Source organism: Glycine max, chromosome 17 (assembly GCF_000004515.6).
Source record: "Glycine max cultivar Williams 82 chromosome 17, Glycine_max_v4.0, whole genome shotgun sequence".
Classification (NCBI taxonomy): Eukaryota; Viridiplantae; Streptophyta; class Magnoliopsida; order Fabales; family Fabaceae; genus Glycine; species Glycine max.
Genome location: NC_038253.2, coordinates 40151222 through 40223310, shown reverse-complemented (window position 1 = coordinate 40223310; position 72089 = coordinate 40151222). Strand labels below are relative to the sequence as shown.

At 31.0% G+C, this 72089-nt stretch overlaps 7 protein-coding genes across 12 annotated transcripts; 2 read left to right on the top strand and 5 right to left on the bottom strand.

Annotated features, from left to right (window-relative positions):
* The first annotated feature begins 5369 nt into the window (after positions 1 to 5369).
* Positions 5370 to 11166, top strand: LOC100777184 (nucleobase-ascorbate transporter 3). The gene is made up of 14 exons (XM_003550304.5): positions 5370 to 5802; positions 6187 to 6284; positions 6394 to 6570; positions 7485 to 7585; positions 7743 to 7818; positions 7923 to 7982; positions 8065 to 8249; positions 8345 to 8441; positions 8659 to 8745; positions 8858 to 8916; positions 9500 to 9591; positions 9679 to 9756; positions 9845 to 10005; positions 10771 to 11166. The coding sequence occupies exons 1-14, from the start codon at positions 5646 to 5648 to the stop codon at positions 10987 to 10989; spliced, it is 1647 nt and encodes a 548-aa protein (XP_003550352.1). The 5' UTR covers positions 5370 to 5645; the 3' UTR covers positions 10990 to 11166.
* Positions 11167 to 16981: 5815 nt separating this feature from the next.
* Positions 16982 to 20976, bottom strand: LOC100776649 (probable disease resistance protein At4g33300). The gene is made up of 6 exons (XM_003550303.5): positions 20438 to 20976; positions 19830 to 20199; positions 18814 to 19208; positions 18326 to 18681; positions 17990 to 18201; positions 16982 to 17888 (listed from the first exon to the last, which is right to left on the bottom strand). Exons 1-6 carry the CDS (start codon positions 20771 to 20773, stop codon positions 17080 to 17082), a joined length of 2478 nt encoding a protein of 825 aa, XP_003550351.1. The 5' UTR covers positions 20774 to 20976; the 3' UTR covers positions 16982 to 17079.
* Positions 20977 to 23734: 2758 nt separating this feature from the next.
* Positions 23735 to 27852, bottom strand: LOC100776117 (probable disease resistance protein At4g33300). Its single transcript, XM_003550302.5, has 5 exons — positions 26532 to 27852; positions 25600 to 25994; positions 25115 to 25470; positions 24786 to 24991; positions 23735 to 24678 (listed from the first exon to the last, which is right to left on the bottom strand). Exons 1-5 carry the CDS (start codon positions 27205 to 27207, stop codon positions 23849 to 23851), a joined length of 2463 nt encoding a protein of 820 aa, XP_003550350.1. The 5' UTR covers positions 27208 to 27852; the 3' UTR covers positions 23735 to 23848.
* A 9878-nt stretch (positions 27853 to 37730) lies between these two features.
* Positions 37731 to 43459, top strand: LOC100803026 (mitogen-activated protein kinase kinase kinase 5). Of its 2 annotated transcripts, XM_006601241.4 has the most exons (11): positions 37735 to 38608; positions 39496 to 39795; positions 39901 to 39988; positions 40795 to 40857; positions 40979 to 41142; positions 41238 to 41313; positions 41505 to 41564; positions 41647 to 41772; positions 42126 to 42341; positions 42751 to 42851; positions 42969 to 43459. In XM_006601241.4, the coding sequence occupies exons 1-11, from the start codon at positions 38256 to 38258 to the stop codon at positions 43126 to 43128; spliced, it is 1707 nt and encodes a 568-aa protein (XP_006601304.1). In that variant the 5' UTR covers positions 37735 to 38255; the 3' UTR covers positions 43129 to 43459. The 2 variants fall into 2 exon arrangements, with proteins under 2 accessions (XP_040867458.1, XP_006601304.1); XM_041011524.1 differs by lacking the exon at positions 42751 to 42851 and having other exon boundaries at positions 37731 to 38608; positions 42969 to 43093.
* A 2654-nt stretch (positions 43460 to 46113) lies between these two features.
* Positions 46114 to 47364, bottom strand: LOC100802503 (transcription factor MYB25). Its single transcript, XM_003549364.5, has one exon. The coding sequence runs from the start codon at positions 46984 to 46986 to the stop codon at positions 46243 to 46245; it is 744 nt and encodes a 247-aa protein (XP_003549412.2). The 5' UTR covers positions 46987 to 47364; the 3' UTR covers positions 46114 to 46242.
* Positions 47365 to 54880: 7516 nt separating this feature from the next.
* On the bottom strand, positions 54881 to 56377 carry LOC100775571 (uncharacterized). Its single transcript, XM_006601240.4, has one exon. It carries the CDS (start codon positions 55987 to 55989, stop codon positions 55105 to 55107), a length of 885 nt encoding a protein of 294 aa, XP_006601303.1. The 5' UTR covers positions 55990 to 56377; the 3' UTR covers positions 54881 to 55104.
* Positions 56378 to 64944: 8567 nt separating this feature from the next.
* LOC100801978 (uncharacterized) lies at positions 64945 to 69312 on the bottom strand. 5 transcript variants are annotated; one of them, XM_006601238.4, is made up of 11 exons: positions 69259 to 69296; positions 68152 to 68236; positions 67933 to 68049; positions 67537 to 67804; positions 67246 to 67388; positions 66771 to 67129; positions 66557 to 66656; positions 66322 to 66381; positions 66126 to 66209; positions 65929 to 66045; positions 64945 to 65401 (listed from the first exon to the last, which is right to left on the bottom strand). In XM_006601238.4, exons 2-11 carry the CDS (start codon positions 68230 to 68232, stop codon positions 65102 to 65104), a joined length of 1629 nt encoding a protein of 542 aa, XP_006601301.1. In that variant the 5' UTR covers positions 68233 to 68236; positions 69259 to 69296; the 3' UTR covers positions 64945 to 65101. The 5 variants fall into 5 exon arrangements, with proteins under 5 accessions (XP_006601301.1, XP_006601300.1, XP_006601299.1 ...); XM_006601237.3 differs by having other exon boundaries at positions 68806 to 69282; XM_006601236.3 differs by lacking the exon at positions 69259 to 69296 and adding an exon at positions 68446 to 69252.
* Between the last annotated feature and the right edge of the window lie 2777 nt (positions 69313 to 72089).

Sequence of the window (72089 nt, the reverse complement as noted above, 5' to 3'; positions counted from 1 at the left end):
TCAAATATAACAAATATTTATTATTTATTATAATTAATCTAATTCATTTTAATAAAAAATGATAATTTATTTCCTTGAAAAACAATTTGATCATATTTGATTCATATGTGGAGGAACCGAAAAAAAAAATCTGGTGCAACTTTAATTTAAACAAGACAATTGAATCATATAATTTGGATTAATTCCGGCCTTTAGAGGGACACCTAATGCATGATTATGATTATGGGCATGCAAAGTACTCCTTTATTGATAAACTCAAAACTCTTTCATTTCTTTTTCTTTTTTTTTTTCCGGTAGAGATCTTGGATTGCGCAGGTGTGACAAGAAGATAGGAGAAATTAATTTTCTCCAAGAAATAAGATAAGAGAAATGATTAAAGTTGTAGGAATGTTGTATGATGAAACGTTAGTTTGTGAGGTAGGATGCAACTGGTACATCAGATAATGCTTTAATTGATTGGTGTTTTGTTTTGTCTACCAAAACAACAAATATGGCAAGCTTTTGCGATAAAATCTTTTGAAAAAGTTGGCCTGATTGTTTGATTTCTATCGTATTAATGACTGGTGCACTTTGTTTGGTTGGAGATTAATTGCATTCTTGATTAAGATCTGAATAAGTTGATTAATAGCACAAATCTCATATTAGGAAATGGACCTACCTAACTAAAATCATCGACATGAACGAAAAAAAGTGTTAACTGTACCGATTAATTTTTAAAACGTAAACTGAATTTCATCCACGATTTACCTCTTTACTTTTGGTCCAAGGACTCAACATCTTTCATTATAAATTAATATTAAGTGTTTTTTTTAGAGGAGTTAATATTAAGTGTTACCAAGTGAAAAGTTATGATATTCATTATCTCAAGTTTTTTTTACATTATAAAAAAAGTTCTTTTTTTTTAACAGCATTGTCTCAAGTGATCCAAGTCTAATTACTTGTCATAAGGCAAATTATAAAAATGCTTTTGAGAAAAGTATAGCTAAAAAAGTTCAAATTGATCTATCATATTATAGGCATATTTAAGATGCTGACAAGCAAAATGCTCAAATATACTCAAAATTATAATAGGATATATTTGTGAAAGAATTCAATATATATAAAAAAATATGACTAAGGTTGAGATAGCGTTTGATATAGTAAATGTTTTAACATTTCTCAAGAAGTAACATTAGAATAAAAAAGTTTCATGATTATTAAAATATAAATCTAGAGGTTTTTATAAATGTTAATTTAAAAACAGGTGAAAAAAACTTTAATTTTTTACTTTCATTAGTAAAAGTAAATTTGTCTCGCAATAATAATTTTTTATTAGAAACAAAAATATTATTTCCAAAAAAAAGTGGGCATTGAATAAATATATTTCATATATATTTTTTTAAGAATCTTTGTTATCAAGAATTTCATTCTCAGACAATTGATTAAATTAAGAATTATTTTTTTCTGTTCCACATGCCACTGAAAGGTAAAATAGCATTTAAAAATGAAATTTAAGATTAAAAATATTTTAAAAAATACCATAAATTGATATCTCATTTTTTGTATAAATTATAGATATTTCTCGCATGAGACAATATTTCTCGAATTAAATATTATCATAAATGATGACTATCTAAATATTTAACACAATTATATATTCAAAATTTAGAATAAAAATATTAGTTAAGACAGAACAACTTCTAGTTTCAGTAATCACTATCATTCAAACTCTAAATATTTTGTGTTATTGAATTATTAAAAAATGTGCTATTATAATTTCGTAAACTTCGTAACAACAGCTGATAAATTCAAACTTAAAATACTGTGAGTAATTTAGACCAAAAGTTTTGTTGTAAAAGTATAATTCGAAAAAGGAAATGTTGTGTATATATATCAAGATTCGAATAAAGTTTTACTATCATTATTCCTTAGGACAAGTTGCTTTTCAATGGGGTGCATCAATCATTGATTGTTGAATTCAGGAAATGGATAAATTACTTCTTTTTTTTCGACCAAGATAAATTACTTTGTTTTTTTACAGAAGATAAATTACTTTGTTAGATAGCCTTCCATTAACTCAAAGGCTACATTTAGCTTTTCGTAATATCTAATAACAGATAATTAAGATTTGTATTAGATTCTAAAAACTTATAATAATTTTGTTAGTTATTTGTTTGGTTTTTAAATATTTTTTTACTCAATTAAGAATGGTCGTAACACACCAATAATGATTAGTTCCAAATGGCTGGAGTTTAGTTCTTAAATATGTCGTGAGAGGTTCAAAACTTTAAGTCTTGACTGAGATAATTTATCATAAGTCTTAAGTGTTGTGCTCATCTCATTTGTTAATGACTCTAATAAATTTTAATAGAAAGTCTTATTCATATATTTTTATTTAGATTAAATTATAATTTTGATTTTTTTATCATTTAAAATTTGTGATTTTAGTTTATTTTATTCTAAATCAAGATATTTAGTTATTTTATTTTTCAAAATAAATAATTTTGTGGCCGACATAATACTTATGTAAAAAAATATTAAATAAAATAAAAAATAAAAAATAAACATAAATATATAGGCAAGAAAAAATATTTGTTGTAATACACACTCATATATGAGGATTAAATTACATCATCATAACTTTAAAAGTGTTGTGCTCATTTCACTTATTAAGGATTTAAAAACTTTAATAAAAAATCTCATTTATATATTTTTATTTAGTTTAAATTATAATTTTGATCCTTCTATAATTTTAAATCCCCAATTTTAGTTTTTCTATTTCTAAATCAAAATATTTAGTTTTTCTATTTTTCAAAATAAATAATTTTGTGACTTGACATGACGTTTATGTGAAAAAGAATTAAATAAAGTGAAAAATTAAAAATATCTTAATAAATATTGAACTCATAACTCTTTATTTATAAATATGACAATAAATCACTAGTATACTTGTTTTGTTTAGTTAATTATATTAATTATTTTTTATGTATCATTAGTCTAGAGTTATTAAGTTTTCTCAAATTATAAAAATTTATAAATTAAAAAATATTTAATATATAAAAATTTTAATTTTATTTTATATCATTTATATGTTTTTATTTTGAATAGTTTACATATTCTATTTTTATTTTACCAATTTTAAATTAAATTTCATAAATTAATATGTAAATTATTTCATGATTTTTTAAATTGATTTTAATACATATATTATTTTTATTCTAATTATTTACATAAAATTATTCATAGATAAGATAATAAAAATTTGTTTTTTTTAATTAACTATATTAACATTATTTTTTATGCACATTAACAAAATTTATAAACTAAAAATATTTAATATATAATTTTTTTAATTTTACGTAAATAATTAGAGTAAAAATAATATATATTAAAATAAATTTACAAAAAATTATATAAATAATTTACATATTAATTTATAAAATTTAATTAAAAATTGGTAAAAAATAAAAATACGTAAACTATTCAAAATTAAAATATATAAAATGATATAAAATAAAATTAAAGATATTTTTATATTAAATATTTATCAATTTTGATAATTTGAAAAAAAACTAATAACTCTTAACTATGATATATAGAAAACAATGTTAATGTAGTTAACTAAACAAATCAAGTGTGTTAGTAATTTATTCTCTTATTTATGAATAAAGAATTATGAGTTTAATTCTTATTAAAATATTTTTTTATTTTTTTACTTGATTTAATCTTTTTTCAAGCATTAAAAAATAAAGAAATTAAATGCCTTGATTTAAAAATGAGAAAACAAAATTACAATTTAATCTTTTATTTAATATAAAAGTTAATGTTGTTAACTCTTTATTTAATTAATCACTATCGTCATTGTTGTCTCTATTATTATCATTAGTATTCTTATCAATCACCATTGTGTGGTCATTACCACCATCATTGATAGTAACAATTTTGTTGGAATCCTCATGATAAATTAAATAAAGGATTGAGATTGACAAAACTTTGGATTAAATCAAAATTAGATTTTTTATACAATTTATTATGGTTATTAGATGATAATAAAATCAATGAATTATGATACACTTCTAAAATTATACCGGTAACTTGGTCCATCTTCATGTGTGTATTTAATCAATTCAATTGTTAAATTATTTTATATTATTTCTATAATTTAAGATTCAACAACAATAAAAAAGAATTAAATAACTAATTTTTTTAGTATATATATTTTTTATTTTCTATAATAATAAACTAACACTTTTTTATATGTTTAAAAATATTATACCAACATTTCTTAAATCACTAACATTGCATTAAGAGAGGTGAATATAATAATTAACAAATACCTGCTTTACATAAACTTAAGAGATATTAGTGTAATTTGGTTGGATATATAAAATGTGAGGAAATTGAGTTTGAGGGAATCGAGACCGAACTTTAACCCTTGAATCCATCGCTGCCAAAAATGGTAAAAACGAAGACAATAATATATTTTTCAACAATTTACTCTAAAAATCTTGAAGAGAGAAGAAAACTCAACAAACAAATACGACTCTATTTTTAGTAACATACTTTGACTTTGATTATTACATAACACATTCTTAAATACATACTAAAAATATACTTTAAGTAAGATTAGGTTCTAAAGTAATTATCTATCAAGTTTGAATATTTCATCCCTTTGTCGTGTCCGGGTGTTCAACATGTGTCCAACATGTGTCTGTGTCTAATTCGATATCGACAAGTAAATTAGCATTCCATTAACTTATCGACAAGTAAATTAGCATTCCATTAACTTTTTTAAGAGATGAAGTGTCTAATAAATAACTATAATTCAGATAATAGTTCCAAATGACCAAAACCTTGAGATGATATTTCGAAATTTGACCAAGAGTAGTAGTTATCATTGCTCACTACCTGTCTCTTTACGTTGTTCTTGACTGTTTTGTGGCGTTGTGAAGAAGAAGCGTGGACCAGAACCGTTCAGGCATGAAATACATGCTGACCACTGAGTTCAATAAGTAACTGTATGCTAAGTACATTGCAAATTTGGAACAGAGAATGGCAAAATGGTAATTTGGAACAAGTAGAATGCAAAGTGTGTGAGGAGGTTTGAACAACTCCAAGACTAAGTAAAACACTACTGCATATCTCATCAAACAAGGATCAATTAATATAGATTATGAATTGTTCAATTTAATTATAAATCTTAAATTTAAATTCTAATTATATAACTGTATTTTATCATTTATAATAATCTTATTTAATTCAAACATTTACTAAAAAAAATGTTTTTTTTAAAAAGGAAAACAAAAACACTGCAGATCAGATCCACACGTTCAAACCCATACTTTCACATTAACTCCATCAATTCAAAATGAAAAACCTCGGAACACGACAACCATAAAACGCAACTTAATAACTCCTTCCTCACAATTTCCTTGTACTTTTCTGGAAATGAAACAACTCTTGTTAATTACTTAATTGTTAATTAATTATTATAAGCCCCTTATAAATAATATTTACTTTACTTTCCTTTCAAAGCTAGCCATCCCATTCTTTCAAAAGCCTTGTTTGCTTCCTTCTGATTTCTCTACTTTTTCAGTACACACAACACAACACAAACAAAAACTCTCTTTCTTTTCAGTTTTCACACTGTTCGAGAAAAAAATAAGATGGGTGAAGAGCACCACCACCATGCACCGCCACCGGTTCAGGCACCTCCGGCAGGTCCACCACCGCCAAATCTAGCACTTTCTAGAGGCCCCGTTTGGAATCCAACTGAACAACTCTCGCAGCTTCACTATTGCATCCACTCAAATCCTTTATGGCGTTAGTCCCTCTCACCTTTCCCACTTTTTTTTTTATAATTATTTTTTGTGTGTTATTATAAGATGAAAAAAAAAGTTATCTTTGATGTGAAAAGCAGTTAGGAATCTCGTGTTGTAATTATTTTTTTTTTTAAACTCAGTTTCGTGTGTCTCTATATATGTAACTTGGTTTGTTTGCAGATTGCTTTTTTGTTACCTTTATTCCACTCTGATTTTATTCTCTTAAGAAAAAAAAAAGGTCCTTTGTTTTTTGCTCTTGTCAGTTGTGTGAATCTTTTATGTGAAAAAGAATTAATTTAATTCTCGGATTCAATCTTTATGAATATGATGCCGCATGCATCTTAAAGCTTCAACTTTTGATTGCATAATTTTTTTTTTTTGGCAGCGGTAGCACTTCTACTGGGTTTTCAGCATTACATTGTGATGCTTGGAACAACGGTTCTGATTGCAACCACACTGGTTCCTGCAATGGGTGGGGACCATGTAAGTGAAATTTCTAATTTATGATATAGAATATAGATTATACTACTATTCTCCTTGCTATAGTATAAATTATGGAATAACAGTGTCAAACTTTGCAATTTTTGGATAGGGTGACAAGGCTCGTGTGATTCAATCATTGTTGTTTATGTCTGGGGTGAACACACTGCTTCAGACTTGGTTTGGGTCGAGGCTTCCAACAGTGATGGGTGGATCATTTGCTTTTTTACTTCCGGTGTTGTCCATAATCAATGATTACACAGACAGGACATTCCCTTCTGAGCATGAGGTTTGTTTATGTTGCTAATAGTAGTAGCTTCTAACTTGCAACTTTTTTTTATGATATACGTACTTTTTTTTAACTCTTTGTTGTTACAAGAATGTCCATTCAAATAGTTTTTTTTTTTTTATCAGCAAATGTTAGTTTGTTAGAATGTTAGTGAAGGGATCAAAAACCGCAACCTTTCCCCTCTTCCCTTTTCCCTTAACCATCCAACCCACCTTATATCTCCTAACGTTCATTCAAATAGTAAAACTGAAAAAGCCCCCTGTTTGGTTTTCAGTAGTGTCCAATTGTAGACTGAGTTTTGCCTCAGTTTGAAGTGGAAGTAAAAGGAGAGTTGCTTTTGCAAACTCAATTTGCAAAATGAAGTTCATTCGAACTTACATTTGTAAACTTTAATCCAAACATGCATGTAATTGCTGATGGAACTTACTTTTGCTGAATTGAATTGTACTACTACTAGGATATTCAAGATGATCTTCTTTATACCTTTATTTCTTGGGAACTAAATGCTAAGGAGTGCCTTAAGGATGCTTGGTTAAGGAATCAAGAGTTGAAAGTTTTTATTGGAATGTATGGCTTTTATTGTTACTGATGCACTCCTACCATGTTACCAATAAAACCTTTCTATTTATTGATTTTTTAAGCAGTGGACTTAAGGAACTTGCTAGCAGAATCTTTCTTTCTTTTTCTTTTGTTTGTTTGAATGCAACTTCTTCTCTTTGTTTAGGCGTTATTTATCTTATGGTTGGTATAATTCAAATGTTTGTTCTGGGATCTTATTGCTTTTCCCTTAAACTGAACACGTCCTCAGTTGAGTTTGGATGATGTATGCTTGTCTTGTTAATTGTTAACTGAATCACTTTCTCTAACATGAAACTGGTGAATCAAACTTTTAATTATCACACTGGCATTTGTAGAGGTTTACCTACACAATCAGAACAATTCAAGGATCTCTAATTGTTTCTTCTTTCGTCAATATCTTCCTTGGGTTTAGTAAGACGTGGGGAAATTTGACAAGGTACACATATGTCATTCGTCAGTGTTGACTTGCTTTCCCTTTTTATTCTAAGTTCATGGTCTATGTTTAAAGCAGCGTTAAAAGCAACAGCTTTAGTTTTTTTTTTATTATTATAAATTATTAATAAATCTGTTTGAGATTCTTCTTTTTTTATCAGGTTGTTTAGTCCCATAATCATTGTACCTTTGGTATGTGTGGCGGGTCTTGGCCTGTTTGCCAGGGGATTTCCATTGGTAAATATTCCTAATGCCACTTCCTTGAATAAAGGGGTTATTTATTATAATAAAAAAATATAAATAGTAAGAGTTCATGAATTCGACTTTCTTCTTCTATGCAGGTAGCAAACTGTGTGCAGATTGGATTACCTATGCTCATTCTACTGGTTATAACACAACAGGTTTATATCTTATCTGAAACAATTTCTCAAGAGTTTTTATTTTTCTCTAATACTAATATGACCGTATTTTCTGGCGTGGCAGTATTTGAAGCGCCTTCATCATGCTGCTCATCAAGTACTTGAGAGGTTTGCTTTACTTCTCTGCATTGCTGTTATCTGGGCATTTGCTGCTATCCTTACTGTGGCTGGTGCATACAATACTGCTAAACCACAGACCCAAGTGAGCTGTCGCACAGATCGCTCGTACCTTATGTCTTCTGCTCCTTGGTATGTTCAGAAAACAATCAATTCAACAATTTGTTTGAGTTTGATTTCTCTTTCTGCAACTTTATAATTACAAATTAAAATCGTTTTTATTCCAGGATTAAAGTTCCATATCCATTCCAGTGGGGTACCCCCATATTCAGAGCTAGTCATGTCTTTGGGATGATGGGGGCAGCACTTGTCTCTTCTGCTGAGGTCTATCACTATCAACAATTTCTTAATACTTTGAATTCTACATATAGTTCTAATAATTTATATGTTTATTCTCAATTTTGAGGTATTTGACAACTTTGCCCTCTGGAAAATGATCTTAGCTTTTGTTTTTTGGTCTGTGTACCATTATTTTCGTTTGTTGCATCAAACTGATTATCTAATGTTGGAGCATTTTCTTGATGAAATTTTAATAATGCAGTCAACTGGTGGTTTCTTTGCTGCAGCCAGACTTTCTGGTGCAACACCACCGCCTGCACATGTGCTCAGCCGAAGCATCGGGATGCAGGCGAGTCCTGCTTCTTAACAATTGATTTACTTGTTCTTTTACATTGTTGCAAGATCTTCATATGCATGCAACATTTATTACTGACTTCTGTTTTTCACCCTTCAAAATGCAGGGCATTGGCATGCTGCTTGAAGGCATATTTGGTTCTGTTGTTGGTACCACTGTTTCTGTGTAAGAAAGCAATGTCCTATGAATTTGTCATGTCCCAAAATGGCAATGTTTATCTTAAAGTTTTCCTTCTTTGCTCTAAAGTGTCATCTTCTTGTCTATTAGTTTTTCCTTATTGGTTTTGTGGGTAATAGCTACTATGTCCATGGATGGAAAGTTACACGGGTTGAAGTTCAGCTTTATAAAATTTTAATTATTAAGAACTTGACACATATCAGGTGAACCATTTTTAAATCTTTCATCAATGATTGTTCTAGACAACTAAGCTTCTTAAGACCCTAAACCTTCAACTGAGCATTTCCTCCCTCAGCCTCTGGGATGAAATGAAATGGAATAAAATTACCATGTATCGATATAATCCACTCTTACTCCTCCAGTACTCCATGCATACCCTAGCTTTGTATGGTTAATATTTATTATACACATCTTTTGATTCATTTGTTACATTTGATAACATCTATTTTATATTTAAATCTTGGTTTTATATAGTTAGAACTTTGCTAACTTCCAATAGCAAGGAATATTAGCATAGATTGAGATTAAGAATTCTGAGTAATAACCTAACTAATCTTTTTGATAATTGCAGTGAAAATGTTGGGCTACTTGGTCTGACGCATATAGGGAGCCGAAGAGTAGTGCAAATATCATGTGGTTATATGATCTTCTTCTCTATTTTTGGTACTCTATTCCAACTGAAACACATGTGGGCAGATTTTCCTTCCAGTTTTTAAATTCCTGCTGTAATTATTTTACTGTCTCTTTCAGGGAAATTTGGAGCTTTTTTTGCATCAATTCCCCTACCGATATTTGCTGCCATCTACTGTGTTTTATTTGGTATTGTGGGTAGGTGCTGCTGCTATTATTGCATAGATTACAATAATTTTGACCAATAGATGCAAGCCTTTTTATTTTGTTGTTGATTTTTTTGCAGCTGCTACTGGGATTTCTTTTATACAATTTGCAAATACCAATTCCATAAGAAATATCTATGTTCTGGGCCTAACCTTGTTCCTTGCGATATCAATACCACAATATTTTGTCATGAACACCGCACCAGATGGTCATGGTCCAGTTAGAACAGATGGTGGATGGGTAAGTGACTCTTCAAATATCTTATTTCTACATTCCCTGTGATTAATTTGAAATCTAATCTTTCGTGAACCCATAGTTAAGGTTATAAATGTGTGTAACATGTTGAAGATTAGGCAAATGGAACAATTAAATGCTACCTTTTATTTAGGATAAAATTTCTTCCAGCATCACTATTTTATTTGATCAGTGGATAGAATTCAATGAATTGTAGAAGTTCAGGCAGTATTCTAGGTGCAATTTGCCAGTCCCCAATGCGAAGCATGAATATGGCTCCACCTGGATGGTTTTGCACAATATCATTCACTTGGTCGTTTTTCCATAAAAAGAGTGAAAAATAATGTGAAAAAAAATACTAAAATGAATAGCTTTTTACAAAGTTAGGGGCCTAACAAACTAAGGGGTTTTTAAAATCTCAAGGACTAAAATGTCCAACTGATATATTCTCGAGGACTGATGTAGGGGGTTTACTCTTTTAGAGAAATTTGGAAACATGCTTTTCTATGAACTTAGTTTAAATTAAAATGTAATTAGAGATTTTGAAGCTGACTTGTTTTTTATTGAGTGATTTTCCTTCTATAATACTACCTTTGGTCCTATTTATAAGAAACAAGTTATAGTGTATTTTATACTACAACTTGTTTCTCATATTTAGGACGGACTGGAGGTAGTAAGATTTTTGTTCAATTATTTATTTGCTTGATATCTTACCCATGTAAAATGCATTTATCTGATTGGTCTTTACACCTTGTTTTTGTGTCACAACAGTTTAATGACATTTTGAACACCATATTCTCTTCTGCCCCAACTGTGGCTATAATTGTTGGGACTCTTATTGACAACACACTTGAAGGCAAACAAACAGCTGTGGACAGAGGACTTCCATGGTGGGGTCCTTTCCAGAATAGGAAGGGAGATGTTAGAAACGACGAGTTCTACCGTCTTCCTCTCAGGATAAACGAGTACATGCCCACCAGATTTCTCTAAAGTACTCTAATATATGCTGCTTGTACTTAACCCCTTCTGTGAGCTTAATTCTTAAATTTTCATGTAAAATGAAATGACCTTGTAAAAATATGGATAAACAAAATTTTCATCATTGGCCAGCCAGCAGCCAAATTTTACCTTGTATAAATGGATTGACATAGTAATTCTTTGGATAAATTTCTCTCTAAAGATGCTCAAATTACTCTTAGGAGATTATTTTAAAATACTCTTTTGTTTAGAGATAAATGAGTTGCAGACTTGCAGTTTAGTCCTTTTGAATATGAATGAACTTCTTAATAGTAGTGATGCTAGTGAAGAATCTGCCTTCCTATGATATTTTGTCTTCCTAAAATTGCTAGTTTTCTCGACTACAAATTTCAAACACTTCTACTTTTGATTTTAATATTTTAAAAGTTATAATGAAATTTTAAATACTCTCTATAGTACTATTGTTGCTTTTGAAATTTCATTTGAGCTTTTTTCTTTTTCAAGGTTAAGTTGATAGCTCCCTAGCTTATGTTAACAGGAATGCTAATAGAGCTGCTTATAATTTTAGCTAGCCTAGCTTATTTGGCTGTTGATGCTTTTTGGTCACAGGATTTTCCTCCTCAACTAGCGAATTTAGTTGCTAATGATGTAATAATACCTTCAGGCTCTTCTGGTTTTGTTTCTCGATCAGAAATACCTCGTAAAAAAATGTTTAGTTGATAGTTAATATTTTCAACTTACTGTTAATTATGCTGAGAATTGTTGTGAGAAAAAAACTCTAATTTCATTTACTTTAAAACATATGTATGTAATTGTAATGCATTCATCTTTCAAGGGAAAAGAATGTACTATATTTCAAAATAGCAGGAGAGAAAAATGTAATATGAGCATGTTTTTTTCTTACTGCAGGAATGTGCAATGTATTCCAATTCTATATATTCTATTTTCTTTCGTGCAAAAGTGTACTCAAACACTATGCTTAAGTATGGACGCGAGATAGTAGATTTTGTTCAAAAACAAGTTGGATGATGCCGATGCTCTTAATCAAAACTAGTACTTTGGATTTGGTATGTTGAAGTTACTAGAGAGAAATTAGTGGATCATATAATATCATGCGGCATGTAGAAAACAGCATGTACATTATTTGCACAAGACATGGAATAGACTATGGAGTATACGATTGTATCAGTATCAGTATCAGGATTATTATTTTTATTCTTTTAAATCAAAATCTGTATCGCTAGCAATTTTTTTTGTCTGATTGTTCAGACTGATGCCACCGTGTGGTAGCTTCTTCCAAATTATGCACCCATTCAGTGAATCTGGACATAAATTTTATGAAAGAGTATAAAGATTAAAGATATTTTAGAAACATTTTGTTAGATAAAGTATTTGTATTGAGATCCAATAAAAAAACTTTTTTTTACCATATTTTTGTTATGGAAATATTAGGACTAATAATCTCAGTTTAATATGGTATAAGTAAATTGTTTTCTTCTGTAACTTCTTTTCAATCTATCTCCTACTTTTTTGGGACCTTTATTCTGTGATTAAATTTTTGTTAAATAAATTATTGTTGTATCATATTATTATTGTAACGTGGTTTTTTTCTTTTAATATTTTTGTTTATGATTATTTTAAAGGTTTTTCAAATCCAGTTAATGATTTATTTCTGGTTATTTAAGTAATTTACAATTGGTTTTGTAAAATACTTCATGAAGCTTTTGTATTTTAAAAATAAAGTACTTAATTTTTTTTACTTTTTTAGGATTAAAATATTTTTAATGAATTTTGTTTTTAAGCTAATATATTTTAGTCTCCAGTATGTTGCTTATTGTTGTATTTTTGTTTATTATTTTTTATTCAACTATTACAGTATATTTTTATTGTTTATATATATATATATATATATATATATATATATATATATATACATATATATATTGTTCTTATTATAATTTTCTCACAATTGGTATTTGTTTTTGTTATATATAATTGTTTTCATATTTAATTTTTTGTTGTTATTTTATATATCAAAATTATAAATATGAGCAAACAGACTATTTTATGTTTGATTTTTTTTTTCTGCATATATTTAATAAAAAAACCCTTTTTTCTCATTTATTGTAACATTTAATAAAAAAAAATTGTATTGTAAAATAATAATGTTTTTCAATATCAAATTTACAACTTATTGGTGGTATAGCGAATACATGATATCCTATTGTAAAATGTAAGAAAATTATGATTGTGATTGTTAAGATGCTTTTGTTTATTTGTTACTTTATATATCCCATAAAAGAAATATGAAAATATATATTTGACAACTCAATTCATATTTGTGGAGATATAAAATTGATTTGATGAGGGACCGATTGGGAAGTGTATTAAGGAAGCCATGGTTTCTAAGGGGAAGCCCTTGATCTTGGAGAAGGTTAGGGTTTGGGTTCATAGCATGGCCACAGGTGGGGGTGGTTCGTGGAGACAAAACCAAGAAGCAAACAAAACAACATCATGGTATGGACGTCGAAAGCCCGACGCCACCACTCCCTATGTCATTGTTGGCTAAGGTATTTCCACCATGGCAATGGAGTTTGTGCATTCTGGAACTGGAAAGGAAGAACCAAAGGAGAGATTCGAGAAGATAAAAGAAAAAATTCTAAGCCATCCATTTTAATCTTAATATATCTGATGATTAATATAGAGATAGGGTGCAAAAGATGTTTAAAGGAATAATACAATCCTGGGGGTGTAGAAACAGGGTTAAAGGATATAATTGGTAATGACAAATTTAATGAGAAGAAAAGAGGTTAACTTAGTAAGTATGGATGTGTATGTATCAATAATCTTTTTATAAAGTAAAAAATATCTAACACCTTAACAAAAAAAGAAGAAGATACATTGATAAAAAAGACTAGCTCTTTTATTTTATTTAAAGTAATCAATAATATTTAAAATTTATTTTAGGTCTTATCTACTCTTGAACCGTCCTGATCTATTCTTATAAAAAACATTTCTTTCATCTTATAACTTGAATTTTATTCTAGTTAATATTATATCTTGATTATCATAATCATCTTAATTTCTGATATAAAAGTAGTAATTATTGAAATAAAATGATGATTTGATTAAAAAAATAAATTTAAATTTTATTCTTATCAACAAGTTATGAGAAAAGTAAGGTCTACATACTAGCAATAAATCAAGTAACACGAAAAAAAAGGTAAATATATTTTTATTAATGAATTTTGTGGACAAGTTTATCTCGGGGATGTTTCATCCAGTAAAGTCACCCCAAATTATTTAAAGGTGTTTGGTTTAACTGTTTTTTTATTTTTATTTTCATTTTCATTGAAAATAGAAAATAGTGATGAAAATGTGTTTGGTTGAATTTTTAAAAATATTTTAAGTGAAAATTAAAACAGGAAAATCCGAAAATCAAAATAATAAAATCTCATTTTCAGATAAAAATAGGAAGAACCTCATTTTGGGTAAAATGAAAATAGATGCGATGAGAATGAATCTAATCTTAAGTAAATCTAAAAAGACAAAAAATCAATATATCATAAATTTTCAGTGTTTTAATTTCCTAAAAACAGAAAACAAGAAGTCAAACCAAATATATTTTTAGAATTTTAATCTTTTGAAAATGAAAATAATTTTAAAAAATAAAAACAAAAAATAAAAACAGAAGATGAAAATACAAACCAAACACATAGTTAGACTTTTGAAATTGAACTTCAGCCATTTGATTTAGCTTATTATTTTCTTTTTTCATGTCAATTATGTCGCTGTTAATCCGTAGATATTTGCGTTTGGGATGCATCACGTATTAGACTTTTTTTTTAATAGACATCGCGTATTAGACATAAGCATGGCGTAATGGTTCCCGAAGAAAAGAAAGGGAACTAATTAGTATTTCATGTATTCCAGGGATATTTTTATATACATGAATGGATACAAAATATAAAAAAATATATCAAGTTAAGAATTGTTATTTGAATTTTTATTAAGATAAACATTTGTCTAATCACATCTTTTAATTTCATATGAAGGGTATCTGTTGAAGACCAAACAATATTTTGAAAATATTCGAGCAAGCTTATTTTATTTATTAATAATAAAAATATAAATTAAAGCACACAATAAATGTATTTGATTTTTTATTGTAAAAAAATTAAATAAGTGACAAAACATTATCTTCTAAAAAAACATTATTTTAACAATAAATTATATACCTCATTATACTAGTTGTTGATCGAAGAAATTTAAGTATTGATTAAATAATTAAAGAAGTTAAGAAATTTTATTATGTAACTAATTGATTGATTTGATTCGACAAAAATAATTATATAAGCATAATTTATTAAAATTGACACCTAGTTGCATTAGAGAAGAGTATATATATATATATATATATATATATATATATATATATATATATATATATATATATAGAGAGAGAGAGAGAGAGAGAGAGAGAGAGAGAGAGAGAGAGAGAGAGAGAGAGAGAGAGAGAGAGAGAGAGTCTTATTTTTAAGTATAAGGACATAATTTATAATATAAGGGTGACCATTTTATATTTATGCATGTGTTAATTATTTATAATTATATAGACAAAGTTAGTAAATCAAATTCATATAAAAAAGTAAATTAAAATGCATATAAAAAAATGTTAATCAACTTGTTTCTTATGCTCTATTTTCTTTGGTAAAAATTGTTTGAGACTCATTACGTATATAATGAGTGAAACATTACTTAATCGGGAAGTACATAAATTTTACTTAATAATTAAAAAAAATATTAAAATGAGTTAATTTAAATGTGTTTTCAAATATTAAATACATCTAGCATGTAAATGATTTACATAGTGTAGGAGTTCAAATCTCATTTAAAAATATATTGTTGTAAAAATAAATATATGTTCCAATCAAAATTAGTCCTACGCAAGGAAAGCAAGGTAAAAGTGTCTTTCAAAAACAAAAAATGCCGTGTGATTAACAATTATAAGTTGAATTAATATGGATTAAATAAATAATTAAATATAAGACATAAGAATATTAACATGTTGGTATTCGTGTTATTTATACACAAAACGTACTTCTTATAATATATTTTTTTATACATATCAAATTCACTTCACGTCACAGATTATACACAAATTATTTTTGGTAGTTTTGCTGATGATGAAGTTGACTTGGAATGCTTGACTTGCACTATTTACGGATTAACAATGAGTGAGGATAAATAATCAAAGAAAGACATTGACCAAAGAGACAATATTGAAAGATGAAGATAAGAAATCGACTAAGGAAGCTTCAAGGTAGAAGACACATGGCAGTGATCTGTGGTGAACTCAAACCCAAGGGTTGCTTTCAGTTTTTGTTTTTTATGATTCCCTTTACGCGTTTTCTCATAGTAATCTAGAACATGCCCTTTAGGAGGTGGAAGGAATGTGATAAAAGCTGGTGGCACATGTACAATGTATATGTACACATATATGATGATGGTGGCCTCTAAATGCCAACCTTTTTGTCTCAACTTTCCAACACAATGGAAAAAGCATTTCCATATGGATATCTATCTACCCATTTTCATTTTTTTTCTAGCCGCCCCTAATATATGTAGTACTTTTTATTTTTGTTATTATGCTTAACACATTTTTTTTTAAGAAATCAATATTGGTAATCTGAGTCTTTAAAGAATGCTTTCAGAAATTTAAGATTACTTATCAACTAGATAAACTAATAATACTATTATTCAATCACAAATTATCAATCACAAATTATCATGCATTATAAATTTATTAATTTTATAATAATTATCATAGAAGTTATATAAAAAAATTTGATTGAATGTGTGTAAAATTAGTTTACTGCTTCAACGTTAAACTCCTAATAATAACTAAATTGGGGTAATCACTGGCTACTGCTAGCATTAATTCTAGGAACTACAGTGAAAATATTGTGCCATTTTCACCATCACGGGAATTAGCTTTTGGAAATAAGAAAAATTCCTTTTCAGAATTGAGGCTATGAACAAGAATATACAAGTACAAAGAATTGGGAAGTAAAACATCCCAAGAACGTAGACACACATGGGTCACTCTTGAAGCCAGTCTAGATCATAGTGTTGTTCTGCTACTTGAATAAGAACATTTGAGTTGGACATCTCAACATCACTCCACATATCTTGTACCTCCTCATCACAAATTACAAGCTGCAGAGATTGCAATGACACTGCAGACTTCGGTAAATACCTAATCATGGGGCATTCCCTCATGTCAATCTTCTCTAAGCATACTAATCTACCAATCTCTTCAGGGAAGCATGTGAGGTTAACACATTGAGAAATATCAATATACTTCAATCTCTTCATGTCACACATGCTAGGAGGAAGTGTTTCTAGATATGGACAAGCATATAAACGGAGGATCTCTAGTGATCTTAGTTTGCCAAATTCAACAGGTAGTTGACTCAAACTGTGGCAGTTGGTGAGACTCAAGTTTTGTAGTGACTTTATTCCACAAATGCTTGAGGGAAATTGAGTTAGATCAACACAGTGATCAAGAGTGAGCTCAGAGAGGTTAGGGAACTGTTTCCCATCCAAACTATTATTAATCTTGCAGAGGACTACAAATAATTTGCCCAAGTTTTGCAAGACAGTGCCTGATAACTGAGGGATGGAAACCTTTTCAAGCCAGAGACTCTTCAAGTTGGTCAAATTCCTAAAAACTGAAACATTTTGAAGGCGGGCATGTGAGGTACTGTGGTTTATTATTATCAATGCCCTCAAATTTGGCATTTTATTGATAAAGGGAGGCAAAAAGTATTCAGTGGATGTGAAATTAATGATCAACACTTCAGCCTTGGGAAAATCCAGATCAAACCAGTCCATTTTGGTCATTTCACCTGCAATGTGAAATTCATCAGAGATAAATCACATAACAGTAGAGAGAAAAATGATAATAAATAAAATACTTTAGAGAGGCATTGGTGTGTATATATATTACCTGTGTTGATTGAAACAATCTGTGCTTCAAAGGGTTGGTCCTCGTATCTAGACCATTCTTTGGGGAGTAGTCCATTTTCTTTTCGTGTAGCCATAACTAGCCTTCGGTGTTGATGAATGCTGCCACGGTTGCTCAAATGAAGAGCAAGGTCCCTCAATATATCATGTTGAGTGACAGAAATCTCAAAGCAACTGCTATACATGCCCCCGACACTGAAAAATTAAAATGTCAAAAAAGGGTATTAGAATAATGCTTTTGCTAAGAGATAAATGAAAAAAAAAAAAAATCAACACATTAAACAAGTTAAAACGATTTCAAAGTTTGCTAGTTGCATACCGTGCCTCTTGTACTAAGGTGAGAAGATTCTTGTTTGAAAGCTCAACCACAATGGCATATGCTTCAGCTTCATCGATGTCATAGATTTCAACCCACATATTGATTAAAACTTCTAGAGGAATCTTTCTATCCTCAGGAAAAGAACACAGGTCCAAGAAGCACTCCTTGATCTTTTCTGGCAGGTAGTTAGTACTAATTGCCATTCTATCAATCAGATTGGTTTCATAGGTTTCACCAATGCTTTGGCCTTGGGAGAGCCTGCTTTTAACACTCAACCAAAACATTTCGTTCTGGTCTCGCAAAGAAGCTCCAATCACCTTCAGAGCCAGTGGAAGCCTTCCACACTCAGCCACAACCTGTTTCACCATTGTGGATACAAACACAAAACAGGAGAGAAGGTAAGGAAAGTTCATATAGCAAAGGTTTTTGGGTTGATCACTCAATCAATGGGTAGGGACAAACTTCACAACTTCAATTCAAAGCATTACCTGCTTCACCAAACTCACATTAGCACCCATAGGAATTGATTTCTGTCCAAAAGCATGGTGACAGAACAAAGAAAGGGCGTCATGTTCACCCAGCAATTCCACATGATAAGTGGCATTAAAAATTGTTGGGAAGTTAAATCTGGATACCACAAGGAATTTGCAGCCAGGAATTTTCAACACAAGCTTGTCCAGCACTGAGAGTGACCACACATCATCCAAAACAACAAGTACTTGAGTTTCCACTTTACACTCAAACTGTGGCATCCATTGTGGAACCGCATAATTGCCATTCAAACCTTGGTTGCCCATGATGTGTACCCAGATACTCTCTCTCAGCTGCTCCACATTCGGGGACTGCGACACAGTCAAAAACAAGATCCTCTCCTTGAAATAACCTGCAAATACCAACTGTTACAGTCTTGAAACACCTTCTAACAAATACAAATTAAACAAAACAAACAAACAAGAAATGCATTCACTCATTATAAGCTACAACACCGTGGAGATATAAGGTGGGTTGGAAGGTTATGGGAGAAAAAGAAGGAAAAGGTGGCTGATTCGATCCCCGCTGCTAACAAAATTAATATTCTAATAAACTAACATTTGCGGATGAAAAAGAAGTTACAACACTGCAATCTTGTCATATCTAAATCAATTCCTGATTCACCTTTAATACACCAAACTTCATTACATACACAAAAAAAAGGACTTGTTAGTTACCATCGAATATGAAACTAAAATGATCCATCACCCCATGAAGTAAATACAATCTCCCCCAATGTTTTAAAAAAAACCGTTGTTCCGCATTTTTCACCATATCAAGTTGGTTAGAGAACACTGATTAAGCTAAAACAATCACGTGCCACTTGATCTACTCACTCAATGGTTGATTGTGACCATAATTTCGTGTTAAACTCGAAAACACTCATTAAATTAGAAAAACCAATTGATTAAACTTGGATCACAATTTTGTGTAAAACTTTGTTGGGATCAAGAAAATGGATTAGTGAACTTACATCTCACTTGGTCATCTCTGCAGACCTCTCTAGCAAGAGTGGTTTTCCCGGACCCACCAATCCCGCAAATACCGACAACCGAAACATCACCACTCCTCGTAAAAATCATCTCCAAAACCTTGTTCTTCCCGAACTCCAACCCAACCCCAAAACCGTTATTATTATTCCCATTACACCCTTCAACCCACGTCTCATCCTCCTGCATACTCCTCACAGCCTCCTCCACCCACCCTCCCCCGTTCACTCCAATCTTCATCTCCCCAATCAACCGCTCCATCCTCCGGTTCGACGCCTCCACCCGGTCGAACCGCTCCGCCATCTCGAACCGCACGTGGTTCACGTCCGCCAATATATGTGCCTGCATGGGAACCTGCAAAAAAAAAAAACCCAGTTATACCAAATTATAACTAGCTATGGTTATAGCTATTATAACCACTTATAATCTATTTCAAGGATTTAAAAATTTGTGCTACAACGTCAAGATTTTTAAGTGTTGGCGACCGCAACATGCTGCATCAGCCGCATTTACCAGTTATATCATCAAACGCAACGAAATCGAGATATTTAAAACCTTGATCTAGTTGACGCAAAACCATGAACACCCCTACCTGCAAGAACCTTGTCACGTGCTTCTCGAGCTTCTCCATTTTTTTGGCGAGCTGGAAGTTGCGGTACACGTTCCAGCGGGAGGAGGAGAGGGCCTGGTGCGAGAGCTCGACGCCGGAGCGGAGGATCTCCGAGAGGCGGTCGAGCTGAGACTGGCGCGGCGCCGGCAGCTCCACGCCGGAATATTTGATCTCTTCGATCGTCGGAAGGAGCTCGCGGACGTAGGTGATGAGGCTCTCGGCGCTCGACTTGCAGCGGAGGGCTTTTCGGGAAATTGAAACCAGCATTTTCCATAGCTCCGACGAGATCTCGCCGTGGAAGAACTCCGTTAGCGCCATGGTTTTGCGCCAACTACTGCTATTTTCTCTTCTTTCTTTTTTGTTTCTTCGTATATTATAAGAGTCAGCACCGTCGACTCTCGCTGGTGGCTTTGTGAATTGACGCTTATGCCCTTCCTGTGCTAATGCTAATCATGGCTGGTTGCTCACGTGACGTGACGTGACGAACTTTGGTTGGGGGAAAGATTCATTTGAGATCGTTGGATTTGGAAACAAAGATTCACTAATGGGATGGAGTGTAGTTGAAAATAAAACAGAAATTATGTTTAACAACTTGAAATATTTTTAATCCTCTGGATATTATTATCAATGACCAAAACGAAAACCAACAAGAGAATGATAATTATTTTTCATTTTTATTGGTCCAAAATGAATGTGGATGACAAATTTGGATTGGACTAGTGATATATCTAAAATGGACCGCTATTTGTTAATAGTAGGTTTATCTTTGATTTCTAGGTGAAAAGATATTTTTCAGATGAAAATGATTTTTTTAAAGAATAATTTATTTTATTTTTATTTGTTGGATTTGATTTTCATTGAAACGAGCATTAAATATTTTTAACTTTATTCCAAACATGTACCTAAATTAATGACTTGTCTAAAATATATGTTATATGATTGAGATCTAAATTCTTTTTAAATATGTTTATCATGATTGTCTGGTGTTGTGAACGTGAATATGTAACAAATTTTTGTTGTACAATTTAATCGAGATAGTTGAATATGAGAATAAGGATTCAATTAACACGATAAATTGACACCTCTAAAACATTTTTTTTTTATAACTACAACAATAAAGTTTGAACCTAAAATTTCGTGTAAACTATCAGTTTTAGATTCTTATTTATCATTTATCATGATTCTATTTCTTCCTTTTTTTTCTTCTTTCAAAATGTTAAATAATATAACAGAGAGAGAGAGAGAGAATGACATTGATAAATACGATTTTTGCTACAGAAAAAGTATAGCCGGAGAGGCAACAGATTATCCATGTTCCGGTGTGATCAGCACCTTTATTTCATCATACACAATTTTTTAAAGAAAAGGGATGTTACTTCAGTCTAAAGTAAAGAAAAGAAAGTCTTCGAATTCAAAAGATATATATTTTATCTCATTTTTCAACGAGAAGACCAGGGACTCAAATATGTAATTTGTGTCTTTTTCATGTATTGTATTGGTATTTGCAATCATGGATGAAAGAGAAGATACAACATCGTTTACTAAATTATTGTACCAAATGTATAGTTACCAAAATAAGATAAGGAACCAAGTGTATAGTTACCAAAATAAGATAAGGAAGTAGCCAAAAAAATTGTTGTGCCAAATTGTTTTGCCAATTTGATAGGTGTCCGACCACAGTTAAGACTTACCATTTAATTCTCGAGTCAATATTTAAATTTGTTTTCCACAAAATTAAGACAAAACACATTAGTTTCTAATAATATAAACAATTATATTTATTCTTAAAACTTCAAAATGTTAGCTATATTAATCTATAAACACAAGATGCATTAACTCCGAAAAAAGACTAATATAACCTTATTTATTTATAATTTATATATAAAGATTACCATGAATTTTTTATTATTAACTTTTTAATAAATAATTTGTGTTATATATATATATACACACACACTTTTTTTTTTCCGTGCAGATGATCTTTTCATCATGAGAATTATGCTTAGCTGCAGTTTCGGTGTTCTTATTATAAATGTTGTGTATAAATGGAAATAAGAAAGAAATGAAAATGAAATAAATAAAATGTGATGCATGCGATAAATAATATGATGGAAGGTGAAGAGAAAAATTTATGGAGAAAAATAACATAGAAATGAGTTAAAACGAAAGTAGATGTATGTTAATAATAAGAGGAGTGACATGAACAATTATTTATAAGAGAGTCTACTAATAACTCATTTAGTTGTAATTTTACCTTTTCATATTTTTTATTATAAGTAAATCCCTTATTTTTTAAATTTTAATTAAGAAATCAAGTCTTTCTGTTAGTTTATCATCTCATTACTAGTTAGTGACACTAAAAATTATTTAATTAACAATGACATGATACTTTGTGAAGGAAGGCTTCTTGATGAATTAATTAGTAACTTTAATTTATTTAAATACATTATTTCATTATATTTAAATATGTAAATTGTGTATTCAGTCTTTTATATTGTGGAATTTAAATTGAATAAAGTCACTCACTCGGAAGTCAATTAAGATGTTAACTATCATGCTGGATATATTATATAAATCGTTTATTGCGTCATCATTTTTCATTTTTTTTGTAATAATCAGATGACGGAGGAACCTTTTTCTAAGTAGAAAACCCAAAGAAATCTGCTGCAGGAAAAAATGTGTGATAAAATCATATATTATTATTTATATAAAGGCAAATTATAATCGCACTTTGTGAAGTTCCACGAAACTTCCCTCCAGAATCTAGATGTCCTTCCTTTGTTTTTATCCGATATAAATTTCAATTAATTTATACAATAATATAACTTTGTACTTTTTTCGATAGGTGGGATCTTCCCTAATTTTTTTATAAAGTTATATTAATAGAGAAAGAGCAAATATTGCAACAACAAAAAATATTAAGAATAATTTTGTCAATTCTCAAAACGTGTAAGTATAGTTTATTTAAAATATAATTGGGTGTAGGAATGTTATACTTGATCAGTTTTAGTTTTCAAAAAAGTATTTTTATGTTTAAAAACAAAAAGAACATAAAAATATATTTTGATAGATTGGAGTTTATCACTGGACTTGAACTAATTCTAGGAACTTGAGGCACTTGACTTGTGCTACTTTAGACTAGCGAAACCCATGCCGTGATTGTTCACCATCACAGGAATTTGATTTTTCTTTTTTCTATGTGAAAATAAAAAATAATGTTAAAAGATTTATAATAATTCACATATTTTATCAATCAATACTCTTGACACAAGAATTTGATTTTGGAGAAAAGTAATTTCCACTTCAAATAGAAGTTATCTACAAGTATTCACATTGAATTGGAAAGTAAAAACATCACAAAAACATATATATACACATATATGATATATTATGTCACTCTTTGAGCCAGTCCAAATCAAAGTACTGCTCTGAAACTTGAATATGAAAATTATTAGGCTTGGCCTTCTCAACCTCTTTCCAAATCCCAGATACCTCCTCGTCACAAATCACAAGCCTCAGAGATTGCAACGACAATGCAGACTTTGGCACATTTCTAATCATGGAGCATTCCCTCATGTCAATCTTCTCCAAGCTTACTAGACTACCAATCTCTTCAGGGAAGCAAGTCAAGTTAACACATTGAGAAATGTCCATATACTTCAACCTTATCATGTGACTAATGCTATTAGGAAGTGTTTTCAGATCAGGACAAGCATATAATCGTAGGATCTCTAGAGATCTTAGTTTGCCTAATTCAACAGGCAATTGAGTCAAATTGTGGCAGTTGGTGAGACTCAAGTTTTGGAGTGACTTCATTCCACAAATGCTTGAGGGCAGTTGGATCAAATCATCACAGTGATCAAGAGTGAGCTCTAAAAGATTAGGGAAGACTTGAGCCAAGTCTACTTCTTTTTCCACCAAACTGTTATTAACCTTGCACAGAACAATAAATAATTTTCCTAAGTTTTCCAAGACAATGCTTGATAACTCGGGGGTGGAAACTTTTTCAAGCCACAGGCTCCTCAAGTTGGACAAGTTCTTGAAAACTGAAACATTGAGAAGGCAAGCATATGTTGCACTGTAGTTAATAATTATCAATGCCCTCAAATTTGGCATTCTATTGATGAAAGGAGGCAAGAAGTATTCAGTGGATGTGAAATTTAAGATCAGCACTTCAGCCTTTGGAAATTCCAGATTACACCAGTCCACTTCCTTCATTTCACCTGCAATGTGAAACTCATCACAAAAAAGAATAACAGAAGCAAGAAAAGAAAAGAAAAAAGAAGAAAGATTAATATCAATGACTATTTAGAGAGGGATTAGCATATACCTGTGTGAATTGAAACAATCTGAGCCTCAAATGGCTTGTGCTTGTATCTCAACCACTCTTTAGGCATTCCATTTTCTCGTTTGGGCATAACTAATCGCTGGCGTTCATGAATGCTCTCACGGTTGCTCAAATTAATGGCTAGGTCTCTCAGTACATCATGTTGAGTAACTGAGATTTCAAAGCAACTGCTATACAGGCCTCCAGCACTGGTAGATTAAAACATCAAAAAGGATTTCAGAGTGAGTACCTAATGCTATTGCTTACTGCAATTGGTAAAACAAGAAAATTAACCAATATAATCAGTAAAGATGCATTTTCAAGTTGCATACCGAGCCTCTTTCATTAAGGTGAGAAGATTTTTGTTGGAGAGCTCAACCACAATGACATAAGCTTCTGTTTCAGGAATATCGTGGATTTCCACCCACATATTGATGAGAACATCCAGAGGGATTTTCTTATCCTCAGGAAAACAACACAGGTCCAAGAAGCACTCCTTGATCTTCTCTGGAAGGTAATTGATACTAATTGCCATTCTTTCAATCAGATTGATTTCATGGGATTCCCCAATGCTTTGGCCTTGAGATAGCCTGTTTTTAACACTCATCCAAAACATCTCAGTTTGATCTCGCAAAGAAGCTCCGATCACCTTAAGAGCCAAGGGAAGCCTTCCACACTCAGTCACAACCTATTTGCCATTAGACACAAGAAACAACAACACAAAGTAAGTAAAATCCATACATAGCACTATACTCTTTTAGTCTTCAAGTAAATCACTTTGTAAGGACAAAGTTTACAATTCCAAACTATACATTACCTGTTTGACTAAATTCTCATTAGCAGCTAAAGGAATTGATCTCTGTCCAAAAGCATGGTGACAGAACAAAGACAAGGCATCCTCTTCACTCAGCAATTCCACTTCATAACTCAACACCGTTTGGAATTTAGACCTTGACACCACAAGAAACTTGCAACCTGGTATTCTACACACAAGCTGATCCACCACGGAGAGTGTCCACACATCATCCAAAACAATCAGAGTTCGAGCTTCGCTTCTGCACTCAAACTGTGGCATCCATTGCCATTGGGGAACCACATAATTCGCATCCAACCTCTCATTGCCCATAATATACCCCCAAATCTTCGTCCTTAGCTTCTCCACATTTGGTGACTGCGACACAGTCAGGAACAAAATCCTGTCCTTAAAATAACCTACCAAAATAAGCAAATAAGTTAAACAAGAGGATACCATCTATTCATGTAATATCCAGTTTGTTACTGTAAAACAATCAATCATCTAGACAAGACAAGTACGCAGTTTCTCAAGTATTTTCTTAGTCAGAATTGAAATTTCATCTCGATAGTATATTTTTTGGCGATCACAAATATTTTTTACAAAAGTCAACCTTGTTTGATTGGGATATGATCACCATAATCTCCCTTCAAAGTACGTAACGCATATGGTCAAGACTCGAAACAACTCGTACTATAATCTCCCTTTATGCAAACTTTTATTATACAAATTACAAGATGAAACTCCAATTCTGATAAGAGACTTTTTGCATAAATTAAGGAACTTGATCACATGAACTTACATCCAACTTACAACTCGTACCATATAATGATTGCTCAGTAACATGTTACCTTTTTTTATATAAACTTTTCTTGAACAAATTACGAGATGAGACTCTAATTCTGATTAGAAACTTTTTGCATAATAAATTAAGGAGCATGATGAGATGAACTTACATCTAACTTGATTATCTTTGCAGAGCTCTCGAGCAAGAGTGGTTTTCCCGGAGCCACCAATCCCGGAAATCCCGACAACCCAAAGATCCTCCCTTCCGATAACCATCTCCCTAACCTTATTCTTCCCGAAACCCAACCCGACAGCAGAGCTACTATCAACAACATCCTCGTCCACGCTCCTCACAGCCTCCTCCACCCACCCTCCGCCGCCAACACCAATCTTCATATTCCCGAAGTACTTCTCCAACCGGCGAACCGAATTATCAACCCGGTCGAACCGCTCCTCCATCTGGAACCGCGTGTGATGTATGTCCGCCATGATATGCGCCTGCATGGGACCCACCAAGAACTTGGACACGTTCTTCTCGAGCTTGTCCATTTTTTTTGCGAGGTGGAGGTTGCGGTAGACGTTCCAGCGGCTGGAGGCGAGGACCTTGTGGGAGAGCTCGACGCCGGAGCGGAGAATCTCCGAGAGACGGTCGAGTTGCGACTGGCGCTGCGCAGGAAGCTCGACGCCGGAGTACTTGATTTCCTCGATGGTGGGGAGGAGGTCCTGGATGTAGCTGATGAGCTGGTCGGCGCTGCCGCGGCAGAGTAGGGACTTCCGGGAGATGTTTATCAGCATTTTCAGAAGCTCCGTCGCGATCTCCCCAGCGAAAAAATCGTTCAGGGCCATTCTGTTATAATAGGTAACCCCACTCTCTCTGCTCTCACTCTGTTTCTACCTGTTTCGCTCTTCTTTCTTAAACCAACTTTTATTATCTCTGAGCTACTATACAAAAATTGTAGTTTTATTTTGGTGGGTGTATGTCAACACAAATTGTGAGGACTAATCAGAAGCGGCGTGAGGACTAATCAGAAGCGGCGTGATCCCAAGATCAGAATTGATTTGATACTATCTAATGTATAATATGAGAAGTGTAATTTAATCCAAAAACTAGTTAAGGGATGAGTGTTATCCCATATTCTAACATAACATTATTTCAACCAATACCTGTTAATATTAGTGTCAGTGTCTTTTTGTCTGTACTGCGTTCGAGGATTGACTATAATCCTAATGCTCTTTCCTGTCATCTTCCGAATTGGTGAAATCCTGAAGAGGAAGTTGTTCGTTTTGGGGATGCTTGTCAGTTTCTGTTACCTTGACAATCAATAATTGGCACGTGCCATGTTAATTTCGGAATAGTATTCCCTGTAATTTCAAAATGAAAATGAACTGCATGTGCACGATGTTCAGTTGTGAATCCCACCCTTCAAATTTACTCAAAGGATCAGATTGATGCAATTCCTTTCACAACTGTAGAAGATTTTGATCCGCTAATTTGTGAGAGATTAATAAGGGATTCTTTTGAATTTTGTAGGGAAAAATAATAAAGGTATACCCCTAAAAATGGGTGTATTTTAGTGGGAAGAAGAATTTGTTTTGACTCGTATAGTAAGCAATAATTTATATACAGAGAAAGAAAAGACATCAAATTATTTAAAAGATTAACTTTAAAAGATTTTTTTTCATTATCATTATTTATTTTCTTAAAATATAATACATGAATAATTAATCTTAATTATTAAATTTTTAGAAATAAATTAATAATGGTCGGGAGAAGAAGTAAGAACATCTCCAATGCAAGAAACTCATTTGGGTTTCTTAATCATCTTTTTGTGATTCTGGTATCAAATTGTGGTCTTTCCAATGTCATATCATTCATAAGAAATTCATAGAATTTGACTCCAATGCAAGAAATAGTAAAAAACTGCAAGAAATTCAAACATTAGAGTCTCTTATATAAGAAACTATTTTTAGCAACGAAGGAATCCACTTTGTCACATCATTATACTTAAAATCGTTCCTTAACCTGAGAAATCATGAAAGCACCCCATTAGAGATTCTCTAAGTACTTTGAAATTATTTTTAAAATAACTTAATCCTTCTTTATATATATATATATATATATATATATATATATATATATATATATATATATATATATATAAGTTTAATGTTTATATACTTACACTATTATTTAATCATAAATTACCTACACTATTATTTAATTATAAATTATTATTTAATAACAAATTATCTTGAATTACTTAAAAATAATAATAGTTTAAAAATTCGGCAATTACTAATAGCCTAATAGGACAATAGGCTTATCGGCATTTTTATAATTTTTACTGAAACATTTACTTTTAATTATATTTTTAGGTTAAACCAAACCAAACTTTTGTGTAGGTTAAAACATAAGAAAAAGAGATTTACGATAGATAAATCCCATTTAGGCTTTACTTTTTTAATGAAGTTAAAGCAAAAGTTAACTCTATCAAAACTTGGTCCAGTCTAATCTATTTTCAGCTTTATTTATAACCATAGTTAGTTGATTTTAAACTTATGATTATTTCAACTTTCTACATAATACTTTTTTTTCTTATTAAAGACCATAAATATTCTTTGAAAGACAATTTTGCTTGAAATAAATAGGACACTATTGAGAGGCTCAAAGTCAGGATTATAAATTAAATTGAAATAATCATGTGTCATCTGATAACATGTCTAGCCATTTGTTACTTTTTGCCCAATACATTAATTTGCATATTATTTCAGCCAACAAAATATAAAAAATTAAAATAATGCAGCCAAAAGAAATTCAGCATGATTTTTTTAAAAAAAACAACAACAACTTTAGTATGTTAAAATTTACACTAATTTTACTAAAACCTAACAATTAATACAAACAATTGGGCATTAAAAAAATATTTATAGAAATCTTAAAAATAAATAAATTAACTAAATATAACATCGAACTCCAATTTAACAACTTACATCTCTTATACACATAGAGTTACTATTAAAATAAAATGCTTAAATCATCACATGCAATATCCATAATAAAAAGTATGAAATAGCACGAATCCAGCAAACAGAATTTAATCAACACGAATTGAAAGTGACGGTACAAAAGGTGAAAAAAATAAAAGACAAAAGATATTAACTAATTAAGAAATCTACCCTAAGTCTAACCATACATAATTTTTTTAAAAGTTAAGATATTTCCACAAAAGTAAATTTACATGAATCAATAAAAAATATATTACACAAAAAATCATGTAAATAAACAGAAAAAATGGGTTACCCCAACCCAAATTTGTCTTATATAATTAATATATTTGTTTAATCTCTATGCAACTTATTATTACTACTCCAAATTTACCCATTTTTTCTTGTCCAGGAGTGGGGGACATTTTGGTGAAAGACGAGAGTGGGTACGGGGTTGGAAATTTAGGGATGCATGACTACAATCAACAAAGGACATCATCCTTTAATCTTAAGCTTATAGAGCTGGAATGACTATGGTAGTACTAGTAGTGACTAGTGAGGCGTGCATAATCAAAATTAATGATATGTACTTATGTAGTATATAGAGTATATAAAACAATAATAAAACCACTACCACTTTTGGAAGGCATAAAAATAATTAATTGTTGGGGGGTAACATCATGAAGTCTATTAAGGAACCGTTGACTTCTGCAATGACAACTATGCCCTTGGCTCACCCAACCCAGAAGAGCCTTATACTGTAGATATTGAAATATACCTAAATACTTAGTCTGGCAGACATCTAGAGTCAAAAAAGAAAATTATGTGATACACAATTGCACATAGACTTGTTGACCTTAATGGTCTTCGTCTCCACTCCAAATAACTTGATCCTTAGCAGATTTTGTGACTTTATTAGTAGAGGACTATGGCCATGAAAATAAAGATATTAAACAACAGAAATAAGGCTTTAGAATTTATAATTTTAACAAGAGTAGATAATAAAGTCATATTAAATTAAGATTTGCAAATTGTAATTTTAAATTATAAACAACAATAAATATATTTTAATTAAATTCTAATGAAATATCAATACTCACACTCGTTTCCCAAAAATTTCAAGATAATCACTCCTACCAGACCTAAACCTTATTGGTCCATTTTGTACATACCCGTGGAATTTAGATCCAATCACCATCTCTGTCACTACCTAACTAGAGGATGATTGTTTTGTTTGAATTGCACTTTGTGTACCACCCATATGCGGTTTTTTTTTTTTTTTTTTTGTCTAATTATTCCTTCTAATTTTTTTTTATCAATACAACTATCTCTCCCCAAATTATTAATATAATTATCCCCCATTATTATTCACATTGTGAAGTCGGGTCTCCCCATTATTATTCAAATTATTAATATAATTATCCCCCATTATTATTTACAGTCCAAAAATTAACATTTACACTTTGAATACTAAATTTTGTTTTTTAGTTTTTTCAGGAACAGATTTTGTCAACGTTTTCAGACTAATTATCTTTTTTAAGTTTCATATTTTATAATACCACCTAAATATTTATATCTTTATTTTATTTCATTTTACTCTATTTTATTTAGTACATAATTAAAAATCCAAACACAACTAATCCTTACATCAAAGAAGCGTATATTTTCAAAAATTATAAAGTAATAGAAATAGATTACAATGTAGCGGTCAAAATTAACTTGGACTGTTTTTTTAGTAACACTAATACCACAACAGCACACTCATGAAAGAGCAAAACTCCCTAAACATTGATCAAAATAGTTCGTTCAACATCACATGAAATGGAAGTTATGATTTTCAAATAAACACTCCGAAATTCAAACTAAATGAAATCATGTCATGGCACCCGTTTGGATTTCCATAATAGCCTTCCAAAGTAATAATCATCTGAAGAGTCAACGCCAATCTATGGATAACCAGAATGCTTCTAACTCTTGAGACATGTCCCAGTATTGTAAACAGTTTTTTTTTTTAAATAATCAAATTTGTTTCTAAAGTGTAACATGTTCATAAATTGATTACTGAAAATGTAAAATTCAAATTTTGCAAAATTTATGACAAATTAATCATGAAGATAATTTGATGACAAATTAATTTATAAATTTTGTAATTTAAATGTAAAATTAGTCCTAAAAAATACAACTTATTGCTAAATTAATTCTTGAACATTATAAGTTAATAATAAAATGATCTTACAAATTTATCAGCAACATTAATTTATCGTTCTTTTTTTCATTTTAGGGATTAAATATATATTTTTAGCCTTTAGAAATCAATTTATCACCATATTACACTTTTGGAAATAAGTTTAATTATTTATTTATTTATTTTTAAATCTTGTCATCTAATTGGGCCAGAGGGTCCAAGTAATAGAGATAATGTGTGCTTGATTTTCAGTTAAATAGAGACTAAGGTACATTTGTTATGAAGCAATTAATTACTATTACTTTTTTCTTTACAAGTTTGGAAATTCTTGCTAACAAAGAATCAAACACGCTAATAAAGGTGCAATTTGAAGAGCTCTTCTAGTTCTAGGACAGTTGGACTGAATCCTTGCCTTGTGGCTATGGCTTTATATTCTCCACAGGACCACTATACTATTAACTTGCCTATGTTTTTTCCAGCTAGTGAAAGCATTAAACTTGCCCTTACGCATATAGTGCACAACAACTTTATTTTTCCTAGGTTACAAGGAATATGAATGGTGTATGACATTAACGACTTTGTCTTTGGAGGGAGGGAGGGAGGTTCGCATTATGTCCCCGGCAGATGGAACATCCACTATCTATAATGTTGAATTCAATTAAAAAGTCTTTAACATGGCCAAGTCTAAGAACTCACAATGTGAAAAGTTACATTAGATTCAGCATCCAGAAATTCAAAAAAACAAAAAAAAACACTTTCCAGTATTCACACCACTGTTACATCTTACATGAATCACTTCACTGAACCTTTTTCTAAACTTTCCATAACAATAGCAACGAGGATAGAAAGTAGAACCACCACCAAAGAAAGATGTGCTGACTATGTGACCATGAAATGGAATTTTCATTAGTTATCAATTGAATTTCCAGGTGATCAAGGACGTGTTTAAAGATTTTTTGAACTAAGATCAAATTTACTTCAACTTTTAATTTAATACAATTTTTTGATTTTTTTTTAAATAAACTGTGATTTCATATTTTAAATATTATTTAAATTTCAAATTGACTCTCTATTAAAGATTTAAATTAATCTATGTATATAAAATATCAACATGAAATAAAATTTTAACTAAATGTGTGATCTTATAATTAATATTTTTTTTATCAAAATATCTTTTTTTATATATCAATCATAGACTTATTCATTAAATTTAAATTTTGTACTAATTTCAATAGATTTTTTTTAGGTAAAAGAGAGATTGAATCTAAAATAAATATAAAATAATTTTCTTTTAACTTTTTAGAATAAAATTAAAATTTTACTTAAATGATTTACGATAACCATTACATTCCTAGTTTAAGATTGTGTAGTTTTATTGATAAAAAATAATTATAAATAATAAATCATATTTTAACAAATTTTATCATTTAATAATTTAAATTGACAAAAGAATATTAAAAATGTAAAAAAAAAATAAAACTTTAAGGGCTTAAGGCAAAGACTTCATTGACCTTATGGTCTTCACGACCGTGCAGGTGATGACCACCAGCACACACCTCCATGCATCCCCATCTTGGAAATGTAAATCTTTACCATTGATAAAATAGAATGAACAAAAAGAACGACCACCATTACCTCATAGGGAAAAACAGTCCAAAAGGAACCTAATAATAGCCTTTTAGCTCAAATGTCTAGATTAACACAAGGTATATTTCACTATGGTTCCGATCTCCCAAAATTGATATTTCTAATAAAATTAATAAATTAATATTTATTAATAAAAAATATTTCACACCCAGGTGATGCAACAAAGGCCAAAAAAGGGAAACCAACATCCTTTTAACTTTTAAGTGCTCGTTTCTTTGCATTTAAAAATCAAAAGTTTGAACAAACCATTGATTTTTTTTCCCGATTATTACTCTCTTTCCCAACTTCTAACTCTTAAGTGTGTGTTTATTTTTCCGTTAAAGAAAGTCCAAACATACTTTCAAGGAAAGATTTGTTACTTCTCACAAAAAGATGCATCGAAATGTGTGTCAACAGATTTCAGACGTAAAACAAACTATCCTTATTGTAATAATTCTGAAATACTATAAAATATCTATATTTTAATCCTTAAGTGAATGTATTTTAATCAGGTTCAAGAATAAAGTTGAAGTTCTTTTTAATATTTCGAGGATTACTTTACATGAATACTTCTAAGACTTAAATTGTTTGTTTTAAGGACACAATACTTTAACTATGAAAATAGTAATTTTATCTAAGTTTCTTTATAAATGTTACTCGGGTATGATACTGCTGATGCTATAAGAATTGCCGTTCTTCAAAATTCGACTTCTTAATTTTACAAATTAGTGAAATTACAATGTAGTTGCTGTATAGGTATTTGATTCTGCCATGGAAAAAACTAATAAGACACTTGGTAATGTCATTATAACGTAATCCAGCATGGTTAAGCAGTACAAGGGGAAAAACAGTTTCTATGCAATTTTGATATATCTTACATGGATGTTAAAAGGCGTATGTAAAGCTTCCACCATTTGAGGATTGATGCACACAATCTTAAGTTCTCAACCCCATTTAACAATTGAGTTTCCAGGATTTGAAACCTCGTAAACCTAAATGACAATGTGTATGTGATGCAAGGATCCAAAACTAATGGCAATGTGCATGTGATGCAAGGATCCAAAACTAAGGACATGTTTGAATAAATTTATCAGCAAACACTTTTAAGAGAAGAAAATAAAAAATAATAATGAAATAAATTTTTTCAGTAGTTCAAATTACAATTGGTTCTGGAACATATCCTAAAACTACTACTAGGCTGTTCTACTCCAAGTCCCTTAACTTACATGTGTCCACAAAAATGTTGTATATGGGTTTTTAATACCTATAACAAATCATAAAAAAAAATGATAGAAATAATGTGCAAGAGATATAAAGACGAAGGAATGAACACACAAATTTATCTAGAAAACCCTTAAGAGGAAAAAAAAACCCTAAGGTCTAAGAAAAAAGTGAAAAACTATTCCCGGTATCAACATTGGTAGACGAGAGATAAAAAAGGAGCAGTTGCTATAACACAACTTTATTATACTGTATATAAAATCCTAACACAAAAACATAAATGTCCATATCACAGGCTGGGCTCTTGTCTGGGGCCCATCAGCATTCAGCCCGATACCTCCACTACTCCAAAAAAAATTAAAAAATATTTCTTCACTATAAATTGGTCACACCGCAAGTTTTTCGGGTTAGACCAAGAATTCAAGTCATCAACCTTAACCCTTTCATTCTTCCAGCTGAGATGTTTTGCCAAGAGAATAGCACCACTATCATTATCATAATGATTTCCATTCCCGTACATAAACTATACCCAAGTTCACTATGCAGTACATTTCGTTCCAAATGATAACAGTAAGTACAAAACTATCGTGTATAAGGTTCCATTACCCATATTGGTCTTCTTTTATTTATATGGGCTACTCATCGTAAACCCAATTGATGACACGAGAACAATGATGACCTGCAGATCCTCCTGCAATCTTTGAGTCAAACAATTGGAGTTGTTTTTTAACCCATGGAGGATCATACTCCCTTAGCCACTGGGCTTCACCCGTATCCTTGTGCTTAAAATCAGGCTGTTTTGGATTTCGCTTGCGCTTTCTTTGATCCCACCACTCATTTGGATTGGAAGAAAACAAAATTTTCTATGTATGAGGTGAAATCCCACATCGAATAGAAATAGAAAAGTTAAAGACCATGTAAGTGAGGAGAAGACCCATTAATATAAATGTTACAGTTTTAAGTTAAAATGTGATATCAAATTTCTTTTTATTTTTTTCATGCTAGCATCACCTAGTAAAATTATTACTTAATTTGTAAAGGGATATGAGAATGAGAACAGAAGAATTAGTTTATCCCAAAATTTAGCCTGCCAACAAAAGTGATTACTTGATCTGCATTAGTTGATCCCTCGGCTAGTAATAATACTTCCCCCTGCAAAAGTGACCACTTAATCTTAATATGCATGAAAATGCATAAATTTTTCCAGCAATTCCTTTTCCTCTGTACTCACTAGATTTACTAAATCAATATTTGCATCCCTTATCTGTCGTTTTTCTCTTTTCTAACTAAAATAAAATTTGCTCTATCGATAGAAAACAAAATATTCATCGCCACTTGCGGCTGCTAGAAGAATTGAGTCTTAACATCACCAACTTCTGAACTACTAGGGAAATGTTTTTCCGCACTACCAAACAAGAAGAATAATCAAAGTAAAAAAGTTCTCAGCATTTGTATGAACATTAGCAACCAACAAAATATACCTTCAACAGATTCCAACTTCTTGTTGCCTTGATAACCAGACCTTTGAGCAACAAACTCGAACTCCTTCACCTCTAACTTTAGAGAAGAAGATGAAAAATTTACACACATACACACACAGAAATGTCACATGATGCAGATAAAATGAAAGTGCAATGATAAATGAGGAATTGTGAGGATATGAACGCCATTAATACATTTTTGAGGATAGGATTTTACAAACATGAACATAAAATCTAAAACCCAAAATCTCAAGATGATGAAGCAATAGGCAAAAAGAGTAATACTTTGACATTATCCGTGTAACTATATGATATTGATATTCTATAGGGATAGAAAATCTATTGTGCACGAGGATATTAGCCATCTAATAGCACCTTTGGATTTGCTTAAATTACAGGAGAAGTTTAGATTGTTTTTACTGATCCTTTTCTCTTTCAAAATGTCTCTTCGAAAGATATTGATTACAAGCGAGTTTGAACATGAAATAAACTAATCCAACCACATCAAATGAAATATTTATCACGAAGACTTACTAAAGGATCATAGTAGCTAAACCGCAAGTACAATCATGATAAACTCATAATAATCATAATCTGGTCTACAGTGAATCAAGCTTGTTTTCAGACGGGCTCGCAAAGAAAAGAAAACTTAATATCAGAAAGTTCAAAGCATGATTCATGAGAATATGTAGTAGTAATGCTTTGAACTGCATATAATTATGATGAAATAGTTCCCCAAATAGGACATCAAAGGATAAAATTGCAACAACCATTAGTTTCACCCACCAGAAAATGACCAAACAACATTTCAAATTTTCAATTTTGTCAATTTGTGACCCTAGTACACAAGAAATAACACATGCAAGCCAGAGCACCATTCAAACAAAAGAACCTAGAACTTCAGTACACTGGACATACCAAAATAATAAAACTAGGAAACTGATAATTTAAAAAAGAGTTTTGTTTTCATATAGTGTTGTCGTGTAAAGATTTTTACACCATTCATCAATTGGAAAAGTGTGTAATGAACCTTATAATTCAATTGAAGGATTCCATTGGCATCGGGTTTCGTGAAAGACCCCAAAGAACCTGAAACATGAATAAAATCAGTTGCTTTCAGGTGTTCCGTAGCAAGCTCTGCCACATTGTGCCACATAATCAGAAACAACCTGGTTTACAAAACGCATAGCATAATGTACGTCGTTTCGGTCACAACGTCCCAACTAAAGCAATAATAACACTTGGCAAATTTCCATTGGAAAAATAATAATTACAAAAGGGTAACCAGCCAAACTCTCCGGAAAGGGTGATGCTGTCACAAATTTAGTCCTAAAATATATAAAATACAAATTTTGGCTTCACACTTTCATTTTCAGGACGAATTTGGCTAAGAAATTAACTTAATTTTACTTATATACTTGATTCGATTGAGAAGTAAAATTACAAGTAATGCTTTATAGTAGCATTTAACATTTGTTTTATTTATTTATTTTAGAAACAATTTTAGCAAGAATAGCATCGTTAAGATTTAATGGCAATGACATTTTTAGATTTGAATTCGAATATTGTTAAACTAGTAAAGAATTATCTTATGATACCATTCAATACTTAGGTCCGTGCGTGCGTTCTGTGCAGTTTACTTTTAACCTGTAGAGGATGCAACTTCCACGGTGACTCTATCTCTAAATTACTGATTACGTATTGATTATTATGTCATCCAAGTGACACATAATAATAATATTTCACAAAATGTAAATTAATAGTTACTATTGTTTGAGTTTCGCTCCGTCCACGGATTGAAAAAAAAAAAAAAGAACGACCATTGACCCAAATAGTTCATGGGAGAAAATTGAGTTATTTGGACCCTGGAGGATTGACGAAAAGAATACGCATGCTTTATTTATCACAAGTAGAGATGAATACTATATGGTACCATCAGGAAATTCTTTGACACTTGATCGAGATATTAAGGAGGAAAAGACTATTCCAGCTTGATACTGTCAAGAATTTCTTATAAGCATGGGAACAGGTTCATCTTTGAAGTATTTTTTCCTTCTTCCAATATTATTCCATTGGAGCTTCTCTGATTCCTTTTATTGAACATAATGATGCCAATTGAGCTTTAATGAGTTCTAATATGCAACGTAAGTCCGAAAAATGCATTGAAAGTCAAAGCCATGGACAGTGAAACATGCATTATATTACTGACATAGTTGGAAAATGAAAATATTAGCACAACCAAAGCCCTATATAGAAACAACGTAGGTGTTTCCGATGTTGTTTCTATGGCTTTACAATGTTCTAATTTCTACTAATTGGAACGAAATGAATCCTTAACCTTTACGTTTCACGTGATATGACCATTTTCAACAATAATATCACCACCACTCTCTCAAATGCCTCTTTCTCGCAAACCGCTTTCTCCGTCGACGTCCACCGGAGCCAAGCAAATCCCCGGCGGCGATTTTGCTCCGGCGCGGCGATTGACCAGGCAGAGGAAGCTCCGGCACCTCACTAACCAAGACACTGGCTTCTTCCATTCCGATGAGTTTTCGTTTCTTCCGGGTTCGCCGGAGTTTCGCTCCCACGGCGGTTCCGACCACCGGTCGTTCTCTGCTCTGCCGCAACCGCTGCCGCTGCCGCTTCCCGAAGCTCCGTTGACTCGTCGAGCAAAGTCAATCAGCTCCGGTTGCGTACATCGTCGTCGCCTTTCATCTTCGGTAGAACAAGATGGCTTTACTATTTCGAGGTAAAAATTGCTTCATGATTGAAAAGGCTTTATTCTCCAATTCAAACATAAATAGAAAAGAAATTAATCTAGAACATATTTTGTTGGAAGAAGAATAACGGTCGAAAGAAAAAAATAATATATTTTCTATCTACCTCTTTACATTTTTTATTACATAATTTATTATATCTATCGGTTTTTATCTTTGTAAGATAATAACTGTTTACTTTTAGGTCCTTACCATCCCAAACACACACACGTCCATTCCACAATCGGCTAGAGTTTATCGTGATTCTACAGAAGAAAGAACTGTTTCCTTTACAAATGCATGTTCGGATATCCTTTGCAAAATGTATGTCGGTGGCAAAATGAAATTTGCAAAAATATCTTCATTCTTTCTATTGCGTTCAGTTTGCGGTGGAGCATTGGATTTGACCTCAGAATTTGTGCATAACAAGTTGGACTTGAAACTGAACATACTCTTTAAGTCCTTACTAATGCGCCCTACACCATTTTTACACCAATTTTATTACTTGAAAAGACTCATAAATTTACATGTTATAAAAATTATATTATTCATTAAAAAAAATGTAAGATGGGTTGTAGAGTGATTAAGCATGGAAAAACTATTGTGAAATTATGTTCTGATGTCCTGTTATTGGTGAATGAGGCAGTGCGAGAATGTGTACACCGTTAAATTACTGGACTGTTTTCTAAAGAATTGATGCTCTTTTTTGTTAATTTTTATTTATGACTTTTTGTATGAAATTTTATCTATAGAACTTGTTTTGATTTGCATGTGGTTCAGTTATTAGCTTTTAATAGAATCAGCATTCAGCAACTATGCTTTATGTTATGCCACTTGTTAGATTCGTTGCAATGACTTATCTCCCGCCCAAAATTATCAGGAACACAGTGTATCAAGATGCAGTGACAGTGAACAGTTTTAGCTTCAATCCGAAGATTGAAGAGGGATCTCAAAACCATAAATTTTTGTCCAGGGTGTGCCCTGAAAATAACCTTCTGGATTCACATCCCTTACCCCTTCCACCTAGAGCTTCATCACCAAAGCAATTATCTGTTGTGCTGCATCAATCAAGAATCAAGCATCACGCTACTGAAAATCTGCCTTCAGTGAAAGGTCGATGGCAGAAAGGAAAACTTATTGGACGTGGTACTTTTGGAAGTGTTTTTCATGCAACCAACATGTATGCATTTGATTCTTATTGTTTTGCCATTAGCTACTAGTTTACAATCGTCGGCTATAATGCCCTTTTGTATAGTTACTCATGTGCATTATTTTTATCTAACAGAGAAACTGGAGCCTCGTGTGCCATGAAGGAGATCAGTTTAATTGCTGATGATCCTACATATGCTGAGTGCATTAAACAACTGGAACAGGTTCTTCCCTTAGTTTTTCTATATGTGGTATCTTGTTGCAAAATATGGCTGTGAGAAAACAGTATTGAGCTTATGGTAAGAATATGCCAGAGTTAACATCATATAACACTTTTTGATTGACCCTACTAACTACGGCTCTACAATTTTTATTGGAGTTAAACACCTAACACTGCAAGTTAACTTCTAATGTGAATGGGACACGAAAGCTAATTTCATAAATGTTCAGGAAAAGTTGGAATGTTATAGTTGGAACATAGCCGGAATGTTGTTTTGACCCTTAATCTTTTATAATATCGGCAATGGACTTTTAAGTCTTAACTTATTTCCATCTTTTCCCCTTGTCAAGTTTTTTTTCTGTAACTTACATCATGTTTTCCAATTCATTGTTCTGATAACTAGTATAAATAATCCAAAATTTGATTTCTAAAGAGAAAAGCAAAGTAAGGTAAATAGAAACCAATATTAGGATGATAAGTTTGTACTGAAGTGATATTCAAATAGGGGTTTACAAGATGTACCTTGTCACCTAGATTTGTTTTCTAGAACTATTTTTGCTCTTCAATCAATTGCTCTGTCACTGCAGTTCACTCATGCTTACACACAGTACTAAAATTTGTTTTCTGACTGAAACTATTTTTTTTGGTCTATGATGCTGTCGCAGTTTCTGAAGAACATTGAATTTCAATGCATATTTCTATTTCTCTAGATCATTATATTTCCTTTTCCATTGTGATTATGTTTTACTTTTGCACATTCGCCAAATGGATGATGTTTAGATTGTTATGCTTAAAAGTTCCTTGTTCCAGGAAATCAAAATTCTCGGTCAACTACACCATCCCAACATAGTGCAGTATTATGGAAGTGAAACAGTGAGTTAATTGTTGGTTGTTAAGTTCTTGTTCCAAGTATAATCGATACAACCTAATGAAAAATTAAGGATATTTGTGATAGTAAAATAGATGACAACATTTTTAAGCATATGTATTTCAGGTTGGCAATCATTTGTACATATATATGGAGTATGTCTACCCGGGATCAATAAGTAAATTTTTGCGTGAACATTGTGGAGCTATGACAGAATCTGTGGTTCGCAATTTTACGAGGCATATTCTCTCTGGATTAGCTTACTTACATAGTAACAAAACCATCCACAGGTGACAAGGATGTTTAATGAAAGCAACCATTCTATCTTGCTAATAAAATCTGTTTGAAGTTTGCTAAAATGGTTGAGTTGATTTTTTTTCTTTAGAGATATCAAAGGTGCAAACTTGCTGGTCAATAAATCAGGCATTGTGAAGCTTGCAGATTTTGGGCTGGCGAAAATTGTAAGTTATTAAATTCTATACTTTATATATATTCTTTTAGTTAGGTAGATGTATAGCTGTTCTGCTGATCTGGTTATAACCACCTCATTCATCTTAGTTATTTGTTTTTATTGTCTGCATTATTATTGAAGATAGTGTCTTTTACTTCCGTTTCTGGTGGTCTTGCTATCTGACCAATCTGATTTTTCCAGCTAATGGGGAATTCATATGATCTTTCTTTTAAGGGTAGTTCTTATTGGATGGCTCCAGAGGTATTTTATTGCTCGAATCATCTGTAGTATTTTTGGATGGGTAATGACATGCCCCTTCTGACTCTAATTTGCCCATTTGAAGGTCGTGAAAGGTTCCATAAAGAACGAATCCAATCCTGATGTTGTCATGGCCATTGATATATGGACCTTAGGGTGCACCATTATAGAAATGTTGACAGGCAAACCTCCTTGGAGTGAAGTTGAAGGGGTGAGCACATTCTTATGCGTGTTGACTCATTATGGTCAAGCCTTGTGCATGTAAAAATTGTTTAGTTTGGTGGGAGGGGAAGCAAAATGGAGTGCTACACAAATTAAATATATTATCCTTACAACATTAGTTAAGAAACCAAAATGAAAAAAGTATTTAAGAAAGTTGTAAAAAAAAGTCACGGACAACATAGTGATGTATATTCTAAGCAAGGCATTTGACCAATCCTCCAGGAACACTGGTTAGCATTGACCTTAGTGATATATATTCTGAGCAAGGCATTTGAATATCTTTGCATTCCTTAGATATACTAAATCTACATTTTAATGACCTAATTGTGTTTTATTTGTTAGCCTTCAGCCACGTTCAAGGTACTGCTAGAGTCCCCACCCATACCTGAAACTTTATCTTCAGTGGGAAAGGATTTCCTCCAGCAATGTCTCCAAAGGGACCCTGCAGATCGACCATCTGCGGCAACGCTTCTTAAGCATGCCTTTGTGCAGAATTTGCATGGTCAAGGTGTTATAGTTCGTTCACAATCATATACAAGAGGAGACCTAGGACAAGGAGTAAGTGCTAATTTTACTTGATGAATTCCTCCATGTGGATCATTGACAAGGTCCAAGGACATGACTGACAAGGTCCAAGGACATGATCACCATGAAAAGGAGTGCTAGTAATAAAGTTTCTAACACTTTTATTAACACATTCTTTTTTACTAGTTGAAATTTGTATAGGTTTTACTAGTTTGAGCATGAGACCCTCTATATGGGGTATTGAATCCACGTATTTAGCGAGATTTACATGAATTTAATCCAATATAAAAGAGTGTTAGAAAGTGTCTTGTTAGCATTTTTTCCATCACGAATAATAAATTTATAAACCAGCACTTGCTTGGTGTTAATGGAAAAAGAAAGAAAACAAATTGTTATAGGGATGAATCCTTCTTATGTTGTTCGAATTGTTTATGTTCTGTAGGGTAATTCAGCTAGTCCTAGAGACACTACCAAAAATAGACGTGGCATAATGCAAGCCTCCAACAGCACACTTATTCTTAACAAAATTCAGAAATCAATCGGGTATTAGTTTTGCACATCATAAATGTTAAATTTCATAGATATAATTATTAATTGGTGTCTGATTGAGCTTCATTATCTTTGTTTTTTTGCATTCGACCGCGATCCTTCCGAACAAAGCAATGCTAAGGAGTCTCATCATATTAGACCTTACCATCACTCTCATGTTCCTGAAGTGAACATTCTTCAATCTTCATTGGAATCCAGCACCCTCAATTGCATGTCTGTTGCAAATTCCAGAAACGTTTCCACCGTCACGAGAATGATCACGAACTTCTGATTCATGTTACCGTAAAAAAAAAAAAAAAAAAAACTTCTGAAGCATGTCATCACGCTTAAAATTGGAGGGATGAATGAATTTTGCAAAAATTCAACTGCAGAATTAATATTGCAGGGATTTAGGAGCTGGCCATCCATGAAGTTAGAATTTTTATTTATTTAATATACTCAAAGATTGCGAGGTAAAAGATGTGATAAAATTCATATTGGTTTGTCGTAACTAGTAAGTACTATTTTTTTGTACATGGTGATAGTGAGGCTCTGCTACTTGTACTCTGGCAAGAAATTCACGTGTAAATATACAATAATATAAATTGTACGATTTTGGTAAACCATTTTTTTTTACTTTGATTTTTTTAATATTCGATATTTAACTTGATCCTATTGTTGGCTTGTTTTGATCGGATTGTGTTTGAGTAATTTTTTACTTAGGTAATATTTATCACAAATACTCATATTATCATTTGACATATTATGAAGCAACATTTATACTACATTGAATTGCATTCAACTCAGACTTTTTAAATAGGATTATAAGTTTGAATTTTATAGATAAAAAAAATCATGCTTAAAAGCTGAGAGTTATACTTACTCTATATTATATATTATTTGTGCGAGTCGGATGCACTTACTCAGTTTGTCTCATGATCTATCATGTAATTAAAAGTAAAAATAAGTAAATAAAAAGACAAAATATGCTTCGACTTTTGCTTCTTGAAAATGGAATTGAGGGTGGCAAGTTTGCACCTAGCCGACCAATGATATTGAATACGCGTATATCACATTTCTACAACTTGTCACATGATGCTTTAACACTTTATATAATAATTGGCACATTCAAACCACGTGGCAAATTTGAGGATAAAAACATGAAAAATGTTTATATCTTCACCTCAATTTTGGGTTGATAAGTCATAGGAAAAGAAAGAAAATTGAAACGAAGCTAAAAGAAATAAACAAATTTATGTATTCATACTAGCTATAATGAAGTTGCATGTATTCTTAAGATATTTTTTTATTGATAAATATTAATAGTTAATTTTTTATTAGTATTCTTAAGAAAAAAAATCAAATTCATTATCTTTTTATATTCTTTTAATCATTCAATCAATTTTATATCACCTTTAGACTTGACTAAGACACTTGGCCAGGACTTTCTAAAAAACAGAACATTGCAATAGTTATGTAAGTTCCTACTCTTTAAAAATTTGTTATAAGTGTCACTAGTAGATAATAGGGTGTAAGTTTTTATTGAAATGAATCGAAAAGAAAATAACAAACAAATAAATTTATGTATCCATTCAAAATGTTGCATACATTCCTAAGTATTTATTTTTTTATTAATAAATATTAATTATTAATTTTTTATTAACATTCTTAAAGAAAAAATCAAACTCGTACCTTACAATTTTTTAACTATTCAATCAATCTTATATCATTCTTAACTATGGCACTTACTTGATCATGACTTTCTAAAAACAAAATGTTGCAAGTTTCACTCCGCTATCATACTCATCATGTGATAGATACCAAATAGTTATGTATAGTTCCTACTCTTTAAAAAATCGTTATATGTGTCACTAGTAAGTCATGGGTTGTAAGTTGTTAAACCATAGGCCCCTACCCCGCCACTAGTATGCTTTACTACAAATGTTTGTGCAATAATTTGTTTGTTTTGGGTTTGATTTATATAGGCTTTATCGTTATAAATTTAACAAGCTCCAGATTTCATGGATGTATGTTAAATCTTATACTAAGATTTTTGCCCGGATATATATGATGAGAACATTATTAATTAACTATTACCAAATGTGAATCATGCATGCTTTTTTTTACAGATGAATCATGCATGCTCGTTGTATATGCACTTTATACCACAATATATGAGTGAAACGCGTAGAAGGTAACAATTAATTTTACACTTTAAAAGGTTTATTCAAATTGTTTCTTCCAAGCTCAGCTAGATTATATGTACTTTAAACATGAATTTGAGCTTATCTCTAATGTGATCATAGTTAGAAGAGCAGGAAGAGGTTACTTACAAGATTGCGACATTCAAATTGATTGGTTATTATAATACTTATTTTAATCAAAATGATATAATTAAAATAAATAGAGAAAGTTTGAATTGTTTCGTTCAATAACTTTTATCCAAAGTAATATCATATTATGCATATATATATATATATATATATATATATATATATATATAAAGAGAGAGAAAAGAGGTTTATGTTGGTTGGTTGAATTATATTTCATTTAGTTTATAAATTGAAAGTGATTTATGTATAATCCTCTTGTGATTATATTAAGTTTTATGTTACAACTTTTTGTATGATAAAACATTTTACGGTCATCATTTTCTACAGACATATTAGTAATGTGTATGGGGTTAAGTATTTTCTTGTCGTCAGAGGAATATAACATTAAAAACATAAAATGAAGGGGATGTCATGCGAGTGCTTACATATGAATTTATGCAAATTAGCTTGATGCTCTTAAGTCTTAGTGGATCGATCTAAACTCTGAAGAGCCAATAATCCAAGTTGGTTAAATGATACTCCTTCCGATTATATATATATATAATACTTATTAAAAAAATTAATTAATTTTATTAAATTATATATATTATTTTTAATTAAAAAATAAATATTTTTTCTAAATTATTTTTTATTAGAACTTCATATAAACATAAAAAAGTTTTTATGTTAGTTAATAAAAAATATTTTAAAAATAATCTCATTAAATAAGATATAAATAATTAAGATTTTCTTATATTAAATAAAAAATTTATTATTTATATTCAAGATTGAAGGAGGTAGATATCAATTATATTAATCAAACGAAATTATTATTATAAGTTGATTTAAATATTTACATATACCATTCGCTAAAAAAATTTACATATACTAATATTTATAATATCACTTAATAATCAATTATTACATAATTAAAATTTATAATAATTACATATGAAATAGTAGTATGATATTTAAATTGATTTTTAATTAATCAATAATACAAATTTTACACTGAACTGTTCCCCTTATGGGTCCTGAAGTCCAATAATAACTAAACCACATAAATTCCCTTAATAAATCATGAAAAAAAAACATTAATATTTGGATAATCCCTCATTAGAGGCCAAGTTGTCAGAAAACGAGGAAGACACGTACCCTCTCACTTCCCTCGCCACCACGTCCCGCATCGCATCCCAAAACCCCGCCGGCGAAACTCCCCGCCGCTCCTCTCCACGGCCACAACAACCACTCCCGGGCGGCGCCAGAGTCAACGCGGTCAACGGATCATCCTCCACCACCACGTCAGCACCAAAACGACGCCGCTTGAGCGTGGCGTTCCAGTGGTTCTTGACGGCATTGTCGGTTCGGCCCGGTAGCATTCTCGCGATGGTGGCCCACTTGTTCCCGAACCGCGCGTGCGCGTGTAATATAACCTCGTCCTCGCGCGTGGAGAAGGGTCGGTGCTCCACCGTTGGACTCAGTTGGTTACACCACCGAAGCCGGCAGGACTTCCCGGACCGACCCTTAATGTGACGGCTTATCGAGGCCCAGTTTCTCGGGCCATGGGCCTCCACGAGGCCGGTCAGAATCCGATCCTCCTTGGCACTCCATGGGCCTTTTATTTTGTAGCAAAAGTTATTACTATTTTTATTTTGATTGCTTTGTGGGGTGGACTCAGAAGCAGAAGAATAAGAAGAGGAAGATGATGAAGAGCAGCGTTTCATTGCTTTCATCTTTTCTTTTTTTGGGGTTTGTTTGTGTTTTAGAGTGTGACACTTAGAAGAGTGATGGTTGTCGGGGAAGTTATATATATGGAGAGGGAAATGGGTAAGGTTCATGCATGCACGAGTTGAAGGGAGTTTCTAGGAAACTGGGGTGAGGGATTATGTAATTTATTGTCTGGGAGAACTAAGTTTTCTTTCTTGCTGGCTGCCTAGCATACCTAATTCATTTAGGTTCTAGTTTTTATTTATTATTTTTATCAGAATAATAATACATCATTTTTTATTTTATTTTAAACATTCAATCAATAATCTTTTGATAATTTATTTTTTTCTATCATTTCATAAACTTGATCTGTATCTTATTATTATATTTTTTTTCTATCTTTTTAAGTTTTTGATAATATATTGAGTGTAAATCAAGCATTTTGCTATTCCTATTGATTCTGATTAATTTGGGTTTGTCTTCCCTTTGTTTCTTTGACCTGTGTGTCGTTTTTGTACTATATATTCCGTAAACATCTTTTCTTATTTTCCATTAATTAATCATTCTCTTTGTCTTCGTTAGTACATATATTAGATATGGATATAGTTGTTACTTGTTAGTGAAATTTTGCTGCCTCCGAGTACTGACAGACTCACAGGCATCGAGAAATTTAAATAAGGATTTTTAAATGAAAAGTTAAAATATTTTTCATTTCGTAAAATATTATGTCTTATTTATAATGGTGAGATAGTTAGTGTTTTAGCCTAGGTTTGTGTAGGTCAAATTTGATATGTAAGTTTTATGATTATAATCAATTATTATATAAAAATGTGAGTATATCATATAATTAAAGTACGTAAATATCAAATGATTTAGATAAAATTTATTAACTTTTTATAAAAGAATATTAAATATGTCTCGGTGTAATACTTGTCAATGTAACAAATAAACATAATTAAAAATCAAGAATAATTTTTTAATCTTAACACGATTTTTAAGACTTTAATAAATGAAGTTTGTGTTAGAGAGTATTCATTTTAATTTGTAATCAATTGATTTGAAAGAAGAGAGAGAGTGACAATTAAATCCTTTGAGGGGAAAAAAGAAAGAAGAGAAATTGCAGTTGAATGAAAAACAACTCGTTGATTCTAGCTAATTTCAACTCTTTGAGGAGTGCACAAACTCTAACTTATAGCACAGTTCAGTACAAACATTAATGTTGGCAGTAAGTAATGACAGGCTTTGAGAAATTTAGAAAAAGATTTTCAAACCGATCGAAGTTAAAACAATTTTCATTTTTAAAAATAATTTACGCCTTAAAATTTTAAAATATATAATATTTTCTTTTTAACAATATTGAGATACTTTAGGAAGCACGCAAATTCCTACTCTTATTTCGTCCCCACTTTATTGCGTAGACTGATTTAAATACCCTTACGTAAGGTTAGAGAAAAAGTACAGTGAATGCTATTCTTATTTTTATCCAATTTATTTCGAAGACTGATTTAAATATAAAGGAGATTTAATTTGTGTCCAACTTGTCTTGTGTACGTCTTGTTGTGAGGGTTTGGCTTATTACCAGTTAGATTAATTAAAACAGAGAATTGTGTGTATGAAATATTCATGTTAGAAGAGATTATTCTCTTAAATAATCTTACTATTTTGATCGATTAATTCTTAGTATCCATCTCGGAGATATATTCTCGTGTAAAATTTGTGACAAAAAATATGCACAATATTGTTTTCAAATATAAAAATCTAATGAGAAAATGCATTGTCAGGAGAGAATAGTTCACGTACAACAAGAGGACAACAATGTACATTGCGTGATATATATTGGATGGGCCAGATATAATTATTGCATGAAATGGCCTGAAATTGGAGCATGATATTGTTGATTTCAATTCGTGTGTATTGTCCCATAAAATATAAAATAAAAAAGGGGTTTGAATTTCTGTAATAAGAGATTTTAGCGTGACGGTGGAATCTCTTGTGTCTCCTTCCAACCCCTTTGCCGGGTGGGTAGGTCCTACTCAATTTCACGTGTGCTAACTGTTGACGGTGGTTGATCTTTGTTGGAAACTGAGGGGATTAACACACTATAGATACATTCTTGAATGTGTTGGATAACTTTATTTTATTTTTCAAACAACAAAATCATAGCATGTCATTTATAATATATAGTATCCTGAATATAAGTATTATGTAATTAAAGACTTGAAAGGTAACATAAAATTGTGCCGCTCCAGCTAAAGTATGAACTACGAATTTAACTTGTCGTGTAACACATCTTAACTGAGTTTGTATTTGGAAAATATGAAGAATGGCAGCTAACTGAGACTGTACACTTACCTTTAACACCATCTACAACGGATTTGCAATCCATAAAAAAAAATCAACTTGCTGAAAACCCAAATCAGAAACCCAGTTTTGATAGCTTGAAAAAGAGCCAAAACTTCAGTCTCTACAGCTGGTCTAGAACCATAAAAAAAAAATAAAAAAAATCCACAACTATTAGAATAAATTACAAAAATGAATTTGATATCATGTCTAATATAAATATCCATGATTCATAAAGATTAAATAATGGCACTTGACAGTGAAAATAAATTAAACAAATAAATGTACAAACACATCTAATCCAAAACTATGCAAGTATTAGATAATAATACTACTTGTAGCCAGTTGCCTTATTATACCAGGATCTAATCACACTGGAGACTAGAGAGGTATATATCTTTATGCCCCGAGCAAATTATACCAAAAAAACAAAAGTTGGTACAGATTATACAACTAAATTTAATAACATCCCATCTAAAAGATTAGCATTTTGGTTGAGTGAAATTTTTCTTACTTATATAGTAGTATTATTTAACTATCCATTTTTATCCAATGAAACTTCTTTTACCAACATTTACAGCTCCAACATTATTATATATGTTCTTCGTCTGAGAGCCACCGCAAAGTTCCTCTTCCTTCTCATCATCACTACTTTAGTTGCCTTCATGGTGAATGGAACTAACTGAATCCCAATCTGATAACGTTTGGTACCCTCCTTAGACTCTAGCATAATGTCATTCATACAAAAAAAATTAAATAAATTAAATTTTATAATTAAAGAAAAGAAATAAGAAGAAAAGTTTAATTAAGAAGTACTTATATAAAACATGGGATGTAGTATAAAAACAGGAAAAAAAATCATTATAAAAAGTTTTCGAAAAACTTATTGTAAATATTACACTATTTTATTTATTTATGAAAATGACAATAAGAAGATTAGATAGACTAAAATCCTGAGTATATACTACCTAAACCTTACCACTAGATTCACCCAAGTGGATTGTCTCTCCTCCTCTTTTTCTGTGTTCTCACTCTCTCATTGACATTGCAAAATGCCCCATGAAATCCATTCAGTTACCTATCATGTATATATTAGGCCAGTGGGTAACTATTCAGCTAGACAAACGTGATTACAGAAACGAATGATGAAAAATATATAGAATAGACCTTTTCATATATGTGGCTACCATGGTCCTATGGGATTATCATATCATATCTGCTTTCTACAAAAGGACCCTATGTATTCTCTGATGAGTTGCCACTTTAGCCCGCTCTCATAGAGAAAAAAAATCCATGCTGTTGAGAAGCATGTATTCCATATATATGTGCTGTGCATGCCCAAATTTAAGTGGGCATTTAATATAGGGGATACAAATACAATGTATAGGACTATAGGTTCCACCAAACCACCCTTTTAGTCCAAATCTGAACTACGGCCCACACACTCTCTACATAGAGCATGTGTATTTTGAGCATGACATTGAAAGATTTCTTTCCCATTTTAGAACACAAGCCGAACAAATAAAGATGTGAGGATTTTTTTTACAATAATTTTGAATCATGTGTTATCTTTTTTAAGTTTTGAGATATATATTTAAGATGTGTGTATAAAGAAAGATCATAATTAAGTAAAAGATAAAATGAAAAAATATGAGTTCAATCCCTGTAAATTATAATAATGGAAGTCTTTTGTAAAGTAATATAATTATTTGTTCATACAATACTTAAATCTTAGAGCTTATTAAACCTTATTCATTCTTTATATATATACATTCACATTATTTTCATTTCATTTATAGTGAAACATAAAATTTAAAGTTTATCTCACTTTTTATATGATAAATTTACAAACTTAAAAATAATATAATATTTCTTTTATCATAACTCAATGCCAAACCACCCCATTCTTATAAATTAATTTGAGTCAGATTGACAATATTTTTTAAAACCTAAACTAAACTAACTCAATTAAAAATAATTAGTTCAAATTTAGTTTTATTCTAGACCTGAACTAATTTAACTCATAGCACCCCTAATTTATACCCGTATATATATTGTACAGCATTTCTTGTTACATGTTTAGCAAAAAAGCGAGCGGGATTTGCAACGCGTAGCTTTAGATTTTTTCCTTTTTCTTCTTTAATTTTGAAACATCATAGCATTGGCCGGAATTTCATCTCTCTTTGATTTTTCGTTGATAATCGTTGAATTTGTATTCAATTAATTCCTCGCTGAATGAACGATAGACTCTCTGGTGTCATGGGTGGGGTCAGTGACAATGGCTATGGAGCAACGATGAAGAGAGGAATTAATACAGATAGGAAACTGCTGGTGGTACGTGGTGGGAATATTCACCATTCATGTAACATCACCTATCTATTTTATATAATTTTTTTATAATATTCTTTTTTCTATGTATGTTAAAAGATTTCACACATTAACTAATGAATTGTTTAAAATAATGCATATAAGTGGATATTGATTTTTCTATATAGTATTTTTTTTAAAATTATATCAGGTGTCATGATCTCAAAATTTATTCTTTTAAAATAAAAATATATGATGTCAAGTTCAAAATATATGCCACAATTTACAAATATATACTGGTGATGACATTTATTGGAAGACTAGGATATTGTGCAATGATAATATCACCGTGTAAAGAATTCATTTTCATATAAGTATAGGCAACTCTAATTCTAGTTTTTTTTAGGTTGAGTTTAAGTTAAACTATAAAATGATATGAGAATCTATTTTAGTAGTAATTGTTGAACCTATTGAATTGAAGCATTCTAGGATGAAGCATTTTGTAAGTGGTTCACACTCTATCATTAACCATTGAATTGATCTCATTATCACCATATAACTCCACATCTCTCACAGAAAACTTTTCGACCACCGTTTGTCGTCATCAATGGTGATTTTTTTTTTTATCTTCTTTCCTCGCCGCCTCTACCAGCCCGAAGACTTCATCTTCTCTGACACCAACACCCATTACGTGTCGATCACTAGTCATGGATTCAGATCTATAATCACTTTTTTTTTTGGCCTTTTTTGCACACACATGACTCCCTTCCACTGCAACCTCCATTGAGCACGCGATTGAAGATGATGCTGGAAAGGGTAAAAAAGATCTGGTGTAAAAGGACCTATAATAAAATGATTCATTTGATGGTTAAAAATCATGCATGCATGGCCCATTTTAGATCACCTATTAAAGTGGTTCTGGTTCACCCTACCAATGACCATTAATCATTTCTCTCTTATTTTTTGTAAATATTTTTGTTGTTATACAAATACAATTTCACTATTGGTATGTAGCCAGGATGCATGGGTGCTAATGTTTCACAGCTTTGGATAGACGTTGTTTTGATATATAAAAAAATTAAATGGGAAAAAAAATTCGCATTCAACTCAGCAAGTAACAAGTAGGTCGTTCTATTATTGGCCTTGCAGGAATGCAACAGGGCGCAGGTCATTTCATAAACAGACATATATACCATTTCATGAATGCAGCATGCAATATTAAAACTTCAAATCTTAATTGATATATAGAATGACTTTTTTAATATGACATAAAATGTTTTTTAATATAATAACTATTTTATATATTTTTAACGTGACTCAAAATCGAAACATATTTAATATTTTGAAGATATAAAAAAAAATATTTTGAAAACAGTATAATTTATGAGACAAATGCTAAAATAAAAGATTTTGATATAAATCTCTTGAAGATCGAACAAATCAGGGAGAATGTAACCTGACCTCTCTATATGTCAACCATAACACAAGGGTAATATTGATACAGTGTACATAATTAGTTTGAATAAAAAAATAATTTAATATATATTCTTACGGTATAAAATAATTTTATATTGACATTTAATTTATTAAATTATAGTTTAAATTATTTTAAAATAATTATTTTAAAAATTAATAAATTTATCATACATAATAAATTACAATTAGATAATTATATAAAACTTTTTACACTATAAATAAATAACGTTTTTTTCTCATGTAACCTTTTTTCTCCTGGTGCATACCTTTTTACTTTGAGTATCTTAATTGTAAAATAGTATGCTACAATTAAACTCAAATAATTTGATAATAAAAAAATTTTATTATAAGTGATTTATATTTAAATATTTTTATCTTAAAGTAGGTTGATGAAATAAAATTTATTCAAATAACACTAAAAGTATTTTTTACTTGATGTTGTTCTTATAACAATACAAATTAAAAGTACTAACAGAAAACTAAACTTTTAAAACTAAGCAACTATGATGTTGCTTTGAATTGAAACTCAAATTACTGGCAAATATAGCTGAACAAAATATTTTGAATGACAACCAAACATAGTAGCCAATTAAATTAAATTTACAGGAATAAAAGTAAGTTTGAGGTGATCTAAGCTGATCCAAACATAGATACATCGTTTTTAGTCAGCTTAAAAGTGATTCCGGTTTTAACAGGGAAGGCGGTGATTGAAATAGAATCACAAACCTATTTTGCTTTCTTATGTTTTCCTTATCTTTGGGACAGTCAATTAAATACAGACTTATTCAAATCCAGTATTTTTAGAGGAGTACTTTATGAATCTGGTTTGGTTAAACACACATTATTTTAAAGTAGATTAAATATTTGGTTACTTTATGAATCGATGGCTTTAATTCAAATAGTGATTCATATTAGTTTTAATCCTCTAAAAATAATTTTATTGCATTTGATCCTTGATTATTTTTTTAAAAAAAATTAAGTCATTTATTTAACTTTGGTAATATATTTTTTTTGTTAAATATAAGATATACTTCACCTATTGTAGGCAATGTACGTAACTGTGACTCGAATTGTTACAGTCAATACACATGTTATGTTGATGTTTTTTTTTTTTTTTCAGAATTAGGTTTCACTACAAAGGTAATATATGAATTTAAATGTATGTATTTGTTTGTGAATAATAAAATTGTAATCTATATTTTTTTTATTCTTGCGAGATAACTGAATGCTAATGCTGAAAACAAAAATCATAATCTTAAAATAAATTTGTTGTAAACTTTTAACTGAAAAAAAAATAAGAATTAAATAAAGGACTTAAAATGAGAGTTTAAAAATTCCAGAAATCAAATGCAATAGAATTATTTTGGAGGAACTAAAATCAATATGGTTCAATATTCGGAGCACCAGAATCGTATTTAATCCTTTTAATTAAAGTGATCACATTTTCAATTTCTACAATCTTCAACTTTGCAATTCTTGGCAAATTCTGTTAATCGATCGTCTTTGTCAATTTGATCAAGTTGATATTTAATTCATATCAAGATTAAATACTTTGTTTACAAGTATTCATAATTGCTCAACATAAAAAAAAAGTCAAATTTATAATTGAATTTTATTACTCAATAACCAAATTGAATTTGATATCTGTTCTTTTTTGAAAATTAAGGTCTTGATAATCGAGATAGTCAATTAAGATTTTTGATCACTCATGCACATATTATTCAACTAAAGTTAAACACTCCTAACTTACCAAACTCAAAATGATTTTTCCTTATTTTAGTTCGAACTATGTACGGGATTTTAAAGAAAACAATTGCATAGAATTTGTTGGACATGAAACGCATTATCTTTCTTCTACATTGATGAAGTAAATGATGTATAGTTTAAAATTGACCGCGATGATTCGCAAATTGCAACTCGCATCATAATATATAATTACCTGGCCTTTACATAAAGGACAAATGATTGGGTCAACATACACAGCTTAAACCCACTTGAGAGAAATTACAATTTAACAAAAGAATACAACATTTTCTTTTTCACTAAAAAACAAAAACAACAACCGGGTATACACGAAAATTCATCAAGGAAACCTCATCATCATCACCATGATCTGGTAATTAAAACTAGATTCCGAAACCAGCCAACCTTCCCAGAATCCCTTGTCTGTAAGGCAAGAAGGTTCTCTTCTTCATATCCTCGGACTCTTGTCTCTTCATGGCGTAGTGCAACTCATGCGCCGAAAGCGGTTCCTTTCTTGATCTCGACGAATCCGAGGATCTAAAACTCGACGACCCTTTAACCTCTTCGTTACTATTCTTCTTGTAGTACTTCTTCAATGCATCTTTGCTTGAACCTCTCCCTTCGGAGGCACTACGGAACAACAAAAAGTCCTTCAGCCACCACCTCTTCGAACCCTTGGAAGAAGTACTCGAGGACAAAACACTTGCACTTGATTCCTCTTTGCTGCTCCGAGGTTGAGGTTGTTGTTGTTGTTGTTGTTCAACTTCCCATGATTTTCTATAAGGAGAGTGTGATCGTGTCACCCTACGACCACCCGAGTTCGAAGATGACAACGTTGTTGTTGAAGAAGAAGTTCTCTCTCTTTCTCTGCCTCTTTTTTGTTCAGCAACAGAAGAGTCCTTAGAAGAAGAACGTGGCTCGTTCAAGGGCTTGATTTTGCCACCGTGGAAGAGCTCTTCGGCCGAGCGAGAGGACTTGTCGGATTGATCGCGATTAACATAAAACGCGAAACTGTAGTCCTTGTTTTCGTCGTCGTCATCATCATCAATTATGTTGGCGGCTTCGAATGAAGAGGGTGAAGCTGAAGAATAATATTCAAATTCGCTGAATAATTCAGACATCCTAGATGGACTCGCGGGTGCGCTTAGGTAGTAATTACCAAAACCTTTTGGTGAAGAAGGAACACTTTGATAGATCGAACCCATGTTGCCACCAAAATCGAAATTATCCATGGTTGGACTACTAGGACTTTGTACCACCACTTCCATCTTGTTTCAATCTAAGCTTGTGGTTGGGTAGGATGATATTAATCTCTTAGATGAATCTCAATATCTCGAGGGATCAGTATTATCTATCTGACTCCCTGAGTTCACCGAAAAACAAGCAAACTAGCTTCTTAATTTCTCTCTTGGGTAATTAAGCTTGGTTTGTGATTTTTTTGTTTCTTGGGTTAGTAGCAAAAGGTTTGTGTGATAGATGTGGGTATTTATATAACATGTGTGGTCATAGTCAAGACTCAAGAGAGGAAGCTGAAGAGAAGGATCATGTGGGAAAAAGGGTTGGGGGATTGTTTTGTTGACCAATGGCGTGGGTCGTTTGTTGTGTGATAATACGTTAATTATGCCGCCTTTTAATACCGTTTGGTTTTCTTTAAACGAAAATTCTCTCTTTTTGGTGCTAGCTAGCCTGTGATAGAAATCGTGCGTAGAGAAGAAAAAATATAATTAACCAATATTGTAGTTGACCCACATGGGTGATTTTTATAATTAGGTTTGGTAAGCATCTATTTAGTGGGGTTTAACTTGTAGTTGTAGCTAAACTGATTTCTAACGTACGTGTAAGAAATTTACGTGGGGACAACGGGATTGAATTGGAGGGCAATTATTCAAAAAAATAAAAAATTAGAAGGCTATTGCATTATATTAATTTATGTGCACATTTCAAAGGTTGAATGAAATTTTAGGAATATTAGCAAAATACTACTATATTATAGTTTTTTTAATTATATATTATTGAATACAAATTTGTGTGGCAGCAGAATAAACGTCGTTCATGACAAAAAAAATAATTTAAAAAGAGTATCAAATAATATGCTGTTGACATATTTTTAATAAACTTTCATTATAGTGTTGTTTTATATTCTTATACTAATACTTTATTTAAAAATTTATTTAAAATTTTTAAAATGTAAAAAAGGCATAACAGTTTTCATTTAATGAGTAAAAAATTAGTAGAAAAATATATTGTCAGGGAAGTTGATAATTATTTTTTGAAAACTTGAAAAAAAACGTTAATACTATACTTTTTGGCACTCATTATCATTGGGTAAAATCATATATTAATTTTAACTCCTTTATATATACTTATATAGTGATGAGATTTGCATGAAATTTTAATATAATTTAAAAATATTAAAAAAATGTTAATATCGTTTCCTTATCTAAGTTGATTGCTTCGAGAAGATTTTGATGTATTGCGGTTTGACGAAGGTATTTCTAATGTATTATTTATGTACACGTATGTGGATGTGTGATACTATTTATTCAATTGGTGATTATTAAGGCAAATCTGTGTCTAATTTACGTGAGTAACCTTATCTTGGTCAATTCGGATCGAGCTGCTATTAAATAAAAAGTCACGGATTGCTATCATCTTAGGTGACGGTAAGGAGAAGGGTGTCTTATAATCTAGAAGCACACTAGCCAATTCAACATGAATTACAATAGTTATAAATAATTACAAAATCAAAATATATTTTATTTTTTTAAAAAGGCCGTCTTTTGTTTTTTGCAATTTGGATAATGATTGAGGAGGAGGATTGTAAAATTCCCAGTCATATATAATAAAAAATATAAAGATATGGATGTATGATGAGTATTTTTTTAATTATGAATAAATACTTGAAATAGACTGATATAACTATATATTTGCATTTAGAAAACAAAGTACGCCTTCGAATTTTTCTATTTATTTTCCCTTCTCGCATGACAGTGACAAAGCTGATCATATATGTGGTGTTAGGTTGAGCATGCTTCCCTTGTTCGCCGGAGACAAAATCAAGGGAAATAAAGGTATAAAATATTAAGTTATTTTCGATCAATATAATTTGATTAATTTGTTGACATTAATAAATTAATTAATAAGGAGAAATGTTGTTTGCACTGTATATATAGACATATTACCTTGGATCAATAATTCAATATACACCAAAAATGAAAATTGTATGAGTTATTTGTTGAGAATCAAAGATACTATTAAAAAGTAAATGAACAAAAAGATACTATTAAAAAAAGTAAGAGTTTCATATTATTTTCATATACATCAGTTGTTGCTGTGTGGCGTGTTGCTTTTGACAATATCGCTAGTTTCCCTCTACAAACATGTGGTTAATTCTATAGACTTGTTCAGCAGAAGAAAGCTTCTAGATTAATTAAGGCGTTACTTGCAGTGAACACAAAACAAACATAATCTAAAACTAAAATAAAATAATAGCACGGATGGAAGTAAAATAGTAGAATACTATAGAGAGAAAATACTTTTTATAAAACGAGTGAGTTTGCATGTACTAAACAAAAAATATTAGTTCTCAGACTTATTTTTATTACTATAGTTTTTATTTAACGGACTTAAGCAAAATATATATAAATTGTTATATATCTTCATATATTAAATAATGTAAAAAAAATTACTCTTTTCTATTTTTTTAAAAAGAAAAAAGTCTTTTTATTTTTCATTATTAACATAATAAAACATGGGAGTTTTTTCAACTTGGAGTTTTTGACACAGCTCAACAAAAAGATGATTCACATTACATGAAATATAAAATGAAGAGGGTGGGTAACAACAATAAAAGCTAACGACGATACTAATACTGTAGTCTATTATATGATGATATAAACAAAGTATCACTACATGTGCAGTTGTGCTTCGTGGAATCGTTCAAGTCAAAGTCAATTGTTGGACTTACTCATAATTTATTAATCCAAAATAGGGCCACATGTGTGTATTGTGGAAGTTATTGGGCTTTCCCAATCTAGTCCATCATTGCCTCGGCCTTTGCTTCCTGCACCCAGATGATTTTTAATACCTCTCAATTACCCTTCTTTATAACTTCCTCTCTCATGACTTAGTCCTTCACCCCAAAATGCTCCTACTTCCTCCTCTTACTCTTCTTCCCTCAGTCAATTGATGCACGACCTAGTATAACATGAAAGTCAATTATAAAGTGTTGAAACTTGAAAGATTACACTGAAACTTGTATGTTTCACAAAAACAAATAAATTATCCTTCACAAACAAAATTATATATATATAAAAAGACAGATCAACAAACAATCAATCATCATCAGTGCCACCAGTGGTGCAAGAACTAGGCTTAGATTTAATAGGTATTCTGAAATATCATTTGTAATATTCTAGAACAAGTATTTTGGAATAGATTCTTGGAATATCCATTGTACATACGAAACAATGATTCTGAACAAGGCCTAACCCTCTAGATTGGTTAATCGAACAGCCAAAAAAAGTGATTGAAAAAAACTATGACCAATAACAACTTACTTGAAACAATGTCTTGTACAATGGAGACAAGTTGTCCTGGTGGTTGCCCTCTACTTCAATGACAATGGTGGCTAGGCAAAGCTGCACAAATGGAAAAGGAAAAGGAAAAGGAGAAAGAAGATAAGAAGAAAAAGAGGAGGGGGAGGGGGGGGGGGGCTTCAACACATAATTGGCAAAGGGAAAGAAGGTGCTAGCCGCTAGGTTTGCTTGTGGGTGTATGATGAGTTTAAGAGTGATGAAGGGCATTTTTGTTCATTTGATGTTTTGACTTTCCTATAGGGTATAGGAAGCAAATCCAGGAGGTGGGGGAAGCAATAGTCGGTGCTAGGTAAAGGAAGAGCCCAAGCCCGTTAATGTGGTTCCTGTTTAGCCCAAAAAGTGAAGGTGACTCCAATATTCTTCGATTCTGTCTGGGTTTTGTTATTTATACTTCCGAATCTACTAGATACACGCTTCTCTTTTTTAAAACTTTTATTACCAAAAATATCCTTTTGTATATAAAAATAATGAAAACTCTATTTTTGTATCCACCTTCATCGGTGCGTGCATGTGATAAAAACATTGCAGAGCTTTAATTTGATGACTCTTTGGGATATAGACTTGCCTAACCACTTCAAATCAACGAATTAACCACCCAAAAAATTTATAGTACAACTGGACAGGAGAGTTCATGTACTGATTTGGGTTGGGTTCAACACCAACAATCCAAAAAATTAAATCAAAATGTTTTGAATCAGTTTGAATTATTGGTGAAAATTCCTAAAAAAACTTCATTCATGTTTAAACAAAAGAAAAAAAAAAAACATAAATTTAGTTAGTACCATATGGTAGTTTTTTATCTTTTATTTTTTTTATCAACTAATAAGTTGATAGTTTTTGTTATAGTGTTAATTGTTAGTCTTTTTTTCTTATGATATGGCCTCTGAACCAATGGATTAATCAATGTCAATGTGAATGTTAACCGAAAAGATAAATAAAAAAAATATTACTGTGTAGAAAAAGATATGTATGGACTATGGTTACTCTTTCATGTGATTAATGAATGGGATAGAACTTTTTTCTTTCTGAATATTAATGGGAGCAAACTGAGAGTCCATGAAAGTGAAAAACAAATTGAATTAAAGTAACAAAGAGGTTGTAAACTCGAAATTCATCAGCAAATACTGTGGCACAAGAAAGTAGATCATAATGAATTCTTAAATAGTCTTTGTGGCAGAAAGGTAGCGCAGTGTATTATACCTGCCATTACTCCTTTGCACAAGTGGACCCATCGCATGTAACCACCAAAGCCTATGTGCATTATGATGTAGTATTTCTTTGGAATAAATATCTTAATTTAGCTCATTAATAATAACATATTGTAACAAAAAAGAAATTATAACATATTCTATCGACTATTGTCTCTATTTAGCTATATTTTTGTTTGTTTATGAGTTCCAAAATTCCAACACAACAATGTGAGAGAATGATTCTTTGCTTCATTTAATACTTCAATTAGGGTATGGTAGTGGTGGACACTGGTCAGGGTTATCCACTGTTGCAAAAGACAAAATCAGGACCACTTACTACTCCATTCGGTGTGTATATATATATATATATGTATATCAGAAATCAAGGCTATTTTTTTCTTCTTCATTTCTTAAGCATAACTGCATGAGACAAAGTTTAGATTCCCAGTCTGGCAAGCAACGCACGCTGAGTTCTGACTTGGTTAGTTGGCTTTGGCTTTGGCTATGGCTATGGCTAAGACAAAAATGAACTCTTCAAACTCTCAACCCTAGGCCTCACACCTTATGCCTCGAGGTGTCAATATTTTTGTTAGATGTTTTTTTTTCCCTTCTCAATCTATCCTCACACATCACATATGAATTGCTAAATTTGTCATACATTAAATTATTAATTAATATAATTGTTTCAAAATAATGTGATAATCAAATTTGTATAAATATTTTTTTTTGAAAGGTTGAATAAATATTATTACTTACTCTCAATTTTTTCTTTACTTATTTAATAGAAAGTATAGCCAACTAACTAAGCTGCCACTTGTAAAGGAAGATTAGAAGGATATTATTTGCACACACAATATTTTTTATATTTTCAATAAATTATTAAATGATAATCCTCGCATCTTATTTCTCAAATAATTAGACTTATGTTTGCCTAGCAGCGAGTAATATTTAGATAGTTTGTAACCTTCTAAATTATATCACTGATATATTTTAAGAGAATCTCTAATTATAACTTGATATCATATTTATACTCAAAAATAAATGTGTATGTGTATTAGAAAATTTCTTAATTAAATTAACTAGCTTAATTACTTTTATTTATCTTAATAAATTAGATAATTATTTTTTATAAATAGAGAAAGGTAATATAACATTTCATATTTTAAAAAATTCTCATCAATATGATAGAGATGTTGAGAGCTCTTACTTTGCAAAGGGTGAATGAAACGGTAAGATTGATCATTGATGATAAATGTTGAAAGCTCTTATGCCGACAATGATGGAAAATCACTTACATATATAAACTCGATGCAAAGTCAAGGGGATGGAGAATTAAAGTGAATAAATACTTTATAGCTCAATTGAAGTATCATTTGTTAATAAATTTAGTTGATCATTAGCGGGTATGGAAATAAAAAGTGGGTATTTGTTCAACCCGTCGTGATTTTGACGGAGAAATTCTATTTTGATTGGGTCAGAATTGTTTTATTTGGAGAAAGAAGATTGGATTGGGATATGGGTATGTCAGTCTCCGTCCCACCTATGCATTAATTTTTATAATTATTAATAGTGTAGTTATATATAATTCTATTATTATATGTAATTATTAATTATATAATTATTTTCATATTTTATCATTTATAATTATTAAAATATAGAATAATTATTTTAATAGTTAAATATATAAATAATATTATATTTATATTACTGATTATAATAATATTAAAAATTATACGTTTAGTTAAAAATTTAATTTAATTTTTAAATATGTTTATGTTATTTATTCTTTACTAAATTATATATAGTGATTGAATTAAAATATAAATAATAATTTAATTTATAATTTATTTAAAGTATATAAATAAATATTTTTTAAAAAAAATATGAGATGGATTTCTCGTGGGTCTTCCCAAACCCAATGGAAATGGATTGAGTTTATTTTTTCACCTCAACTTTTTATAAACAACTCAAACATGCTTTTTTGTGGAAATGGGGATGAAAATGGACAAACTCGTCCTCAACTCGTCCTGTTACCATCTCCAATCGTTAGCAAAAGTCATCGCTTAATGATAACATATTTGCATTGGTCAGTGACAATTTTTGTTACCAATATAAAACTGTGATTTAGTCATTATTTTAGGATTCTTGCACGGGAATCAATCTAAGACTCTCTCATTCTCTCATCTCCATTGAAGATTCAAGTCGGGAACAACATTTGAAGATTCTAGGACTATCCTATCATTTCCCTACTCTGATTCTTTTATTTTTTGCAGACCACAGCATCATTAATCAATAAGAAAAGTGTGAATATATGTCATCTCATAATTAATAGTTCAACTATTATCTTGATAAGAAAAAAAATGCTTTTAAGTCATTATTTTAGCTCATTAATCGTTATTATATTAATCTACTCATTCCATTACAAGCCAGATTCATTTCATGAGAAATGTTATGATATACTTTTTTACAGACTCTTTTGAATACACATTTTATCATTAGCTAAAATAGTTAAAATCTATTAAGAATTACATTTATCATTTAATACGTGTCTGTTGATGAAAGGGACATATTTTTGCATATAGTGACTGATATCTATATCGATATGTATTTTCGTTAGATTAATATAAATTATTTGTATTTTGTTTGCTATTGAAAAATTGGTTGAAAATTGAATCAACGAAGAAAAAAAATCTTTTTTATGTTTATGTTGGAAATATTTAGTAAAATAAAATATAAAAATAGGGAGAACCTAGAGAAAAATAGAAAAATTAACAATGGAGAAAAAAAATAGTCAATATTATTCATAAAGTGAGAATGCCTATACATAGGCTTACAAACAATCTGAAAATCTAAACAACCTAATCTATCTTCTATAATATTTATTTTAAATTAATTAACTGACAAAATATAAAAGATAAAATCCGCAATAAAAATAAAAGCATCATCTAAAACTTATTCTAAATTCAAAATTCAAAATTCAAAATTCAAGAAAGGCAATATCTCATATCTAATAGCTTATTTAAATATTTTTTCCTAGATTTTCTATTTAGAGATCTTGATATGAATCTAGATTATTAGCAAGATGCCACATGAAGGTAGAAGGCCTATAAGTCATGAACTTTTTTTCGGGAGAAGAAGCAATGATGATATCTGATGAATAAGTATCAGCTAACCCTATGTCAGCAGACATGACACGGTAAGACAGAGTATGGAAGTTTTATATCTTTTTAATAAATTTTAATAAAGTGTTGTTGTTACTCCTCTACATTACATAGTCTTCCCAAATTGCTATATCTAAATTCGAAGTTCCAGAACCTTATTTACCATACATTTTGCAAAAAATGAAGCCATACACACTCACAGTCATGGGTTACATAATATGATTGATATGTTTGATACCTCATCCCTTTGAGACATAAATATGGTTGATACTTTTGCTTATTTATTTTAAACATAGATCCACATATCAACACACACACACACACCAAAAGTACCCACAAATTGAGTTGTTAGATTGAAAACAGAATATGGAAAGAAATTATCGAGTTAGTTCAAAACTAAATTGATACATTTAAACCAGAGGGGACCAGTGTGAAGCAGATTAAAAATTATGGTTAGGTTTATGACTACTACAACTTGGCCGAAATTTTTTCAAACAAGAAAAAGAAAGTGGTCTGCTTCTATGTTAAGCATGTGGATTGTGGAGTAAGGACCAGCGAAATATATCTTGAGAAAGAAAAAAACTTTGTAATAATTCATCGTTTATGCGGCAAAGGCTGTTTGGTGCTGGCAAGCAATGAAAGCGCGGTGAATGTCATAATGGAACTGCAATTAGACCACTTTAAATGTATATCTAGTATATTAATGGGAAGATGCCTCTTCTGCCTCACCAAAAATAACATGCCATGAGATGGACCGCAATACGTGTGCCAATATCCATAGAATTTGCTTCAGTCCTGCTTTGGATGTTCATTGATTGACATGTAATGCATGCCATTTAATATAGACCCTCATAAATTTCTCTGTCTGTCAATGCAACAACAGTTCAATTTGCTTACATACACACAAAATAATCAGAGTTTAAGAGGAGAGAACATCCAAAATTTGGCCCCTTAAGCCCTTTAAGTGATATCATAATGCTTGTACATTGGCTTAAGTTTTAATTGGTACGGACTAGTAAGTTTTGTGGAAAAGCTTCATAGAAATACAAAAGACGAAACAAAATGTATGAAACATTTTTGGGAAGTTAAAATTAATGTGTGCGCCTTAATTATCAGAGAAGTTAGATGAAAGGGTTTTTATTAAAAATTAAAGTACATAGATTGTTTTAACTTGTAAGAGAAGTTTAAGTCATTTTAACTTCTTATTTTCCTTTAAGTACTTAATGAGAATTTTATGAGAAATAGAGCCACTTGCATAGTTCAAATTCCATAGGTTATGCAATGATTGTTTTATTCACTTTAGTTAAGAAGGAATCTGAACATTTCTCCCAAAGGGAGTAGAGAACAGATGATCATGTACATTTTTATATGTATGATCTACTGTTGTATACAAAATTGCAATGAAGCAATGTACAGAAAACGAGGGTGAAATTATGTGCATATCAAGTATCTAAAGCTGAACTCATATGGCATAATTTGTACAAATTGTGATAAGGGCTCGGTTTTTCTTTCCTCAAGGAATTTAATGGCTTCTTTCCCCAGTTCACTTGGTAACTGGAGACAGATCCAATCCAGCAATGATTCCAAGTCTTTTGCAAAGTTCAGCAAATACCAATCCAGCAGCTTTGGGATAGCAAACTTTGAAGTTGAAAATCCAATTGCTGCCTGTAAGTACTCTCTTTTGGCCACTTCTAGTTCATTCTCAACCTGGGATGCTGTGTAAACTCTCACCTGCGTTTGGCATAGTTCATGACAAATCCATCAATAGATATATAAAAACGGGGATAGGATTTTCACATCTAGATATTATTTACAACAGAATACTATGGCATTATTTGATGCATGTAGCCAACCCCAAGCACTGGAAAACAACTTGGTTGTTATTTTCTAAGAGTAAAATGTGTTTTAGATCATTTAATTTTTTGTCAAAATTGATTTTAGTCCCTATACTCTACAAACAATAATTCTGGTGCTCATTTTTTTTATAATTGGTGAATTTCATCCCTCACCCTACTATTATAAATAGAGACAAAATTCACCAATTATAAAAATACTAAAAACAAAATTGTCATTTTTAAAGTACAGGGACTAAAACCAATTTTGACTAAAAACTGAGGGACTTAAAACACATTTTACCTATTTGCAAATACTATTTAATAATGCAATGAGACAAAATGAAAATCATGAAGGGGACAACACTTTACCTGTGGGGGTTATGAAAGATTATATAATTCAATGTAAACTACTCATCAACTTACAGCAGGAGAGGACCAAGTTCCAGAAGAGAGAGCAAATGTCACAAGGGGTTCTGACAGTTCCAGTCCATATATGCTTCTTGCTGTCATTTGATGATTTTTTGTTCCCTTGGAAAACGTCTGTTTGAAATTTAGTGGCTAAATTAACTCTTTATTCTCTCATGCATAGAAAAGCTAGAGATGAAATGGACAAGACTTACAAATTTCCAGTGATAAGGAAGTCTTAAAATGAAATGCTCTATGGTTGTTGCACTTAGCACGTGCCCACCAACATTTATTGTTGCCTGAGTAACAAGAAAACCACACGAATTATTGAGAGCACACTTATGCTATGTTATACTCAATTGAAAGAACAAACACAATACATAAGAAACAAACGACTCTAGTAGTCCATACCTTCCGCATTAGTGCAACAGCCATTTGAGGATTCTCTGGTATGCCATTCTCTATGAATGCCTGAAGCAAAGTAGAACTTAAAATACCATCATTATTATGGTTTGACAGGATAATTAGGCGCACAAATTAAGATTTGTTATTCTGATTATTGAGGAAAGTTATAATAAATTGCGTGGAAAAAATGTTTAGATACAGATTATACTAAATGTTGTTGTAATGGACATAACTGACATACATTCATCATACACGAATTGTAGATGTTGATCCAGAATGCAAGCTTCTCCTGATGGTTGAGGTTTTCCAAGTTGACAGAGGCTACTTTCCTAAAAAGTAGTCTGCAAATTTTCCAAAATCAAAATACTTTAACTTCTAATTTACAGAAATAACAACAAATCAATGTCATGGAAAAGTAAAAATGATTTGAATTTGAATAGAACAATCTCACATACTTCAACCGATGTAGTAAAAATAAAGTATTTGCAGTTCGTTTTGGATTGAAAGATTTGGCATCAATTGCACATAATTGCCTGTATGGACCAATATCCCTCTTCCCAAATTCCAAACAGATGCCATATGGATCCCAAAAATCTGCTTCTTCATCACAGTTTTGAGGCTTTAGATCCCACAAGGGTGCCATGTCACATGTAGAACCTGGATTCTTCACGGCACTCATTCTCAAGAGAATGTTTGATAAGCACTTCAGAATATTTTCTGAAATTATATTTGGACTCTGAGCTTCTGGTGAATTTTTATGTGGACTATGATTTCTTACATCTGCAATTTGCTGGTTGTTCACCCTTGGTTCTTGCTGCACATTTTGAAAGCTCACATTTATTGACTAAAAAAGAATTCTTCAATTTTTCACATGCTAGCCATATCACACAACTGAAAATTACTTCTAGATTATACATTGACATGACACACCTTTCTTTTTGGATGATCCAACCTTTTCTGCAATGATTGACTGTCAATGTTTTTAATTGGAGTTTTGTTCATTTGATTGGATGATTGCTGCCTGCTCTTGGAAGAATTAGTACATGATTGATTCTCTTTCCCTTGTCTATCCTCTGGCAAGCCAAAAACAACAGGCACAAACCATGAGGAAGAGACTAAGTCTCTTTCTGGCACAAACTGAACTTTAAGAAATGCAGGCTCAAATCTAAAGCAGAAATTAATTAAACTGAACCAATGAAACATAATGATAGAGTTTCTCACCAGTGAGTGTTGTGGTAGGCTTAGTTTCAGATGTTGCTGTTGAATTACCAGCTGTTTGGGTAAGAGACTTCAATTTATCCAACTTGGGACTATCTAATGTTGGATTTGACTTGTTTGGAGGAGCTGAAACTGAATTTTCCAATTTCCTCATAGAAGATGACATGTAGACAGCTTCCTGGTACAAATCCTGTCTGAAATGCACAACCTGCTCTTCAAGCCTAACAATTTCCTCTTCTAGAACTGCCACTTCAGCCAGAAGAGCTAGTATCTATAGTTTTCAACATCAAATTTCAACACTCAAATTTCATTTCTAAATTCTAATATCTTTCTAACTTAGCAACAGACAAAAGTACTTGTGTTCAGAAAATGACTTAAGAGAAATTCATATATACTAACATAGGGAGGGAGATAAGGCGGAAGACGAGGCAAAGCTCCCAAGGGTCTGTTGAAAGCCCTCTCCAATGCTCTATGAATGTTCTCTTCATGCCTAAGCTGCTTCTTCAACCTATCCACCTGAAAAGTTTGAGAATTCAGCTCAGATGCCAGCTATAATAGATCATAAAGTCATAATACCCCAAATGAGGACAAGGAAAAGAAACAGTGCCATTGCATTACATCTTGTTGCAAAGCCAATTTTCTTTCTCTGCTAGAAGCTTTTCCACTTTTATTTGCATTTCTCAAGCTTCCCTGCATCATCTACCTTCTCATTCAATGCAGAACAAGTTAGAATCCATCAAAGAAACAAAATAAAATACAAGAACAAATATCAAATCAAATCAAAGAGGCTAACAAAGGGGGAAACAATGGAATTCAGATTCAATCACTAATCATGGATTATGAAACAGTCTCTTTTTTTTTTCCTTTTCTTAATACACCTTCTTTAACACCATAAACTGATCTGTGCCATACCTTTTTTTTTATCTCATTGAAACTGAAGCCAGAGTTTGTGAATTAGAAAGCTGATACTCTCCTCAGATACTTTAATAATAAAAATAATGAGCTCGGGCTATTACTGTACAAACTGTTTTTCAAACACACAAACGACATGAATGTACCCTTTTCTGACTTCTGACTATACCAAACTTCAATTACTTTTTTTTCATGTGCTACTGAATCGGAATTGGAGCTTTCCTAGTCCTAAAACTTCTTCTGTTCATGTTTTCAAGCTATGCTAAAAATCTGAAACTACCACTCATACCCAATTGTCAAATTTCATAGACAAATTCATTGAAACTGTGATCAATTGCTTCGGGTAATTAAAGATCAAACCTTTGTTGTTGTTTTTTTTATCTTGACATTAAGAGAATCAGCTCACTGATCCAGAATGAGACTGAAACTTGATGACAATAATTATAAATGAAGCAGCATCAGAAGATGCCAAACTCAAAACACTTCCAAATTTTCACTGCGCAATGAACATGATAAATAATACAAATAGCCAAATACTATGTATGGTGGACAGAAGAAGAAGAAGAAGATGGATGGGGGTACTGGTGGAGAAGAGTGTTCCACCGCTTGAGATAAAAAGAATATTATATTGGATGAGTGTTTTGCGTAGTGGTAGGGGACAGAGAGAGAAAATTAGAGAGTGTGAGAGAGATGAATTATGTATGTATGTACTAGTAGCTTGCAGTTTCGTTATGGTGAATGGAAGTAGAAAGAAATGACTTGTGCGAAAAAGACTAGAGAATAGAGATAGATAGAAGAGCTTCCAATTCCAACCTGGTCCATGGATGCAGAATAAGACACAGCTAGCTTCTCAGATTCAATAATCAATATCATGGAAGCCTCCAATCTAAAGCTTATGTCATCATGAATCGACATGCATATTTCCCTTTCTTAAATTTTTAACTCCAAATTCTGGGTCTGTTTTTTTTTTTTTATCATATTATATAAATTATTAAATATTTATTGGCTTTATGATGATTAATTTTTATTTAAAAATCTGTTCATTTTTAGTGAGAATTTTTTCTTTAATCATATTTTTCTCATTCACAATATTTAAATTTAAAATCTTACTTAAAAAATTGAATTTAATATCACTCACATTAATTAATTGATTGTTGATACTCTTGTGTTTTAACTAATAACTATTCACCTCAACCATCTGCTTTAAACATGTTTTCTACTTAACATATTGTTATGTTGTGCGTATGTGTAATTTGTGTACTGAAAGTAATGATTATCCTCCTGTTATGATGCTTTTAAGCACCATTAGAAAGGAGATTTTGGTGGGGATTGGTTACTTTTTACGGTGGATAATGTGTTGCAGTTGATTTAGTAAATAAATAAGTATATGGGTTGGTGTTTTTTCAGGCAAAAGCTGCACAAATCACATGCGTTGTCAAGTAAAGAATTTAGCTTCTCGCGTTTGCAGATACATTTCGGATCCAATTTGAACTAGGGCATTCCAATTCCAAGACTTACGGCACTATCATTTAGTTTTTTCTTTTTTTTTCCTTTAAAAAAAATGTGTCTGGAATGAACACTATAAAATGTTGTACTGTGTGAGTATTGTGTAGGTTGTTGAAATGAAGAATTTAGGTGAGGATGTTCTTACAGATTAAGAGCTTATTTTGTTTTACTTTCACAACTAATTTTTCTCACTATACATACATTCGAATGTAAATTTTATAATTAAGATTACTTTGAGTACATATTCTAAATTTTTAATTATATTATATACTATAACAATAAAACAGTTCAATTGAAAATGCTTATATTATATCCGTACATATTTACAATAGAATTATATTTCTAAATAAGTTTAGATAATTATTCAATTATATGATTTAAATGTACTTAGTTATAAATTAAAAACATTTAATTCAACTTGTAGTAAATGTTAGATCCGTGTTATCTGACTATATTAACAACTGGCAACCTTCTCTTAGTTGTTGTTGTCTTTGTCAACACTCAACACCCCTTTGGATAGATATCCTTTCCAATTTATTTATTAAGCAAATAAGAGAAAGATGGACGGTAACTATACACGCTCTCTCTTCATAAGGTTTTTATTTTAATCTAAAACTCTAGTCTAAGTTGACATGAAATAAGAATTAAATAAAATAAAATAAAAACTCAGCTGAACTGTTTAAAACATATACCTGTACCTGTTTTTATATATAACTAAAATCATGTTGGATTCTACCTCAAAATAGAAAAGGCATATTGAATGAAGATAGTTGACTAAAGAGGGAATGAAGATGAAAAGACTTAAAATTAGACAAAAATAAGAGAGAGCAAAACTCAATAAATTATTAACTTTTCCCTTCTTTATCCTTTATTTCAAATGTTATAATTTTCTCTTTTCCTTTATGTTACCCCTTCCCATCTAAATAAAAGGATAAATGATGAGATGGTAGGAAATATGTATCTTATGATCGATAAAATATACGATAAGTAAAAAAAATATTTTAATTTTAATTTTTAATTGTTTTAAATATAAAATAATAATAATTTAAAATTTTGAAAACCATAAAAAAATAAAAATATGTAATACACTTGCTGCAAAAAATGATATTATAATAAAACGGGGATTAATAAACTTCAACAGAACAAATCATTACAAAAGAAAACCAATAGAATTTAATTTATATATATTGTCAATATGATTCTTTTCATATAACATTTAATAAGATTGAATTATTTTTCCCCATTATCTTATTCATTAATACGATACAACAAAGGTGAATTCTTATTAGATATATGTGTTAAAAAAATATAAATTAAACTCAAACGAATATTGTTACAAATTTGTTTCATAAAATTAGTTATATAATATAAATTATTTTATTTAAGTGCATTTTAAATTTTCACTACATCATTATTAGACTCTCCAATTAAATGTTACATAATTTAATTCTTATACATTAATATTGTAGAAAAAATAAATGATTATTTTTCTAAAAATTATTTAGACTTATAACTCTTAATAAATCACGAATGTTAATTACATCAACTATTAACTTTGAAATATATTAATTTGGATGTGACTAGTAATTGGAATATTTATATTCAATGAATCAATGATGTTTACAAAAGCAGAATTAAAGTATTATTAAAAAGCTTTTACAATAAAATTCAATGATATACATTATTTAATAAATTGAGTATTACATATAATTATCAATATATGTATATATATATATATATATATATATATATATTAACTAAGATACCGACATACAATGAAATAATAATGTAATAATTTTTATTTTTATTTTTAAAATACATTAAAATTAAGTTCGATATAACTTGATTATTCAACGCCTCGTGTTCCTGTCCGTGATCGTGTGATAGTGACTTCAGTCTCCAAATCACACGCTAAATTAAGACGCATCATCTTTTTTACTCGTCAAGAAGAAAGGAAAAGAACTAAAGGAGACTATAGAGTATATATAAAATATAGATCCAAAAATATAAGAAACAAAGGGGACTAGTTACTGCTGTAATTTAGTTGTCTAGCTAATATTCCCACATCATTCCCCTAAGGTATTGATCTTTAAAATTTAAAGCAACTTTTTTTGTCAAGATTGATAGAATATATTTTA

Coding starts and splice junctions, on each gene's coding strand:
- LOC100777184 (XM_003550304.5), top strand. CDS start 5,646: ATGGGTGAAGAGCACCACCACCATGCACCGCCACCGGTTCAGGCACCT. Junction 7,819..7,922: donor TTGCCAGGGGATTTCCATTG/GTAAATATTCCT, acceptor TCTTCTATGCAG/GTAGCAAACTGTGTGCAGAT. Junction 8,746..8,857: donor GCCGAAGCATCGGGATGCAG/GCGAGTCCTGCT, acceptor TTCAAAATGCAG/GGCATTGGCATGCTGCTTGA.
- LOC100776649 (XM_003550303.5), bottom strand. CDS start 20,773: ATGGCGCTAACGGAGTTCTTCCACGGCGAGATCTCGTCGGAGCTATGG. Junction 18,202..18,325: donor ACCTTAGTACAAGAGGCACG/GTATGCAACTAG, acceptor TTAATTTTTCAG/TGTCGGGGGCATGTATAGCA. Junction 17,889..17,989: donor GATTGTTTCAATCAACACAG/GTAATATATATA, acceptor TTCACATTGCAG/GTGAAATGACCAAAATGGAC.
- LOC100776117 (XM_003550302.5), bottom strand. CDS start 27,207: ATGGCCCTGAACGATTTTTTCGCTGGGGAGATCGCGACGGAGCTTCTG. Junction 25,995..26,531: donor CAAAGATAATCAAGTTAGAT/GTAAGTTCATCT, acceptor TTATTTTGGTAG/GTTATTTTAAGGACAGGATT. Junction 24,992..25,114: donor ACCTTAATGAAAGAGGCTCG/GTATGCAACTTG, acceptor TTAATCTACCAG/TGCTGGAGGCCTGTATAGCA.
- LOC100803026 (XM_006601241.4), top strand. CDS start 38,256: ATGCCTCTTTCTCGCAAACCGCTTTCTCCGTCGACGTCCACCGGAGCC. Junction 40,858..40,978: donor AGTATTATGGAAGTGAAACA/GTGAGTTAATTG, acceptor TATGTATTTCAG/GTTGGCAATCATTTGTACAT. Junction 42,852..42,968: donor AAAATTCAGAAATCAATCGG/GTATTAGTTTTG, acceptor TTCCGAACAAAG/CAATGCTAAGGAGTCTCATC.
- LOC100802503 (XM_003549364.5), bottom strand. CDS start 46,986: ATGAACCTTACCCATTTCCCTCTCCATATATATAACTTCCCCGACAAC.
- LOC100775571 (XM_006601240.4), bottom strand. CDS start 55,989: ATGGAAGTGGTGGTACAAAGTCCTAGTAGTCCAACCATGGATAATTTC.
- LOC100801978 (XM_006601238.4), bottom strand. CDS start 68,232: ATGATGCAGGGAAGCTTGAGAAATGCAAATAAAAGTGGAAAAGCTTCT. Junction 67,130..67,245: donor TGGATCATCCAAAAAGAAAG/GTGTGTCATGTC, acceptor CAAAATGTGCAG/CAAGAACCAAGGGTGAACAA. Junction 66,657..66,770: donor TTTTTACTACATCGGTTGAA/GTATGTGAGATT, acceptor GAAAATTTGCAG/ACTACTTTTTAGGAAAGTAG.